The sequence below is a fragment of the Tamandua tetradactyla genome, chromosome 4, assembly GCF_023851605.1.
Source record: "Tamandua tetradactyla isolate mTamTet1 chromosome 4, mTamTet1.pri, whole genome shotgun sequence".
In the NCBI taxonomy this organism is placed as follows: domain Eukaryota; kingdom Metazoa; phylum Chordata; class Mammalia; order Pilosa; family Myrmecophagidae; genus Tamandua; species Tamandua tetradactyla.
Window position 1 is genome coordinate 71408751 of NC_135330.1, and position 71564 is coordinate 71480314.

Sequence of the window (71564 nt, forward strand, 5' to 3'; positions counted from 1 at the left end):
TAATTACATCACCTGGGGCCACTGTGCTCATTATCCTTAACTTGCCCATCTTTTAAGTCTGTAAAAGTACCAAAATTACTGCAGCTTGGGGAGACAGATTTTGGGCCAATAGGCCATCTGATCTCCTACTATGTGCCTAGTAATAAACTTTTTCTCTCTTGAAACTCCGGTGTCTCAGGAATTGGCCATTTGTGCACATCGGGCAAAAGGATCCACCGCCTTTCATAACAGGACCATCCATGCTTCACTGCCCCAATTGCATGGTAAATTGCATATGGTCCCTATCACTTGCTATTTGTTGGGTTGTGATAGTTTATGTTACCAAATAGAAGGTAAGTCCCTGGAGGGCAGTGACCTGGTTACCCACTTATGTGTTACCCACACCACTGGGGCAATGCCAGGATTCTATGTGTCAACAGCTGCTTTGCAAAGAGTGAGAGCCTGAAAGAGTGGGGACAAGAGAATGGAGGGGACCACTGACCCCTCACACCTCAACACCTCACGCCTTACTGCTTCCTAAAACATGCTAATGGGTATTTTTTGAGCAGAATACTAGGTGTGAAGAAGGCCCAATACCTACTGTGCTGGTTTGAAAGGACTGTGTACCCTAGCAAAGCCATGTTTTATTCCTGATCCATCTTGTGCAGGCAGCCATTTCTTTTAATCCTGATTCAATACTGTAGATTGGAAACTTGATTAGATTATTTCCACAAAGATGTGGCTCGCCCATTCCAGGTGGTCTTGATTAGTTTATGGGAATCCTTTAAAAGAGGAAACATTTTGGAAAAAACTTCAGAGCCACGAGAGTCATGAGAGCCTAAGCAACCAGAGACCTTCAGAGATGAAGAAAGAATATACCTCTGGAGGAGCTTTCTGAAACAAGAAGCCTGGAGAGAAAATTAGCAGATATCGCCATGTTCCCCGTGTGCCTTTCCAGTGGAGAGAGAGACCCTGAACGTCATCAACCTTCTCAAGCCAAGGTATCTTTCCCTGGATGCCTTAGATTGGACATTTCTATAGCCTCGCTTTAATTTGGACATTTTCACGGCCTTAGAACATGTAAACTTGCAACTTAATACAATCCCCCTTTTAAAAAGCCTCTCCATTTCTGGTATATCACATTTTGGCAGCTTGCAAACTAGAACACCTACCATTGGCTTAAATCAGCCACCACTGGACACCCGTGTAGGTTAACTTTGGAGTAGCCAGCTCAGGCAGCCTGCCTTTCCCAGATGCTATCCAAAGTCGCATAGCAGCTTGGGCAGGGGAAAGATCTTTGCTAAAGAAATTCTTAAGCTGGTGCCTCTCTGAAAACCCTTTCATACAGAGGTTCTTTCCTGGAAGGAGAGTGACTGAAATTCCAGTCGAGTGGACTTTCCAGCCAAAGCACAAAGCATTACAGAAAAGGCCTGATTCTGCCAAGTAATGCTTGCTCTGAATTCTGCTTTGTGACTTTGAGAAGAAAAAACGGTCTGCATCACATGACTTACTGAATTCATCATGACAGGACAGTTTCTGTTTGTGTTTTGGTTCTCTGTGAGAAACACTAAGCTCTGCGGGGAAGCCCCTCCCCCACGTGGCCAGCTGGCATGGGCCCTGTCACGTGACCACAGTAGGCCTCAGGTGGAGTGTTTCTCCAGGTGACATCATGCTCTTGCCGATGGCCCAGATGTCACATGCCCTTTTAGGACAGACATAGAACTTGTATCATTTCTGATGCTAGATTTTAATTGGTTGTCTTTGGTAAATAGTAAATCTGGATTGGGGAGAGACGGATGGAGATTGTTGAGACAACCAGAGAGCAAATGTCCTATAGAGAGCTTGGCAGGTCCTGGGGTCATTCCCCTCACCTCAGGAGCCATCTCAGTTCTCTGGGCCAAGACCCTGAGACACAGGGATTGCTGGGGGTCCAGCTCCTCTTGCATCAGTCCCAGGATGTGTTTCATTCTGGGAACCTCTTGGGAACAGACCAACGGCCCAGTGCCAGGTGCTGCCAGGAGTCAGGCTTTGGTGGGCCCCTTTCCTGTTTTGCTTCTCCAGCTGGTTGGTGCTGGAGAGTATCCTCCTTCCCTCTGCTTCTGGCTATTTGGCTTCTGGCCAAAGCTCAGCCTTCCCACCCCCCCTACCTGTCTGAGTCCCGGACAGGAGCCAAGAGCCCAGAGTCAACCACCCACCCTAGGCTACTCACCCACCACCCTCAGGTGCACCTTCACCCCTAACCTCAGTTGGCCCATCTGCCAAGTGTGACGTCAGCCCCATCCTTCCAGTCACAGGATGAAGACTGGGATGACCTGAGTTGGTGACAGCTGGAAGGGGCATGAGAGTCATCTCCAGGGCTTGTTAAAACACAGATTGCTGCTCCCTCCCCACCTGTACTTTCTGATTTCCGAAGTCAGGATTGAGTGCAAAGAGGTGCATTTCTAATGAGTTCTCAGGTGCTGCTGGGACTGCTGGTTCAGGGACCGCAGTCTGAGAACCATGGCCCTAAATCAGATGGCTCCTGTGGGCACCTCAGGGGTTCACCTGAGAGGAATGAAAGGCAGTGACGTGCTGGAGCTGCATCCACTGGCTTCTACGAGTGGGAGCTTGAAATCGGCCACAGTGGGAGTGTTCACACCTCAGAACAGCAAATGTGACAAATCAGGGCTTTTCCCCTGGACAACTGGTTGTTAAACATGCTTTACCAACACACTGCTGGGTAAAAAGCACCTCAAGACTCAGGCGTTGTGCCTCAGAAACTGGACAGGAAAGATCAATTGGATTTTTCTGTGCCTGTTTTCTTTCTCTGTAAATTAGAAAAAAATAGTAGCATCTATCTTATTGGACTGCAAGAATGAAAGAAGAAAATACATGTGAACCACTTAGTGAAAGGTTTAGGGGGTGAAAGGTGAGAAAGAAGGAAGGTAGACCAGGAAATTTAAAGTGGGTGGGTTTATTTCTGTGCTCCCAGGCAGAGCTCACCGAACCCAAGATGGAGAGAGGTGAGTTTGCTCCCAGGCTTTGGCGTGGGCAGCTTTTAAGGGTGGAGGTCAGGTGACATCCGGAAGGGGTGGTTCATTAGTTCCAGAAGCCTCTGCAGCTCAAGTTGCAGCGCCCTTCCCCGTTCCCCCGACCTAACACTTAGCACAGTACCCAGCATATAGTAAGTGATCAATAGTATGAGCTACTGTCATTAAAATCTTTCAAGTTGTAGAGACTTGTGTATTTTCTTCTTACCAAATTGTACAGGTCCATAGAACTTAAAGGGTGGAGAGCACGCTGACTGTGCTTGACTGTTTTGGGTGAGCACGCAGTCCTCCTTCTCCAGGGACAACCACCTCAATCCACAGTGTGAACCTCAGCTATAAGGTTTGTCTGTGTGACACCCTGACCAGTGTGGCTTAGATCAGATTCTCTGGGATTCTTAGTCTCTCTTCTGGGAACTTGAACCTGGAACCCAGACCCAGCCAGCAATTTGCCATCTCAGGGTGGGTGGAACAAGCACGCTCTGCCAGCAGCCAGAGAGACCAAGGCAGGGCTGCAAAGAGAGGGAGGTAGACCAGATGGGCAAAGAAGGCAGGACAGGGATGGAAAGAGAAGGTCCTGAAGACACCCTCACCTCGGGGTCAGGGCTCTTCCAAAGGCTCTCCCACTCCAGGCCCCACACCTACATCCTCATAAGGAATGCCCCCTTTGCCTTAAGTCTTCAGGTTGGTCTCTGTTAATTGCAGCCCAAGTCCCAACTAATCCACTTACTCCTCTGTGCACCTCCCCACCTGCCAGAGCACACAGTAGCAACTGTGGGTGGAGCAAGTGAAAGAGCAGAGTCCAGTGCCAGCTCAGCCCTGCTTGCTGCGGGCCTTGAGCAAGTCTCTAGGCCTGCCTTCTTCAGTCTACTCATGTGAAAGTGAACTTGGCAGGAGCCAAGTCTTCTTCTTCTGAATTTTCCCCACTATCTGAGTAGAAAATATTTCCAACATTAGTAACTCAATATCTGAACATCATTTCCCACTGAAGACTTCAGCAACTGCCCATTGCTCTTGGGACTGAGTCCTTTGCGTGGACTAGAGGACCTAGATTCTACCCTTGCCCCTCTCTGGTCTCATCTCCCTCCCCTTCCCTCTCACACTCAGCGCTCAGCCATAGTGACCTGCTGGCAGTTCCCCAAGGCCCCTTGTTCCCTCTGGTTTCTAGACCACGCTATAGTAGAGCACTGTTACCCCAAGCCTCCAGCCAACTACTACCCGTTCTTCAGGCCCCCCCTCGGATGCTCTCCCCAACACCTGCCCTGGCACCCTTGCCTCTCCCTGTCATCACACTGTTTTGTAATGGCCCGTTTATTTACCCACCTCCTCTGCTGCACCGAAGTTCCTAGAGGACAGGGACCATGCTTGGTCTACTGCCATTTCCCCAAAGCCATCATTGTAAGTGCTTAATGAATGGATAGATGAGTGTCATTGCCTGGAGAAAGTGGACTCTGGAAGACCCCAACATTCACCAAATCCACAGGCCTACAACGTTGCCATGGTGACCACTGAGAAATGAGTTTTCTAGGAAAGGAAGAGGAAGAAAGGAAGTCCCCTTTGAGTTGGGTAGAGATCAGTTATGAGTTTGCACCTGGGTGATTAGAGAGGAAGCTTTTGTAGAGGAGAAGGTCAGATTGAAGGCATGGTAAGGTCAGCAGGAGGAAGGGAATGGAAGGTGCAGGAGGTGAAATTGCAGAATCTGGACAGGAAGCCTGGAGGCAAAAAGGAATATGAGATATGAGGCCTAGTATTGGGCAGCACGGAGGGGACCTTGACTTCGGGCCCACCTTTCATACTGTGCACGTTCCTGGGAGGCACCAGAAGCTCATGGGCCTGCACCTGACTCAGTCACATGATGGACACATGTGTCCTAACCTGAGGAAAATCACCACGTGGCCTGACCTAAAAGAAACTGTTGGACAAAGTTACATCAGGTAAAAATCTCTGGGCGCTCCTCTGCCCTAATTAGCATGGTAGCGCCCCTCTCCAAATCTAGCTTTTACTTGATGGCAGTGGGTTCCCACTGCCCTAATGGACAAGTGGTCTTGGTGCCCAATGCTTGGTGGGGGGGAGAGGAAGGGGAGAATGGCACAGGGCCATCTGGCTCCAGGCAGACTCCTCTGCAAAGCCAGCCAAAGGAAGGAGTGGCTCCCCTCCTTGGATACAGATTCCAGGTTTATAAACCCATCACAGCTTTGCCCAGCTCATGGATGCTGTTCTCAATCACCACGCAGTAGGGTAACAGCTTTTCCCACAGTGCGGAAATCCTCATTTCTCTGGCCTCCAGGGAATCTTCCCAATCAGCTGTGCCAAATGGACACATTGAGCTTCTGGTCCAGTGTGTTCCCAGTCCAGGAAGCTTAGGGTATGTGGCTTCTTTGTCATTTGTGATGTATTTTCAGTTTTGCCCAATTATCACTTAGAGAACTATCAGTTAGATGATCTTACTAAATTTGTGTGCTCAGACAGGAAGCTAAGACAGCTCAGAGAAAAACTGCATTAACCTATTTTCCCAGCAATATAAGAAATAGTTTTGCCCCTTAGCAGCTTATAATCTAGTTGGAAAGGAAAATAAATGTGCATGTTTCTTTCTTCAAGTGAGAAGGCACATGGTGAACACGGTGTCATCTGCTAGCTTCTTCTCCTGGCTTCCTGTTTCATGAAGCTCCCCGGGAGGCGTTTTCCTTCTTTATTTCCAAAGGTTTCTGGCTCATGGACTCTCTGCTTCATGGTGCTGCAGCATTCTCTGCTCTCTCCGAATCTCTCATTCTCCAAAACGTTTCCTCTTTTGTAGGACTCCAATAAGCCAATCAAGACCCACCCAAATGGGTGGACACATGTCATCCCCTAATCCAGTTTAACAACCGCTCTTGACTAAATCACATCATCCAGGGAGATGATCTCATTACAGTTTCAAACATACAGTATTGAATAGGGATTATTCTGCCTTTATGAAATGGGATTTAGATTAAAACATGGCTTTTCTAGGGGGGCATACTTCCTTTCAAACCAGCACAGTGCATTTTTTAAAATCTGCAGATTTCCTAATATGACTTATATGGACAGGTTAATTGAACACTGTAACTTCATGGAACATTGAATAGGGCATGAAATTTTGTAGGTTTTCCCCATGTGATGCCCCAATAAATCCCAGAGTGATTTTTATTCCCCTCCCCGAGGAAAAAAAATACATATATAGGCAAAAGGATTTGGACAGACATTTCTCCAATGAAGATATACAAATGGCCAATAAGCACAGGAGAAGATGTTCAACATCTTTAGCCATTAGGGAAATGTAAATCAAAACCACAATGATATACCACTTCACACCCACTAGAATGGCTATTGTTAATTTTTTAAATGGAAAGTAAGTGCTGGCAGGATATGGAGAAATAGGGATCCTCGTACAACGTTGGCAGGAATCTAAAATAGGGCAGCTGCTGTGGAAAACATTTTGGTGGTTCCTCAAAAAGTTAAATATAGATTTCCTCTGTAACAAGGCAAACCCACTTCTATGTATGTGCCCCAAAGAACTGAAAGCAGGATTCACAGAGAACTAAGGGTTCATAGCAGCATTATCCACAATAGCCGAAAGGTGCCATACCCCACCCAAGTATCCTTCAGCAGCTGAATGGATAAACAAATGTAATGTACAGAGTGGAATATTATACGAGCATAAAAAGGAATGCAGTTCTGTGCCTGCAATAACACGAGTGACCCCTGAAGCCTTAATGTGGGGTTTAAAGACCTGGCATGAAAAGACAAATATTATATGATTCCACTTATATAAAATGATTAGAATATGCAGATTGATGGACAGAAAGTAGAACTCAGGTTACCAGGGGAGGTGTGGGGGCAGTAATGGAGAATTAATGCTTAATGGGTGCAGGGTTTCTGTTTGGGGTGATGGAAAGGTTTTAGTAATGGATGGTGGTGAGGAGAGTGTGAATATAATTATTAAATTGTATGCTTAAATGTGGTCAAAATGGTAAATTATATGCTGTATATATGTTATTGCAATTTTAAAATGCAGAGATAAATATGAAATGGTACGGTGGTTGCTGATTGCAGCAGGACTGTAATGTGGCTGGGGAGTTAGTTCTGCATCAGAGAACTCACAGGAAAGGTGGGTATGCAGGGCTGAACCTTGTAGGGTGGGAGGATTTGCATCAGTGGACAAAAGAAGGGAGCGAATTCCAGAAAAGAGGTATTGTCATGAGTAAGAGCTGGCAGAGGTTGTGTGTTAAGAAACACAGGAAGATAAGATCAGAGGGCAGAGAAAATCAGGAAAGTGGTGGTGAGGGGGCAGTTATGAGGTCCTTTTATGCCAGCTCCAGGAATGTGGGGTGATGGAAGGAAGGTAACCCCGTTTTTGGTGTGGTGGAGGAAGGGAAGCAATAGAGAGGCTGAGAGAGCAGGAAACTTTGAGCAAGTGCTGGTCACCAGCAGGCGGGGAGGCTGAGATTACAGATGGGGTGGCTGAGTTGGGAGCTGAGGGAGCCACTCTTCCCTTGGGCTCCGGCACCCAGCACAGCACACAGGACTCCTCGGGCCTGCTGATGAGAAAATCAGGCAGCAGTGGGGACCCACTCCCATCGGGACCCTTGATGGCCACCCCCTGTCATGGGCCTCAGGGGACCACCGAAGGGCTTACACGGGGAAAGGCAGGATTCAGAATTTCAACAAACACCTGGAGGTACTGTCTGGGTATGAAGCACCATGGGGAATACAGAAGTAAGTGAGGCTGGGCCCCTCCTGTGGATGAAAACAGAGGTGGGTTAGCTATCTGATGAAAGACTGCATGTGATGCATGCTAACGGGGAGTCGGGTCTCGGGGTAGGGGTGGAGCAGATGGATGCTGCTTGAGAGGACTGGGGAAGGCACCTCCAAGGAGGGTTTGCACCACCGCAGAGTATGACCAAGAGTCTGCCAGGCAGGGAAAATGGGTGAGTAGGAAGGCAGAGGGATTGGTGAGAAAGCACCGCAAGCACAGAGAGACTTCAGTGCTTCTGACCTGCCTATAGACAGGCCAATAGACCTTCATAAGGAGGGCACACGGCCAAGTGGCCAGTGGTTCCCACGTGTGAGAGAGGCTGGGGAGCGAGGTAAGGGCAGCCGTGGCAGATGCTGGATGCCAGCTAAGTCAAGAGAAAGAAGGGCCTAGAAGATGGATCTGTGGATTCATGCAACAATCATTGAGCATCCTGCTTGAGCCAGATGTTAGGGCTCAAAGAGGAATTGACAGGCCCAGCACTGGCAGAGTGCAGGCTGGTGCAGGAGGCAGGAGAACAGGTCCTTCTGCTCAGGGTAGAAATTGCTTGAGTCTTGTGGGAGCACAGAGGAGGGAGTGACAAATGTCGTCTGGGACCAGGGGATTCGGATGGAGCTGGGAAGACATTCAAGCTGTGCTTTGACCCTTGGGGAGGAACAGGAGTTCCCAAGTTTGGGTCACCAGCAAGAGATAGAGCAGGGAAATGGCAAGACGGTGTAGACAGAGCTCTGGAGTGTGTGTGTGTGTGGAGAGAGAGAGAGAGAGAGAGAGAGAGAGAGAGAAAGAGTGTGTAAGAGGAAAGATGTTAGAAGGAGATGGACCTGGGAGACGAGGCTGGACAGGAAGGTGAGCAGTCAAACAGAAGGTCAGTTCCACACTAATGGAGGATGGTGGAAGGCAAAGGCCAGCTGGGAGGCTTTGGAATTGGTCTACACCAGTGCCGGGCAGTAGAAGGACAGGAGGGGCCTGAGGAAGACATTCCTGGCTCCAACCACCAGGCTGCGGTGACCAGCAGGATGGGAGCGGTGAGGATGAGGGAGAATGAGGGTGGCAGAGGCCTCCTGGTTCTGTGCCTGGGTTAGGCCATCAACCAAGAGAGAAATTTGAAGAAGATAAACAAGGCTATGGGGGCAGGATGCAAATTCTGTTTTAGACATTTTAAAATTGAAATGCTTGGGGACATCTGGATGGTGATGCCCAATAAGCAGCTGAAAATCCTGGAATTTAAGACAAAGGTGAAGACCCAAAGAATACCAAAACTTGAAAAAAAAATTGGGAGAAGAGCACGTAGAGAACTGACATCTAGGGGGTGGCTACAGCGGTCACGTGCGAGAAGATGCTAAAAGGCAGTGGCCAAAGGAAAGAAGGGAAAGGACGTGGGAGAGACCAGCCACGGAATGAAGATCCCGTGGACGTTCTTGACAGTCTGGATTAGAGAATTGAAACCTGGAATAGGAGACATTTGGTGCTGGGGAAGAGAGTGAGGAGAGGTTGGATTTGAACTTGTTAATTTTAAGAGATGGTGGGACGTGGATGTCAGGATGTCAGAGCCAAGTGCCTTACACAGTGGATGCCCAATAATGCATTGGATGAGTGAAAGGAAGGACTGGAGACCCGGAAAGTGTCAGACAGAGAAGGCAGAGAGACAAGTCTGTAAGAGCGTCCCGTCGCCTGGCTCCCAGCTGTCCCCGATGACCCCTCGTGTGTGAGTGAGTGGGGCGCCACGCTCGGTTAGGGCTTCTTGGGAAATGGAGCATTGTGATTTACTCCGGGGAACCCCAGCCTCTCCTGAACCCCACGGTGCTCGTCCTCCCCGAACATTTCCCCGTGGTCCGCCCGATGGTTCCCGGATGGGGATGGCCTGTCTCTTGGGGACCAGATCGCCGAGCATGGGAACCGGTGTCTTCCTCTTTCACGGTTCCCACAGTGACCAGGAGGGGTCCGCATGCGGTGGGGGGGCTCACCACATGGTGCAGGGGGTCTCCCAGAGAGATGGGGTTGCTCTGTCAGACACCCGAGATTGCCAAGACTTCCCGGTTCCGATGGGGTCTGTCCACCCGGGAGGCTGAGAGCAGGTGTGACGCCTGGCGTTCTAGGTGAAGGGGCAGGAAAGGGCTGTTTCCATCTGAACCTGCTCGGTCCACCTGTCCCAGAAGCTCCATGTTATTGAGTGTTTTCTAGTTCCCATGGAGACTGACTCACAGAGCCAGAGTTTGTTATTGTTCTGGGAGAAAAGGGAGGGGCCACGGTGTGAGGACTGACGTCTATCCAGCCAGGCAGCTGAGTCACCCGTTTGTGGTCTGGTGCCTCCACGGAGTCACTTCCCTGTGGTGCAGGGCTCCCGCCAGCCTTCCCCCTTTGGCAAGCAGCTCCCTGCATCGGCCAGCGAGCGTGCACCACAGGGCACCCCCCTGGCTGCCCAGGTCCCACCCTGGGCACTGCGAGGTGGCTGGCGGGGCTGGGGGTGGGGGGATGTAACCGAAGGGGGCAAGTCCTGCCTTAAGGGAGTGAGATCTTATGGGGAGGGGCAGACCCTATCCTTTCAGAGCACACGAGGGCTTCTTAGCCATCAGCTTATTCTCTGAGCTTGGCCAGGTCACTTGACCTCTTCCAGACTCGGTGTCCTTGTATGTAATGTGGGGACAATAATGCTATCTCATCAGGGTGTTACGGGAACTAAATGGGATAGTACAGATAAAGCACGTTGCACCTTCCCAGCATTATATGAAGCACTCAATAAATAATCACTGATGATTATTGCTGATTGGCAGATGCTGGCCACACATCTCTGGATCACCTGGAAGGTAAAGGAGAGGCAGTTCCCACTGCTCCCCAAACACAGGGGGCCCGTGGGGTGGTCATGCTGGGCACACCCACCCCATCCACAGCACCAAGCACGTGAAATAAGCAGCATCAATGCTGATACAGAACAAGAGATCTCATGGGCCACCCTGAGGGGGTGGGTCAGCGAGGGTGGCAGGGACCGAAGAGAAGCAGCGAGGCAGGCACTGTGAGAAGACCCCAGAGAGATGGGGCTCAGGCCACCCCGTGCATGGCAGGGAGCCCCAGGTTTCCAATAACAAGCACCCTTGCACGGGGGCAGTGCTGGCCACGTGCCGTCTGGTGGCACCCTGGCTTTCTGTGTAGAGTCCCCCCCCAGGAGAAAAGGCGCACACGGGTGAGCACACCTCTCTGGCCCACGGGCCTGTTGTGTCCTCACCCCGCGTCTGTGCTCTGGTAGGTGAGTCACCCCTGAGCCCGGCCACCTTGGAGGCCTCTGACCAACTCGGATTTCGAGACGTACAAGTGGAAAGCTGCCCCCGGGAAGTGACGACCCCAGAAAGGAGCCTCCTGCTGTGGGAAGGCCCGGAGAGGGGTGCAGCCTTCCCCAGGGGCAGCCCGTGGGGCACCTACTCTCAGGCGTCCACAGGCATCACGACCCTTCTCCACGCTGACCTCTGCCGGGCCCTAGAGCCAGGTCCGCAGGCGCTGCCTCCACCGGCCTGGCCCCCAGGCAAGGTTTTTCAAACTGGACGGACCCATAAGTGGGTCATGGAATCTGTTTAGTGGGCGGCATGAGCATTCTTTACAAAAGAGGCGTAGAATAACCTATGTCAGCATACCTCACAGACAGCATTATTTCAGGAATCGTGAAATACATATATGGACGTGTATGAGCCAGGGCCCCAGCCGTGAGAACCCGGCACATGCTAATTGGTCATTTGAGGTGCATTTACAGAGATGTGGACAGAGGGCAGGGAAATCACAAGGGATAGTGCAGGCCCCAGGGCTGGGCAGGCGAGACTTAGTTATCACCCTTAGGCTCGAAAGCTGGAAGGAGAAAAGCGTTTCTGAACTTGGAGACAGAGAGAGTGACCTGAGAAGGGCTTCGCTTCTCTCCTCCTTCCCTCCCATCTCCTGCCAGGGCGCCCTCCCCTGCCCAGCTGACCCGAAGGGGACCCTGAGGTGGGGGAGAGGCGGACAGTTCTATCAGCCTCCCAGGCCGAGCCTGGGGTGGGAGCGAGTTGGTGGGGGGGACATGGAAAATTCCCAGTATGGGATGCTTGCACTGGGATGCCACACAAAATGCCTGGTATTTCTTATGGCGGCCTCAGGTAATAAAAGTTTAAGGACGATAGCCTAGAGGCGTGCATCTGACTCTAAAGTTACTGTCAGGAAGCAGCCAAAGCATTTCTAAATGGCCTGCAGGTCAGAGCCCGTGGGGTGTAAGAGAGGCTTCTGGGTGGCGATGCTAAAGCCAATGCGCAAAGAGCCATCGGGCTGCTCCAGCAACAGCCGGGAGCTCGCCCCAGTCTCCAGCTGGTTCTCTCCCTGCGAGGCTGAGAAAACCCCTTCACCCAATGCCAGACGGCGGTGCCCAGCGCTGCCCACCCGCTCAGCAAGGCTGTGGGACAAGGGTCAGAGAGCCGGGGAAGGAAAGCAAGACACAGCAAGGGAGAAGGGGTGAGAGAGAGGAACAAAGAGAGGACTGTGGGTCCCAACACCCACACCAGGCAGTTGCCTCAGCTCCTCAAGGACAAAGGGCAGGGTGCTATTTCTGGCTCCCTGTAGGAGCAGGAGAAAACAATGTGCTTATTTTCCCTGTACTCTCGGTGGGCTCGCTAATCCCTGGGCCAAGCATTGCGGTCTGCACTCACACAAAGCTGTCTCTCAGCCGTGTTTCCACGGCCTGCTCTGCTGCTGAGTCCGTCACAGCCTTGGTCACATGCTAAAGGTCTCACTTCTTCCTGACAAAGTGGGACCAGGCTGGAAGGCTGAGTCTCTGACCGCAGTGGGCCGGGCCCGGGCACGTGCATTGTTGGAGAGCCTCAGACCCGCCACCACAGGCCCCTTGCACACCCAGCTTCAGAGGACCCAGGCCAAAGCTGGGTGCGGAGGGGCTCTGGCACTCACTGAAAGCCAGACCTTCTTCTCTTCTTCTCTTCTGGGAAGCGTCTCTCTTCTGGGAAGGGAATAATTTCCTATAATGATTGAAAAGAAGAGAAAAGAACAACGGTCAGTATTCACGATAACACTGTTTCCTTGGGTGACAGAAAGCAGCGCCTCCCTTTCACAAGAGGACCTGAATTGTTTACTTGGGAGCTAATAAGGGAGAGAGCATTTTGCCCTTTGAACGCTCCTGCTCCGTCAGAATCTCTTGATTTCTCCTGGCCACGTTCCTGTCCCTGTGAGTTCTGGGATGGAGCCGTGAGATACTGTGGATGTGTCCTGGACCGTGCACTCTCCTCACCCAAACCAGCCAGGCCTCGAGCTGCCTGGACTCTGGCCATTTAGATCCCGAAGATGCCCTGAGAAATGTTTTCCCAATGTTGTATTTTTCAAGTCAAACAGAAAGTAGCTGCTTTGCTACTTAATTGGGTCAATATTAAACTGTAAAGCAAAGCAGGGGAAAAGAGAGGGAGAAAGTTCAAGAGCACTGGTCTCTTCCAATTGCTGCACTTGGCAGTTTGGCCCATGGGCACCCAGTGACCTGCTGGAACCCGAGTGCCACACGCAGTGCCCGGTGAGCACCCCTCCCTGCCTCCCTTCCTTCTGCACCGCTCTGACGAGACCCACGTGGGGTGAACCCCCTCTCTGTGTCTCCTGCACCTCCAACCACATGTGACTGGTGCTTGACTATCTCCCCCCCCACTGCACCCCGTACACTGAGTAAGAGCTTTTAGAAGGTAGCAGCTCTGCCTTCTTCACCTCATTTTATCCCCCTCGTCTGCAACTGTGTCTGGGCTGTATAAGGGTTCAATAAAATACGTACGGAGGGGAAGGAGTGAATTAAACATTCATTACAATTAAGTGTTTTTCAAAGTGGAAAAGAAAAAAGAACTAGACGTGACTTTCAAAACTTATTTTGGGGGCAGCAAAAACATTTATTCTAACAAAATCTAACCTCAGCCCCAAAATAAAACAGAAAAAGTAACAACCCGAGTAAGAGGGCCAAAGTTAGCAAATAAAAACGTAAACAGAAGATACGACAAATCATTTCTCAGGATCAGTATGTCCCAAATACTGTACGAAACATACTTAGGCAAAAAATTCATTTGTTGTTTTTGTGCTGTGCAGAAAATACAGTTTTCTGCTGTATTTTATCCAGCACTCCAAGCCCAGGTCAGTGCATACATGAGACCCTGGGGGAGCCCTGGAGCTGTGCAGTCCAGTGTGTGAACTGCTCTTCTTGGCAAAATCATGCCCCTTTCTGCTTCCCTGAGCCCATCCTCCCGTCACCCGCCCCGGGAACTGCTCTCCTTGTGGGCAGGGCCAAGCCTCCTTCTCCAGCAACCCGGCCCGGGGCCCAGTGTCTGTGCGGCCGTGAGGAGGGGCTGCCTCTACCCAGCAAGCTCTACTTTCTTGAAGTGTAGAGTGTTGTTTAAGAGTCAAAATAACTCAACATGCAGCCCAAATCTGTGACAAACAGCTAAACCAGTTCACACAGCCGTTTCATGCTGAACATCGATTTCTTCTCCACGTTTTCACCGAAATCCTCCTTTTTCCTGACAGACAGGTGCCTGTTTTGTGAAGGCAAACTGTACAGCAGGGGCTGATCTGCTTCTTCCTCCTTACTTCCCCCCCCCCCCTTTCAGGGGTGACAGAGAAGTGACCACAATCAAACCATCCCTTTGGGCTCTGCAGGGGTCCTCTGTGGGACCATCACTAGCGCTGATTGGGAAAATGCCACCCCTCTCTCTCTTCACCCCAGAAGAGCAGTGAAGAGCCTCTAAGGACAATCAAGTGAACCCCAAATGCCTTGCAGAGCAGGCTCACTCTGGAGAGGGAGCAGGTTAGATCTCTTTCTATTTGGGGGTGTCACCAGCACCAGCCTTAGTGGGAGGCAGGCTGCCATCTAGGACTCTAGGTTCAGCATGTGAGGTCTCATGCTCAGGGCCGTGGCTCTCCAGGGAGAGGTGGGCAGTTAGAGATGATGCGTGGTGGTGGCAGCGGAGTCCAGCAAGCAGTGCCCGGTGGCACCTGGGAGCGGTGCCGTCAGGCGGACCCTGTGGCTGTGGCTGCGTCCTCGGTTGCCTGGCATGGCCTTGGGTCTTCCCCGCCCACTCTCAGGAACCTGGTGTGCAGCTTCTAGTAATGCTATGAATCATCCAGTATGCCTTCCCACTAATTCTCTTAGCTTGAGTTAACTAAAGAGAGTCCCTGCTGTTTGCAGCAAGAGCCATCAGGTGTAAAACCCACAGGTTGAAAAGCCTCATGCCTCACGTTCACTGCCTCCCTCTGTGGGGCACTTCCCAAACCTGTGGTGCTTTCTGAAAAACAGAGATACCAGCTACTCGCCACCAGGAGGCAAAGAAGTATGAGCAGAAGTGATGAGTCTTGCTTCTGGGTGGAAGTGCTGAAAGCTGGTTTGCCATTCGCCACACTCATCTTTCCCTCTGCCGCGGGGCCCAGCAACGCTCCATTGGTGACAGATGGTGACTGCTCCGTCAGCCTGGGTCCTCAACGTGGGCAGCTGAAGAGACCATGGCAATTAAATGCAACACAGGATCCTAGATGGGATCTAATAATGGAGAAGGAAAAGGGCAAAAGGTTTTTAATGGACATATGGGTGCGCGGGTGGTTCGGTGGTAGAATGCTCACTTTCCATGCAGGAGACCGAGGTTACACAAGTGTTTTAGTTTGCTAAAGATGCCAGAATGCAACATACCAGAAATAGAATGGCTTTTAAAATGGGAATTAATTAAGTTGCAAGCTTATAGTTCTAAGGCCATGCAAATGTCCAAACTAAGGCACCAAAAAGAGATTACCTTCACTCAGGAAAGGCCAATGGGTCCGGAACAGCTCTTCCAGCTGGGAAGGCACTTAGTGACATCTGCTAGCTTTCTCTCCTCATTTCATAAGACTCTCCCAAGGGCATTTTCCTTCTGCATCTCCAAAGCTCCCTGGCTGTGCAGGCTCTGTGGGCACTGAAGCTTTTTCCAAAGTGGTTCCCTCTTAAAGGGCTCCAGTAAGCAACCCCACCTTATTGGGTAGAGACACATCACCATGGAAACCTAACCAAACAATTAATCAAAAGGTACCACCCACAACTGGGTGGGTCACATCTCCATGGAAACAATAAAAAAGATCCCACGCAGCAATATTGAATGAAGATTAAAGAACATGGCTTTTCTGGGATACAAAATAGCTTCAAACCAGCACAATAAATAAATGCTCCTGTTCTTAGGAAATGTACCTGCCAGTATTATATGTTTAAAGAGCATGATGTATGCTGTATCACCCTATACTCTGAATGGGGTTTAGAAAACAGACAGAAAGGCAGATATAGGGGGAAAGACAGGGCGACACAGCAAATGTGGCAAAATATTAAGGATTGGTGGACCTCTGACTCGGGGATGGAGGTGGGGTGTGTTGGAGTTTTCTGTGTGGATTTTGTATTATTTTTGTAACTGTCCTGCAAGTTTGAAAGTATTTTGAAATAAAGTTTTAAAATATGCCTATGGTTTCAAAACTGTAAAATTAAAAAAAAATCCAAATTATATGAATGTCCTGTTCGCAACATGAAGGAAGCAGAGATGAGAGAGGAACCAAAAGACAGCATGAGAAAATCAGTAGATGGACGCTATATTACTTTTTGTTACATTTTTATTGCTATCAAAGTTGCAGCGCTGGCTTCATAAACCAGAGAAACCCAAACTGACAAATATAGAGAGAAATACAGAAATAAAAGGAGCTATTAAATGTTCATGAGGAAGGATGGAGTGGGGTGGGTGGGGAAGAGGAGAGGTGAGGAAGATTAAGGGAGACAGTCGGGGTTGTCCTTGACCTAAAGGAGCAAAGGCAGAGCTGCAGAGACCAGGAGACCCACAAAGGAGCAATGCAACCTTGCAGGGGTGAGAAGTGGCCAGGCCCCAGCCATGTGTCCCTGAGGCCAGCACCCTAGGCCGGATGCTCGTCTACACGCCACTGCCCTCTAGTGGCCAGAGAAGGAAGGCCAGTCAAACCTCTCGTAGCTTCCTTAGAGTGGTGAATGTAGCAGTGCTATGGAAATTCAGAAAAAGACATCCCCCCAACCCCCAGCTCTTCAGAGCCAGGGAAAGCTTCCCCGAGGATGCAATGCTTCCACTGGGGTTTGTGATTCTTTACTGTGGGCCAGCCCGGCTGGCAGGGCTGTGACAGGTGAGGTACAGGAGAGGGCACAGAGGTTTGAAACACCATTGCATCATCAAGGAAGGCTTGTAGAGGTGGCAAAGGATGAGGCTGAAGAGAGCCGCCGGGGCTGTGCCTGCATCAGGGTTGGTGAGAAGCTTTCCAAGGATTTAAGCAAGGGTGTAATATAGAGGTAGGGAACATTATTAAATTTGCGCTTTAGAGGGCTCATGCCAGCAAAAGTATGGACCATAGAGTGGGGTAATACTATTATTAAATAAATACTACCATTTCCCTATTTTACAGAAGAGGAAATTGAGAACTGGAGGGGCAAAAGGCCACATCCCAGTTCACATAGCTGGACATGATGGAATCAGGCCGGCCGGCTCCACAGTTCTTGCCTGGGTATGAACAAGTAACGTGAGGTCTGAGGTTCGAGTCCTTGATCTGTCATTCCCTGTCCAGGGTGGGCATGACTGTTTGCTTAAAGTAAGTCAGCGGGCTGGTTGACAGGGTGTGTGTCGATGGCCCCTCCATGCAGGTAGAAGTATCCCTGGGTGTCCAGCTGGCAGAAGGAACACAGACTCAGGGCAGGGAGTGGCTTTGGAGATCCCTCTGTCCATCTTCTGGGCAGGAGACACCCATGGGAGCAGACTTCACACCAGGCCCCGACACCCAGACACGCGAACGGCAAGACAGAATTTTTGTTTCGTATGTTTTAATGGAAAAAGGTTGACTGAAGAGTCACCATCTCTGGGTTCAGTGGTTACCACAGGGGGGACAGTCCTGGGGCAGGCGACTCCAGACACGGGGCAGACTTTCGCCGCCGGGGTTCACAGTGGACCCAAGGCCTGGGCCAGCCTGAAGGGGCCTGGATTCCTTCCCTCCCGCAGGCAGCAGCTGAGTGGGGAGGGGCTGTGCTGGCTGCCTGACAGCTGGCTGGGGAGGCTGAGGCAGGGGAGGTGGGGTCAGCGAAAAGACCTTGTTACTGAGAGAGATTTATCGCCCTGAGCCTTTTTCACTCTCCTCTAAAGATGGGAATGAGGACCATTTCCATTTTTAAAGTTCTTAAGGTTTATTAACTGAGGTGCATCTAAGAAGTGGTTTCCAAACAGCTGGACTAATACTCTTCTATTGTTTTTACTGATTTAAGTACTCAAATCCTTTTCATGTTCAGGATTTTACTAGAGTTCACAACACTGGCAAAGGAACACAATGGGGAAGTGACAACAGGTCCTGAAATCAGAAACGGCTCCCCAGACAGGCACGGAAAGTCAGCCAGGCTGTTGTGGGAGTGGATGTGTGTGGAGGAAGGGAAAGGGCTTATCTTGGCTCAAAATCAGGAACAAAACAGGGCTTTGAATTTTCCTCAGCCAGGTGCCCGCCCGCCTAGGTGTGGCCTTGGCGTCTGGCTGTGGGGCCTGGAGACAGTGAGTGCTGACAGCCGGGCGCTGCCCTGCTTGGGGGGTGCAGCCCAAGACCTGCCTGCTCTGCAAAACGAACCCCAGGCATCTGGCGAGGCCAAGGTGAGCAGGTCAAGTCCAATCACTGTAAAGGAGCTGGTTCAAGACCACCTTGGGGTTGAATGAGCTGAGGCCTCAAGCCAGCATGCCCCTCACCTTAGCAAAGAGCTTGCCATTTTGCAGTTGTTTTCACATTGCCTCCGGCCCTTCATCCTCTCAACAAATCAGCCCAATTATCATCACATTTTTAAATGTCGAGTGACAAATGACTCAGATGGAGTGAGCTAATAGCAAAGTTGGTAACAGAACCCATTATTTGGGGGTGGGGGGTGGGATGGGGCGGCCACGGTGGGACCCCAGGCCCACCAGCAGCGGCCCTCGCTGGGTTGGGGGTGGGGGTGGGTGTCTCTGTTATCACCAAACCAGAGCCCCCGAGGCTGTCTCCCGGCCGATGATCCCGGTTTCCGGTCCTCTCGGCGCCCCCCTTCCTGGCCAGCGCAGCCATCCTCACCCTTCCTCCCAGGGGTGGCCGGAGGTCCGGGAATCACGTGGCCGCGTGACCGGAGCGTCTGAGTCACTGAGTGGGAAGAAACCCCTCGCACAAAAGCGGCACACAGGGCCTCTGTGGTGTGGGGGTGACCCCACGCTGTGGGAGGTGACTCACCCCGACCACGGGCACGCGCACACGCCACTCGCGGGCCCGGGCAGCGCCCCTGTCCTCTCCTCCATGCCCAGAGCTGCTTCCCGGCTGAAGGGCAGGTGCAGGCGCCTCCCAGCAAAAGGGAGCCCCGCGTCGCTGTCCCCACGGGCTGGGGACAGAATAGGACCAGGGGTTTGATTCCAGGATAAACTGAAGAGCTAGACAGAGCTGAGGGGTGCGCAGCATTGCGGCTGTCCTAAAGGCCACTGGGTGGTAGACCTTAAAATGGGTAATTACGTGTTACGGGAATTTTACTTCAATAAAAAAATAAATAAAAAAGAAGAGTGGTAGAGCCAGTTTGGGGAACTTGGTGAAAGGAACTGGGCAGACAGGTGTGGGGAGAATATGACCAGCCTCTCCTGCAAACCAGGAAGGAGGCTCTGGCTTTTCCATGCTGCATTCCCAGAAACAGACTCCAGGGTCCCACCCGCTAGAGGACACATGCTCACCACGTCAGGGAGGATCTAATAAATAAGGAAAGTGCATGGCGCCCTTGCCCAGGTGGGCACTGCCGGGTCCTTTGCATGCACTGCCCCACTTCCGCCTCCCAGCAGCCCTCTGGAGCAGGCAGCAAGACTGAACCCATTTTGCACAGAAGAAAACTGTGCACGGAAATGTGAAGTAACTTGCTGTGTTCATTTCTCAGGACTGTTATAGCAACTTACCACAAACTTATGGGTTTAAAACAACAGACATTTATCATCTCATAGTTCTAGAGACTAAAATTCTGAAATCAAGGTGTCAGGAGGGCCATGTTCCTCTGAAGTCTCTAGGAAAGGATCCTTCCTTGTCTTCGTAGCTTCTGGTGGTTGCTCATCATCCTTGGCATTACTGGCTTATGGAGGTAGCATTTCAACCTCTTTCTCCTCTGTCTATGGAGTTTGCACTTTTGTGTGTCTTTTCACATGGCATTCTCCTGTCTCCCTGCCCATCTCTGTTTGGATTGGGGCCTACCCTAATTCAGTAGGATCTCCTGTTAATTTGATTACATCTGCAAACATCCTATTTCCAAATAAGGTCACAATCATAGGTATTGGGGTTTAGAATTTTCAATCCATGACACATGTCCAAGGCCACACAACCGCTAAATAGAAGTTTAATCCAAATCTTCTGTTTCCAAGGTCTGAGCTTTAACTGCTCTATTTGGCATTTACAGAGCCCTCATTGTGGACCAGGAACCTTCCTTTGCGTGCATTATCTGATTTAGTTCCCCCAGCAACAAGGTGAGGAAAGTACTATTGGCCCCATTTTTAAAATGAGGAAACTAAATCTCAGCGAGGTTAAGTATGTTGACAAGGTCACACAGCTGGTAAGTGGGGACGTGAAAATTCAAACCCAATTCTGATCCCAAAGGGCATGATCTTCACCACGACATGTGTGTTCTCTTTATTTTCTGGTACAGTGTCTGTGATCATTTCACTTGTCAAGCAGACTAGGTTATGGCAACCAGTTGTTTGGCATTTCGTAGATGAATTAGCATCTATAGTCAGTTAATTGCATCTACAGCTGAATTGTATCTACAATCAACAAAGGAGATTGCCCTCAGCAATGAGAGGAGTCTCCTTATCCAAGTAGTTGGAGAACTTAAAGCCAGAACCAAAGATCTCAGAAGTCAGAAAGAACTCCAGCCTCTACTGCAGCTGGCCAGCTTCCCCTGGAGAATCCAACTTCATCTTCATTGGGGTTTCCAACTCGTGGCCTGCCCTGTGCAATTTGGACTGACCAATGCCCATGGTCGCCTGACTATATATATATATATATATATGTAGGAGCCAAAGGGTTAAAACAAGACCTGCAGAGTTTGTTGGGAGGAGCTGGAGTCTCTGGGTGGGCAAGACACCGAGGAGATAGTTACTTGCTTTGTTTGGAACAGTCTGGGAGGAACAGAATGTTCCTTTACCCCCAAATGGTTACATTAAGTATGAAGAAAGTTAAGTACTTTGTTTCCTCAGGAAATGCAGGCATGCCTTTTGTTACCCTGCAGTCTATAAGCAGGAGCTGGTTTAGAGTAAAGTTGTCTGTTGCTTGTTAAAGTTAAGCTTCAGACCCCCTGATCCCATCTGTTTGTCTCTTTCTTTCTTTCAGTCTCTCTTTCTCATCATTCCTTGATATCCTTAGAGCTCTGTTTCATAGGACGCAACATATATATATATATATATATGTCCTGTTGGTTCTGTTTCTCTGGAGACCCTAACACAAGTCCTTTTTCTCTGAATCCCACACTCCTCCACCCATGGTTTGGATTGGGTAAAGCTTGATTATTCTTGGTATTTCTGCACAGCGGCTAGAGGGGCTGTGCCCCAGGACTAATGGGACAGTGTTCCCAGGGTCTGCTCTGAGGGTGTTGTGCAGGTGGGCAAGGCTGAGGGAGGTAGGCAGGGCTGACTGGCCGCCAAGTCCAGTGGTTTTCACTTGGCTGTGCATCAGACTCTCCTTTGAAGCTTTTAGAAAACCCAGAGGTTCTAACTAACCATCAAGTGATGGCAGTCTGTGGTGGGGGTGAGGAGGGCCACTCCATGTGGCAGCTCGGGCCAGAAACCTTCATCCACGCCCAGTGCCATTCTCTACCCCATGGATCACATCCCTTTGGAGCCAGCCAGAATTCAGAAGGGAAATCAGGAGCCCCAAACTCCCAGCCTGCAAGCTGCAGACAGCCTGGAGAGAGGTCCTGTTTGCCTGGATTTGCTGCTGTTGGTGTGACTTTAAGTTGAACATCTTTAAACAAAACACCTATTCTCCACTTTGCCACAGGCCCCATCCCTCCCCAATGCCTTACACCCTCCCACTCACTAGGTCAGTTTACTACATTACTCTGGCCTCTGACAACCCTTGAATTTGAGACCCAGTGCCTTCTAGGCCAAAATGAGGAAACTGAGGCACGGGGAAGTTACAGTCAGGTCCTCAATGAGTGATGGTTCCTAGAACAGGGGTTGTTATAGCTGGAGCAAAGGCCAGGATTTATAATAATCCCCATTTCTGAGGGGATTTTACCTTGCCCTGGGTATTAGTTTCCTCTTGCTGCTATAACACACCACATAGTTCGTGGCTTAAAACAACCCAAAGTCAGTATCTTACAATTATGGAGGTCAGAAATCCAGAATCAGTCTCGCTGGGCTAAAGTCAAGGAGTCCTCAGGGCTGGTTCCTTCTGGGAGTTCCAGGGGTGCATCTGTGCACTCGCCACCCTCAGCTTCTGGAGGCTGCCTGCGTCCCTCAACTCACGGCCCCTGGCTCACATCATGCCAAGCCCTGCTTCCATTGTCACATCACCTACCATTCTCCAGCCCCTCTGCCTCCCTCCTAGAAGGACTCTTGTGATTACATTGCACCCATCTGAACAATCCAGGCCAATCTCATCTCCAAATCCTTAACTTGACCACCTTTGCAAAGTCCCTATTGCTGAGTAAGGGACCCTATTCACAGGCCTGGGGATTACGGTGGAGACATCTTTGGTCGGGGGAAGAGGGGTGCATTACTCTCTCGTGCCCTGGGAACAAGTTCAGAGGGCAGCAATCTGGGGCTCCCAACAGAATGGCACCCCAGGCCCTCCCGGCCTGGCGGGAGCACAGCCAGGACCTGCCTGCCCGCATCCCAGAGCAGCACTCCTGGCGGCTCAGCTGAGCAGAGGCCCAGGACAGCGTGCTTAGGAACCGGCAGCCTGGGAAACACGGTAAGGGGCGCCATCATCAACGGGGCTCTTGCCGGCCCCTCCTGCTCTCCTCGGCTGCATGGCTCTCCAGCCTCACTCAGGCCGGCTCACTCCGGAGTTGACCCAGGGCCCATCCTGTCCCCAAGAGAAGAGCTTCCTGTAAGATGCACCCAACATCACGTCCCGCATTTAATTCTCACTCCTTCGAGAGGCAGGAGGGGAGATGCTGTTACATCCCCAACGTCAAGACACCTAAATGGAAGCTCAGAACGTGAAGTCTTGTTGTGGTCCGTCCCGGCAGGAAGGGGAGACCCAGGCAAAGCAGGCACTGAAGGGGGTGTGGTGAAAAGACCATTTAGAGGTGTGGGCAGATGGAGGGAACCAACAAGGAGGCAGGCTGCTGTGGCTGTGCTGGGGCCAAGGGGCGAGGCGAGGGCCGCCTGCTGGGCTGTGACACGCGCTGGCAGCAGGAGGAGAGGCTGCCGAGAGGAGCAGCGGCCTTCAGTGGAGGAGCACCTGCTGCCAACCCCCCGCCCAGCTGCAAGGGGGTCAGGGCTCCGGCTGCTGGCTGGACCAGCTGGAAGCCAGAGGGTGAAGGAGCTCGCGGAGTAGCATTGCAGCCTCCCGGGGCACGGAGCAAGGCCGAGGAGAAGGGAGGCAGGAGCCGGAGGAGCAAATGGAGAATGCCCAGCACCCATGTCTTCCTCGGGGTTGTACAGCACGTGCCAGAACTGAACTGAAACTGGTTCTTGCTAACCCAAAGGAAGGAATTTTTAGTGGGAAGTAGAGATGGAGGGAGGGGAGATAGAGGGTGAGAGCTTGTCCTTTTGCCTTTGAAATCATTTTCATGCTGCAAAGTCCCCACACCACACCCGCATGCCCACTGAGCCCTCTGGGTTTAGGTCACCTGCTCACCTCTGCTCACTGGTTTGGGCTCAGTTAATCCAAACTCATTTTTAATTCCAGTCCAAACCAGGCGTATCCAGAAAGAGAATACCGCAGCAAGCACAAATGTATAAAACTAAACAGTGCAACCCACCCTGAAGCGAGGTGGCTTCAGATCACTCATTGCTCTGGGCTGTCTCAGTCTCTGATGCCCACATGCGTGGAAAATCAAGTACGAAGCTTGTTATTTCACATGCCTGGGGTTAGACTCGGGACTGTCATGAGGAAATGCATGTCAGTGCACACCCACAGGTAGAATGACATGTAAACCACACACCTGGCTTTCCTGAGCTGAGCTAGAAGTTAGTTTACTGGGCCTGCCTTCGAAAGGGGCTGTGGACCAACGCAGGAGAGGGAAGAGGACTTTCCTTTTTTTTGTACACGTCTTATTGCTTGCTGCTTTTCCTGCAAGTGTGCATGAGTTGTAGAACACAGAGATGTCTTTGAAGGGTCTGAGGTCCGGTGCTGCCCTGGCCTGGGGGCGTGAACAGGCTGTACTCCTGGTTCCTTGTGCCTTTGACAGGTAAGGACGTGGGGTGGGAGGGGCAGAACAGGCTGCAAAGAAACTGCACGTCCACAGCTCCTCTCCTGGGACCAACAAACCTTTTAGTTTGCATTCTTTTGGCAGGTCACTCTAACCGCCACGTTCAGCTCCCAGTCTGCCACCTACTTCTTTTCGATTTCTTAAGGGACCTTTTCCATCCCACCACTTCCTCCTGTGTTGAAGTTTCCCCTCTTCCAGGCCTCCTGCCCAGCTGACAATCCCGGACCCAGGCAGGTCACATTTCACTGTTTCCCTTAGAATTAAGCCTGGGTCTCCCACCAGCACTGGGTGGAGCAGGCGAGTTAGCTTAGCCCACTGAAGTGAGGAATTCAAGAGACTCATGTACTGGGCTGACTCTGAAAGGCCCAGCAGAAAAGCCCAGCTGTCCCCAAAGCCCCTGAAGCCACCTCAGGCAGGTGCCCAGGGCTGCCCAGGCCATTCCTGGCAAGACACCGGGGAGCACACCCTGAGCCCGGTCTCAGGCCGAGACTGCCAGGTGAACCTGCCCACACCTGAGCTGGTGTCTCTGCTTCCTCCACAGTTGCCGCCCTGCCCTGGTCCCCATCTGCCCTTCCAGCCACGACAGTGAGGGGAGCAGAGCGGTGCCTTCTGAATGGCTTTCGACAGTGTCACAGCAAAGCCCCATGACAGAGGGTGGACAGAGGTGTTGCCTCTGTATTCACAGAGGAAGAAATGGAGTCACTTGTCTGGGGTCCCCAGAGTGCCATGGCTGGTGCCTGGTGGCAAGGACTGCAGCCCGTGTCTCTGGACTCCTAGGCAAGGTCTCCCTCCTTCTGGAGGTAGGTCCTCCTGGAGTCTGCCAGGTGCCTGGGATCCCAAGGCCCCTGGGTCTGAGGTCTAGGGAAGCACCAGCCCCCCTCCCCCCATCTCTCTGGGATATGGCTTTAATGAGGAATTTTATCGGAATAACTTCACTGAATGAAGCATTCTGAGCTTGTAAAGATTAAATCCACGAAAAGGAGACAGTGATGTGAATCCCTGAGAAATGAGTTCAAGAAGCTTCCCTTCCTGTGTCACAGTCGCTGATAAGTTCTCAGTAAGAGGTCTTCCCTGCACCCTGACAGTAACTGGGTGACAAGGGCTTCCCAAAGAGCCTCCCCTCCCACGCACAGAGTTCTTTTTTTTTGTTGAGATATCTTCCCGTACCATATAGACCATCCAAAGTATATAATCGATGGCTCACAATATCATTGCATAGTTGTACAGTGATCACCATGGTCATTTTCAGAACATTTGTATCACTCCAGAAAAAGAAATAAAAAGAAAAAACTCATATTTCCCATACCCCTTACCCTCCCTCTCACTGGCCACTACTGTTGCAATCTACCTGATTTTTGTTTTGCCCCTTATCTCCCGCCCTATTATTTATTTACTTTTTGTCCTTATTCTTTAATCATCTGTCCATACCCTGGCTAAAGGGAATGTCAGTCACAAGGCTTTCACAATCATATGGTGTGCTGGTTCGAAAGGATTTATATGAGAGCAATGGTTTCTTCTAATCCCCATTCAGTACTGTATGTTGGGAATTTAAGATTATCTCCATGGAAATGTGACACAATCAAGAGTGGGTATTAAACCTGATTAGTTAGAGACGTGACTCCATCCATTCCAGGTGGGTCTTGATTAGTTTACTGGAATCCTTTAAAAGAGGAAACATTTTGGAGAATAAGGGAGATTCAGAGAGAGCAGAGCAGAATGACATAGCCACAAGAAGCAGAGAATCCATCAGCAAGACCTTTGAAGGTGAAGAAGGAAAACACCTCCTGGGGAGCTTCATGAAACAGGAAGCCAGGAGAGAAAGCTAGCAGATGATGCCGTGTTTGCCACGTGCCCTTCCAGCCGAGAGAGAAACTCGGACTGTGTTCGCCTTGTGCCTTCTCACTTGGGAGAGAGACCCTGAACTTCATCGGCTTTCTTGAACCAAGGTGTCTTTCCCTGGATGCCTTTGATTGAACATTTCTATAGACTTGCTTTAATTGGGACATTTTCTCAGCTTCAGAACTGTAAAGTAGCAACTTATTAAATTTCCCTTTTTGAAGCCATTTTGCTTCTGGTACATTGCATTTAGCAGCTAGCAAACTAGAACATATGGTCACACTGTAAAAGCTATATAGTTACATAATCATCTTCAAGAATCAAGGCTACTGGAACACACCTCAACAGTTTCAGGGACTTCCCTCGAGCCACTCCAATACACCATAAACTGAAAAAGGATATCTATATAATATGTAAGAATAACCTCCAAGATAACCTCTTGACTCTGTTTGAAATCTCTCAGCCACTGTGATTTTGTTTCATTTCTCTCTTCCCCCTTTTGGTCCAGAAGGTCTTCTCAATCCTTTGACGCCGGGTCTGACTCATCCCTGGGATTTGGGTCCCACATTGCCAGAGAGACTTAACATCACACACAGGATCCTTAACTTCCTCCCGGAAGGAATGGATGTCCCAGGACTCGATGACTCTCAAGACTGGTATGCAAAATACAGGTCTTGGAATTGCCTTTCTGGGGCCCTTCTCACCCTCACACCTCATTCCACCCCAGTGTTGGGAGTCTCCTTGTCCCCTGGGGAGCCAGCACCGGTTATCAGCCATCCAGGAAGCCCCACAGCCCCTACCACTCCCCAGAGCTGCCTTTTCTTGGAAGCCTGGCAGGACCCACCCACTTTGACCCCTGGGCTCAACACTTCCTGGAGAGGGAAGGTTCACCTGGGAACTCTGTGCACCCTATTCAGAGCAGGCTGGCCCTAGTTTGCCTCTATCCTCTTTTGTTAAGTGGAGAGTAAGGGGTTTGGCAAACTAAGGACTCCCCAGGCAACTGCTGGGCCACCCCACCAGCTGCTCCCTCCACCCAGCCCATCCTTGCCCTAGCTGGACTTGAGGTCAGGGCAAATGAGAGTGTCTGGGGCCGAATGGGGTGCCCAGTAATATTTCAGCTCTAGGAGAGGAAAAAGGGTCCCAGGGCTCTAAGTTTGGCTGCTCTAGTTTGCTAGCTGCTGGAATGCAACACACCGGAGACGGATTGGCTTTTAATAAAAGGGGATTTATTTTGTTGGTTCTTCAGAGGAAAGGCAGCTAACTTTCCACTGAGGTTCTTTCTTACGTGGAAGGCACAAGATGGTCTCTGCTGGTCTTCTCTCCAGGCCCCTGGGTTCCAACAACTTTCCCCGGGGTGACTTCTTTCTGCATCTCCAAAGGCCTGGGCTGAGCTGCGAGTGCTGAGATGAGGAATGCCGAGCTGCTTAGGCTGTGCTACATTGCGCTCTCTCATTTAAGCACCAGCCAATTAAGTCAAACGTCACTCATTGCAGCAGACACGCCTCCTAGCTGACTGCAGACGTAATTGGCAACAGATGAGGTTCACGTACCATTGGCTTATGTCCACAGCAACAAGACTAGGTATGCTCACCTGGCCAAGTTGACAACTGAATCTAATACATTGGCCATTTGGTTTGGCCCCAGCTTCAGACCTAACACCATCTAGCTGTACCTCTCCCCTCTCTACTAATCTTCTCTGGCCCATGCCACAACCCTAGATGGCATTGGTGCCAGGGCAGGGCAGCGAGCAGCAGATGGGGAGGGCTGTGCCTGCAGAACTGTCCCTTTCCTGATCCCTCCTCACACACATCTCATCGGCTCCTCCCTCTTCCCCCGCCTCCAAATCTTGTACCCCTTCCCACTGAAAACACTGACTTTGTCACCCCAGCTTATAAAAGTATAGACGCCCTCCACTGCTTGCCCCAGACCACCCATCCTCCATCTGACATGCTTGAGCACCTCTCAGTCTTGAGGGACCCCAGGAGGACCAGAAGGGATGTCCCCCCAGTTCTCACCACCTGAAGTTCTGAGCCCCAAGGAAAGGCTTCGTGGGGTGGGGGTGGGGACTGGACCCAAGGTCTCACAATGACTCACCATGCACTTTGTCTAATTAGGTGTTAAACGGGTCTCCGGGTCCAGGCTGAGGACCAAACCACTGCATAATTCTTATGGGGAAATCAAATTCTGAACCCCAGCAAAGGTTTGTGGTGATTTGGATGCTGAGGAGAGGCCCCAAATCATAATCCAGACCCCACAGCGGCTGCTTTGCTCAAATTGGAGGCCCTTGACCGGCACCTGCCCACATTGCCCTCCCATCCTGCCCAGCAGCCCCTGACCCTTTGTGAGAGTTAAGTTCATGTTCCAACTTGGCCGGGTGATGGCGGCTCGTTGTTTGGTCAAGAAAGGACTGGCCCAGTCATTACTGTGAGGATATTTCATGGATTTAAGTCATCAGTCAGTTGATTGCATCTATGACTGATTGCATCTGCAATCAACAAAGAAGATCGCCTTCAGCAAAGATAGAACTCTCATACAATCAGTTGAAGACCTTAAAGGGAGGATTTCAGCAGTCAGAAGGGAGAATTTCCATCTCTAATTCAGCCAGCCACCTTCTCTGGGAAATTTGTCAAAACCTTCACCAGAGTTTCCAGCTTGCAGACTGCCCCACAGAATTTGAACACATCAATCCCCACAGTAGCATGAGACAATTTCTATAATGTCTCAAAATATTTACATATATGTGTATATATATATATATATATATATCTTGCAAGTTCTGTTTCTCTGGACAGCCCTGACTGATACATCCCTTGTGGGGGTTTGAAGCTGTATGTACCCCAGAAAAACATGTTTTTCTTTTTTTTATATATATTTATTAATTAAACTTAAAAACAAATGAACAAAAACGTTCTCAACATATGATCATTACATTCTACATATATAATCAGTAATTCAAAATATCATCACATGGTTGCATATTCATCCTCATGATCATTTCTTAGAACATTTGAATCAATTCAGTTAAAGAAATAAAAAAGACAACAGAAAAAGAAATAAAATGAAAACAGAAAAAAAAAGATTATACATATCATACCCCTTACCCCTCGCTTTCACTGATCACTAGCATTTCAAACTAAGTTTATTTTAACATTTGTTCCCCCTATTATTTATTTTTGTTCCATATGTTCTACTCATTTGTTGACAAGGTAGATAAAAGGAGCATCAGACACAAGGTTTTCACAATCACACAGTCACATTGTGAAAGCTCTCTCATTATTCAATCATCCTCAAGAAACATGACTACTGGAGCACAGCTCTAAATTTTCAGGCAGTTCCCTCCAGGCTCTCCATTACATCTTGAAGAACAAGGTGATATCTACTCAATGCATAAGAATAACCTCCAGGATAACCTCTCCACTCTGTTTGGAATCTCCCAGCCATTGACGCTTTGTCTCATTTCACTCTTCGCCCTTTTGGTCGAGAAGGAAAAAAACATGTTCTTAATTGTAATCCATTCTTTTGGATGTGAACCTTCCTGATGAGGTGACTTCAATTAAGATTGACCCAGCTGAATCAGGATGGGTCTTAGTCCTATTACTGGGTCCTTTTAGAGAAGGTCACAGAGAAAGAAGACACGAGGAGCCGGAAGCCAGAAGCTGGAAGACAAAGGAGAGAATATCGTCATGTGACAGAAAAACCGAGGTGCCCCAAGGGTCACCGGCAGCCAGCCCCAGAGCACCCCAGTCTTTGGGGAGGAAGCATCGCTTTACTGATGCCTCAGTTTTGGAATTCTCCCAGCCTCAAATCTGGGAGCCAATAAATTAAATTCCTGTTGTTTTAGCCAACCTGTTGTGTCATATTTGATTTAGCACCCGGGAAACTAAAATAGCTCTCAAGGGAGTTTTGTGAGACCCTCCCACCCCCATCCCATGGCCCACACTCAGCCCCTTTCTGTCCCTTCCGTCACACCCTCCCAGCTTCCTCTGCCAGTTGCCATAAAACCCGGCACAGCAGTGGTGGAGCTCCCATGCCTGGGCCCACCCAGATTTAGTGAATCAGAATCTCCTGGGTTTGGGTTCTTGCATTTGTGTTTCTCAAAGCTCCAGGGGTGACTCCAATGCAGGGCCTCCCAGGGCAGTGCTGCCTTGGAGCAGCCATGTGAGGTCCCCAGTGTGGGGCAGCCAAGATGCCCACCTTGAATACGAGCTCCTGGCACAGCCAAGCAGTGATGTGTAGCACAGTGTCACGGGGGCAGCACAGGACCGACTGGTTGTCAGGCTCTGGAGATTCTGCAACCTCAGGCAAGCCATTTGACCTTCAGGGCCTCAGTTTCCCCATCCATAATGTGAGGATAGTAGCACTTAATGCATGGCGGGTTGTTTGCTCTCACACCTGTCTGGAGACTGGGACCCCACGAGTACAGTGGCATACAGGACCACAGTGTCTTTTAAGAAAGAACTCATCTCAGGGGAAAAGGCAGCTGGCTGATCTCAGCCCAAGAGTGATGAGAAATTCCTGGAGAGGGAAAGGAGGAGGGACAGCTCAGAGATCTACTTGTGCTGGTCCTCAGATTAGCCTTTAGCCTGGCCTTTGAGAGCTTGTGCCTGAGGAGACAACAGAAAAGGCTTTTCCTGGGGAAACCTGAGGAGCCCGTGGCCACACGGTATTGGAGCGCCATGCAGTCCAGGCAGAGGCAGGACGTCTGCCCACAGGGGAGTCCGCTGTGATGGATTGAATCATGTCCTTAATGAAGCCATGTTTCAGTCCCAGTCTCCAGTCTTGAGGATGTAAATGCCTTTGCAAATAGATCTTCAAAGAGCCTAACTTAAGGTGAAGTGAAACTAAATCAGGGTTGGCCTTAATCCAATATGACCCCAAGTCTTTCTAAGTAGAGAAAACAGGGACACAGCCAGTGGGGAGAGAGACAGCCATGTGGTGGAGGCAGAGATGGAGTTTTGGACTGCCAGCAAGCCAACCCCAGAATGCAACAGACTTCAGAAAAGCCCCGGCCCCACCAACCCCTTGAGTTTGGACTTCTAAGCCTCCAAAACTGTGAGCCAATCAACTCCTATTGTTTCAGCCAACCAGTCTGTGTAGTGTGCTACAACAGCCTCAGCAAACTAAGACAAGGACCACACACCAGGGCTGTCTCATGGCCCGATAGTCCCAGGAGGCAGCAGCAACCAGCACAACTGGCCCCCTCTGTGGGACGGGCCCCATGCGGGCAGCACCTGGCAGGATGTGGCACCATCGCGAACTTTGGAGGCACTGAGGCCCACTCTGCAGATGTCATCTCAGAGAGCTAAGGCTAGGCTGGTGTTCTAGTTTGCTAGCCACTGGAATGCAATAAATAAGAAACAGAATGGCTTTTGTAAGGGGGAATTTATTAAGTTGTAAGTTTACAGTTCTAAGGCCATAACAATATCCAAATTAAAGCAAGTCTATAGAAATGTCCGATCTAAGGTATCCAGGAACAGATACCTCGGTTCAAAATGGCCGATGATGTTCAGGCTTCCTCTCTCAACTGAAAAGGCACAGGGTGAACATAGCAATGTCTGCTAGCTTTCTCCCCAGGCTTCTGGGCTCATGAAGCAACTCTGGGGGCGTTTTCCTTCTGCATCTCCAAAAGTCTCTGGCTTTGTGGGCTCTGTAGCTCTTTCCAAAATGGTTCCCTCTTAAAGGGCTCCAGTAAGTAGCCCCACCTTGAATGGCTGGAGATACACCTCCATGAAAATTATCTAATCAAAAGTTACCACCCACAATTGGGTGGGTCACATCTCCGTGGGAACGATCAAAGAGCTCCCGGCCAGCAATATGGAATGAGGTTTAAAGGACATGGCTTTTCTGGGGCCCACCACAGATTCAAACCGGCATAGCTGGTAAGAACTGAGTTCCTGAGCACAGGTCAGATGCCGGCTGGGGACGGCTCTAAAAAGGAAAATGGAGGCCCCACCCAGTGCTTAGGCTGGCACATGATTAATTCCTGAAAATGTGACCAATTTTTACCCCAGACTTGTATGGCTGGAGAAATCAGGGTTCCAGATACTTAGAATAAACTGAGCCGTGTTTCAAAAAGATGAGAAAAAAGCTAGACAGGCACAAGGGTGTTTTCCAGCTGTCCTTTCAGACACACTCTAGCAGGACAGCCTCCTCCGTGAACAGGAGCGGGGGGAATTGACAGGGCCGATCTCTGCGCAGTGTGAGGCCTGCAGGAAGAGGGCAGCCAAGGCAGAAACCTGATGTGTGCGGCCCACCAGCCAGGGTCTCACTCACAGCCTGACCTTGCTGTGAACTGGGTTATATTGTGCACAATGTTCCCTTGCTTGCTTTTTGTTGGAAAGCTGCATTGTTTCTCTCCGAGACAAAAATGAGGAAAGCTAGCAGGAGCCAAGCATCCTCCACTTGTTTGCCCTGCTTTGTGGAAGTCATCCTCTAGCCCCTCCTTGTCCTTTCTTCTGAGACTGGCCTCTTCTCCCTCATTGTTCCCATCCATCCCCCGCCAGCCAGCACTGCTAAGTTGGACCTTGAGTGTGGTACGAATCAGACCCGCAGGGCACCCAGAGCTGGGCCTGCACATAGTAGGGCTGCAGTCCACAAAGCCTGCCTGTTTTCCTACCAGCAGGTCTCTTTCTTGTGTCCCCCTTGCTTCTGACCTCCCCTTAGCTGCCACCTCCTGGCTTTTCTGGTAGCAAGGAACGAAGAACTCGTTCAAGTTACTTCAAGGAAAAGTGTTTTCTCATCAAGATAGATGTGAATGGGCAAGGAAGCAGAAGTCTCCGGATGCCAGGCAGCCACAGGAGTCCCCGTGGCCCCGGAGCCTCCCGCTCATGCTTCTCTCCTGCCTCTGCCCTCCTCCTCCTCAGTTCCATTTGCTCCTTATCCAGCCTCTGCTTGTGGATCTCACCAGCTTTCAGCTCAGCTCCCTCAGCTCCATTAGCTTCTCTGTTCCCCACTTTGAATTGTCACAGAGAACTGATTGGGCTACCTTTCCAGGTCACGGTCACTGGCTTGCCAGCCCCGGGACCAGCTGCCTTCGGGTCAGCCGCAGGGGAGGGTCGACCGCACGGAGTAGAGCAGGGGCGCCGAGGGCAGGTGGCCATGCTGTGTCTCCGCAGTACAGAAGCCCCTCCAGATCACTCCTTTCAGGCACCACTGACATACTCATAGAGTCACCAGAAGCCACTTCTGGAACCAGGGTCCCCACTCCAGGATCTTCTGGAGGCCTCAGGGGCAGCATGAGGCCTGGGGAAGCCCATGGCCTTTCCTTCTGCACATACCCCATGGGTCCATAAGGTGCAGGGAAGAAGGGATGGAGGGGCGGGGTGCGAGAGGTGACTGGAAATGGGCTACAGCCCTTCTCTACTCACTCTCCCTTCTCCCCAGGGTGCAGAGTCCTGCACAGGGAATTCACTGGCCTCTCAAGGACAAACTGGCCTTTCCTTCTCAGGGCAGTGCAGCCACGAGCCACGTGGGGTTAGGAAAGCTGCTTTTGACCTTCTGTGGTCCCACCATGACAGGAAAGGACCTCTGGGCCATGAAATAGTTTGAGCCACTTAATGCTAAGAACTAAGAAGGTAACATGAAGGCGGTAAATGCAGGAAGCGCTACTGCCTCTAGGGTGAGGGAACCAAAGAAAGGGGTTGAAATTATTCAACTTAGAGGAGCAGCCAGGCAGGCTGGGACCCAGATGTCTAAGGAGAGGGCACATGCCAGCTGGGGCAGAGGTCTGTGAGTGGAGGGTGATGAAGCTGCTTCTGCCAGTGTTGGAAAAACTGCAAGCTGGATTTAGCTGTTTCTATGGGAAGGAACTGGGCTGCCGTGGTGAAGCTGTGCCACAAAGGAACGGGAAGGACATACAAAGGAGCAGTTCCCTTCCTCTCTAGCTTTCCAGTCCCCCTCTACCGTCTCTTATTGGCAGGGTCTGACACGGAGCAGCAGGCAAAGCAGAAATGTGGTTTGCTGAGTCCCGGCCCAGCCCACAGAGCCGAGCACAGCAGAGAAACAGCACCGTAGTGACCAGCGCCCCTGTGAGCTGGGGCTGGGGCCCACTCACATGTGCTCACACCTGCACACGCGCAGGCTTATGCCCTCCTGACCACTGCTCCCTCCTGGCACACTCACCTGTAGGTCCTTTCCTTTGGGTATCTGAGCAAAGTCAGCAAATCTCACGGTCCCAGCTGGCAGGGGTTTCTCTGATCCGAACTACCAGCCCCGGGGTCCCATGACCACCCCAGCCCCAAAGAGCCATGGTTTTGAGAGCCTTCCTGTCATGAGAAAGCTTCTCCGTCTCCGGAGGAACAGGTGGGCATTCAGGGAGAGGAAATGCCAACAGTGTCCACCCGTTGTCCTGGAGGAGAGTCCAGGAGGAGTTCAGAGGAAAGTGAGTCCTGCAGTAGGCACGCGGAGCTCCTTTACTATAGGAGGCAGCTGAAAATGTCCTTCTGGTTTCTGTTTAAATGTCACTCCCTCCGAGAGATCTCTCCAGCCCACTGCCTTCTGCCTCCCTATTATTCTCCGTCCCTGTGCCTTGTGTCCTTCCAAGCACGCGTCCTGGTGTGCAATTGTGTTTTGCATAGTGTGTTTGTTGTTTGTCTCCCCCTCCAGGCAGCAGAGCCACAGGGCAGAGCCGCGCCAGCTCCGTTCCCCACGGCAGAAGCAGGGACTGGCACGTGCCTGGCCAATAAAAGGTGCTCAGTACATGTTTGTTGGCTGATTCTACTTCAAAGCATAAAATGGTTCTGGAAGAGTGAAGATAAATCGACAGATGGTGAATTTGGAGTGTGGGTTGCACAACAAACTCCGGAAAGAATGCCGGGGAAGGCAATTGATCCCTTCTACAAACCATCTCCAGATGTCAGTGTAGAGAACGAGGCTGGTGGCATGCGCTGCCCTCCAGGAAGCTTCTTTTCCTCCCCTTTCCCTTTCCCCTGGCACTTCTGCTGTGCTTGTGCTCCTGTACACCCTCTTTCCACCCGCAAGGATTAGGGCCCTAGCCCAGGCTTCTCCTCTCAACACAGCCTCACCTCCTGACCCTCAGAAGGATTGTCATTGAACGTTAGATACCCAAATGCGGCTCCACGTCACAATCACCTGAGCAACATTTGAAAATACCACTAGTTTGTTGCTTCCTATTAAATGGAGCTTCAAGGATATTAAGGAATGATGAGAAAGAGAGAGAGAGACTGAAAGAAAGAAAGAGACAGACAGACAGGATCAGGGGGTCTGAAGCTTAACTTTAGCAAACAACAGACTTGATTCTGAACCAGCTCCTGCTTCTATACTGCGGGGTAACAAAAGGCATGCCTGCTTCTCCTGAGGAAACAAAGTACTTAACTTTCTTCATACTTAACGTAGCCATTTGGGGGTGAAGGAACATTCTGTTCCTCCCAGACTGTTCCAAACAAACAAGTAACAATCTCCTCAGTTTCTTGCCCAGCCAGGGATGCCAGGTGCTCCCTGCAAATTCTTTAGGTCTTCGTGCTAGAGGACCCGGCTTCGATTCCCGGTGCCTGCCCATGTAAAAAGAAAAAAAAATCTGCAGGTCTTGTTTTAACCCTTTGGCTCCTACGCTAGTTTCTGATTCTTTCTGGTCTGTAGTTCAGCATAATAGAGTAGGAAGGCAGAGACCTAGGTTCAAGTCCTGGCTCTGGCACACACTGTGTGATCCTGAGAAAGTTACTTAACCTCTCTGTGCCTTGGTTTCTTCACTTGTAAGATGAAGATAGCCACCCCCAGCCTCGCAGATTTTTTGTGAGGATCATTGTACGTACATTGTACAATAATGTACATAAAGCCTTTGGTACAGTGCCTGACGGTGAATACTTAATAAATGTAGCTATTATTGTCACTATTATCTCACCCTAGTTAGTGGCTGTTGTGGGGCGAGCATCCAGGCCTCCTGATCCTGGATCCAGTGTTCTTTCCAACACGTCACTCTGAATGTGCACACAGCCTTCATTCTGACACCAGACTTCATGCTGGACACACGGATGCTGCCACTGGGACCTTTGAATCGAGCCTTATGGAACAGAGAACAGCACCCGAGACCTGAGAGCAGATCCGACCCCTAAAGGACAGATGTCTGGACAGGGGCTCAGCAGCTCAACTTTTTGGGTCCTTTGGGAAGCCATCTGGCAGCTCCTGTTAGCATTTTCAGCATGGAAATACTGGGTCCCCAAAATAGAAGTTCTTGGGAAGAGCCTAATCCTCCGGGCTTTGCAAAACAGCTGCTGAAGAATTCCACAAATTAACCCCCAGGGGGTACTGTCACCCCATGCTGGTGGTCAGAAGACATGGGAAATCCCTGCAGCAACCTCAGATCCCACAAATCGCCAGCGCCTGGTCCTAGGGGAGCTTCTTCGCACCTCAGCCCACTGCCTTCCTGCTTGGGGCCTTTTAGAGGAGGGAATGCTCCTGCATTTATTCTCCTGCATTCTTGCATTATTTGCATTGCTTCTCCCCGCCCCCCCCCCCCACCTCATCCCCAGGACCTATCACAGTGCTGGGCAGAAAGGAGACATGAAATAGCATCTGGTTGGTTGATGGATGGACATGTCAAATCCGGGTTGTTGAGAAATTGTAGGAAGGAAACTGCCTGAGCTTTGAGGCAGAGGGAGAGAGGGCAGAGTGATAAGAATCAGACAGAGGGTCAGGAACTGACAGCTGCTGTCAGGTTAGGGATGAATAACAAGGCGGGGGGAGAATGAGAAGGATCATCCAGAGAAGGCAACAGATTGATTTCAGGGATCCCAAGTAGAAAGCATCTCCTCAATGCTGGGGTCAAATCCTCGGCCTTCAGAACCCTTGGTGGCATCCCCAGGAACATGAGGGAGATAAGCCCAGGCAGCCCCCAGCCACTGCTCACCTGGGCTCCAGGTGGCCATCACTGGCCCCTGGGCGATCGTCACTCCCTCCTGTCTTGGGGGTCTGGCTTGCCTCTGTCACAGGGGGCCCAGATCCCACCGGCTCCCCCTGGGAGATGGCATGGAGCTCAGCACCCTACCTGAATCCAGGTCTTCAGTCCAAAAGAGTCTCAAGAGACCTGCCCTGCCCAAGATTCACTCTTTGCTCCCAGTCCAGCCCGTTGTCCTGATTCCAACGGCCCCGGGTGGGGGTGGGGGGTCTGGTCCTCAAGGGTCAGTGGAGCAGAATAAAAAGGCACAGGATGGAAGTAAGACCTGCGTGGGAGTCTCAGTCCCAGCACCTAGTATTGGTCTGATGTGGGGCTTCTCTCACAAGTTACGTTTCCTGAGATCCAGTTTGTCATCTGTAAAGAGTCATTCCTTCCTTGCAGAGAATCAAGTGCGGTAACAAATACTTAATGCTGGCATGGGGCTCGTGTCTAGTTCAACCAAGTGTGCGACCGTGACTGTCACCAACACACCTCACAGACCTCAGCGAGGCCACTGGGAGGGAGGGGACAGAGGCAGGCGGGCCTCTGCCAAGGTGACCACAACCAGGAAGATGCAGCGAATGCAGAGCCCTAGGCATGGGGGGATGAGAGAGGAGCAGAATTCCCACTCATGGTCAAGAGGAAGAAGGTAGCGGCAGCAGCGGGACCGGCCACCCAGCTCCGAGGGGCCCACCCACCAGCTCCCCGCCCGCGACCTAGGGCTCCCCTTTTCCACACTCCAGGCTCTGCCTCCACCCACCCCTCTGAACGGGCTCAGTGTTCTGTGTGCTGTTTTTTTTCCTGTCTTGGGCTCCACGCTGGACTTGCTTCCCACAGGCAGTCTGCAGCCCACGCTGGCAATGCTTTTCAGTTCTCCTCTCCCATCACTCACTCTCCCATTCATGCACCCCCATAACACAGGGGCCCCAGAACCCCAGCATGTAGGAGCCCCCACCTCTCGAATCATCCTAGAGATGAGCTGGTTGGGAGTTACAAGCTGCCAGCAGGTCGCAGAGGCGTCAGGCAGGAGGGAGATTGAGGTATGGGGCGCGGCTGGTAAGAACTGGGGTGTGAGCCTGGCTGGGTGGGCAGGGCAGAGCTCATACCCAGGGGACTGAACACCCGGCAGAACCCTGAACCTGGGGGTGGGGGCAGGGATGAGCACAATGGACATAGGGCACACGCAAAATTAGGCTTCTGACGGCAAGACTGAACGTCTTGCGGGTGGCTTCCGAAGTCCATTTGACCACTCAGATGATGCACTGGATGAGGCAGCCAGAGAAAGGGTTCAGGGGCCCGGCAGAGAGGGGCAATGACACAGGGAATGACAGGGATGTATAGTGGAGGCAGATGGGACAACTTCTCCAACCCACTTTTCCCTTTGGGCTTCAGGGCAGAGAGTCCCCAGTCAGGGTAGGGTTCTTTTTCCTCTCAACCTCAGGGCTCTCAGAAACCATCTGTGCTGGGTGCCATTTGCAGTGGTGGTTGCCAGGGAAACCACTCACTATTTTTATACATTCCACAGGTGATGTTGGAGGCTGTGGAAACGCTCAGACGTGGTTGGTCCAGGAGCAATGCTGGAGGTGATGCCCAAGTCAGTTTTGCTTGGCACAGAAAGTAGAGCACAGGTTAAGAGCTTGGGGGTGGGGGGAGGGCAGAATGGGGAGTCAGAGCAAGATGGGTACAGGGTTTTTGTCTGGGGTGATGGAAAAATGTTGGCAATGGATGGGATTAAGAGTCCTGTAACCATGAGGAAAAACAAAGAAATGTCAGTATTGCAGGGTGTTGAAAATAGATGGTCATTCATATTTTAAAGCTTTAATATGGGTGAGACTAAAGTAAAAAATGTTCATTTGGTGCAAAATTTATAGTTTGACTAGTGCATTTCCTAATATATAACTTATATAGACAGTTTAATTGAACACCATAAGTACATGGAACCTTGAGGAGGACATCAGATTTTGTAGGTTTGTCCAGAGTGATGCCCCAATAAATCCCAGAGTGATTTGAACAGTGAATTAAAATGGATTTGCAAAGTCCCTTCAGGGAATGGTGAGAAAGGGGGAAAATTCAACTCCCCCAAGAGGAGAATTCCACAGTGGGGACAACCAAAGCAATAGGCTGAGCCCCCAATCTTGGGGTTTGTTCATATGAAACTCAACCCCACAAAGGATAGGCTAAGCCTACTTAAAATTGGGCCTAAGAGTCACTCCCAGAGAACCTTTTTTGTTGTTCAGATGTGGCCTCCCTCTCTCAGCCAACATGGCAAGCAAACTCACTGCTCTCCTGCTCTCTACATGGGACATGACTTCCAGGGGTGTGGACCTCCCTGACAGTATGGGACAGGAATCTAGAATAAGCTGGGACTTGGCATCAAGGGATAGAAAAAACTTTCTGGACCAAAAGGGGGAAGAGAGAAATGAGGCAAAATAAAGTGTGAGTGGCAGAGAGATTTCAAACAGAGCCGAGAGGTTATCCTGGAGGTTATTCTTATGCATTATATAGATATCATCTTTTTAGTTTAAGGTGTATAGACAGACTAGAGGAAAGCACGTAAAAATATAGAGCTGTGTTCCAGTAGCCATGTTTCTTGAAGATGAATGTATAATGATAAAGCTTTTGCAATGTGGCTATGTGATTGTGAAAAAAAAAGAAAAAAAAATCCCTAAAGTTGGGGAATTGTAACCCAGGTGATACTCTGAAATACATTCGACAACTAATTGTGGTGTGGTGCTTTGAGATTTATAGATTTTTTTTTGTTTATATTTCATTTTTCACCAAAAAAAAGAAGGAAAAAGGGTCAATTGTGATGATAAAAAAGTACTTAAGGCTTCTAGCCGCCTATATTCTGGAGTGGCTAGAAGGAAAAATCTGAGAGGATCGTGTGGTAGCCCGTGACAAACTCTGGGATCTGTCCTGTAAGCACTTGTTGAAGAGTGCTTTGAAAACGATTGCTTTTTGATTTCTTTGCTTTGTATATATGTTATACTATACAATAAAAAAAGTTAAAAAATTTTTTTTCCAAAAAAAAAAGACAAGAGTCCTGCAACCCCAGGAGTGGTGAGTGTGTTTGTCCCACTGAATGGCATGCGTGGAGGGACCGCGATGGGAAAGTTTATGCTGTACGTGTTTCCACGATTTAGGAAAAAGAGACTAAAGAGACAGTGACGGTTCTGAGCAGCATAGGATGCTGGACTGGATCCAATAAATGAGAAAATGCCCAAAGGGCATTACTGCAACAATTTTTTTAATGGAATATAGACTGTAGGCTTTATATTTAATGTTAAATTCCTTGAATTTGACACTGTCCTTAACGAGATTACATAAGTGACTATCCTTGTTCTTAGGAAATGTTGGGCCATGATAAGCATTCAGCAGCACAGTGAATACTGTCAAATAGAAAACAGATAGAGATAGGTGGCAGGGTCATATTTAAAATGTTGCAAAATGTTAAATGTTGGGAAATCTGGGTTTCAGGGTAGGGGATATATTGAAGTTCTCTGTATTGGTTTTGTATTTTCCAAATGTTTTATTTTGAAATACTTTCAAACATACAGGACAGGTTCAAAAATCATACAAACCCATACAGAAAACACTAATGTACCACGGCCCTCCCCCAGATACCCAGATCCACCAATTTTAACATTTTGCCATCTTTGCCGTATCGTTCTTTCTACCTATGTGGTTTCTGAACATTTGTGAGCAGGTTCCACCTGTCCTGCTCCTTGAACACATAACACTTCCGTGTCCACATCTTACAAATGAAGATATTCACTTACGTAATCACGTCAAGTACAGTTATCAAGTTCAAGAAATTTAACATGTAAATAAAGCTCATAGTCTGCACGCCAATTCTTTCTTATGCTGTGATGTCTTTCTTAGCCTCCCCTCCTCCGTTCTTAGATACCATCCAGTATCACGTAGTGCATTGCATTGTCGTTATCTCCTTCGTTCCTATTTATTTCTTTTTAACTGTGGAAGCATACATACGACACAGACATCCCCATCCCAGCCCCTCCCAAACATGCCACTCGGGGGAATGAATACAACTGCTAGAGCTTTCCCTTCACCCCAAACAGAAACCCTACACTCATTTTGCATTAACTCCCCACTGGCCCTGCACCCCAGCTACCCATCCAGGTAACCTGCACTCTACTTTCTGTCTCTACGAGTTTACCTATTCTCTGGTATTTTATTTGTGCTTGCCATGGGGTTTAAATTTCATCCTAACTGTATAACAGTCTCCTTTGATTTGCTAGCAACTTAACTTCGAAAGCATAGAAAAACTATATCCCACACACCCCATCCCCCCACCTCTAGTTACTGGTACAAAGCATTTATTTATACATTCTGAGTCCAGTACCTTTGATTTATCATTACATTTTATGCATCTGCCTTTCAGGTCCTTTAAGAAGTGAGAAGTGGAGTTCCAAATCAAAAATACAATGGTACTGGTTTTATATTTACCCGTGTCATTACCTTTAACAGACATCGTTATTTCTTCATGTGGCTTTAGTCAACTGTCTAGTGTCCTTTCCTGCCAACTTACAGAACTCCCTTTAGCATTTCTTGTAGGTCTGGTCTAACAGTGTGAAGTCCCTTAGCTTTTGTTTATCTAGGGATGTCGTAATTCCTCCTTCATTTCTATACCAGATATAGAATACTTGGTTGGCAATTTTTTGCTTTTAGCACTTTAAATATGTATTCCTACTGCCTTCTTTATGCCACAGTTTTTTATAAGAAATCAATCATTAATCTTATTGAGGCTCCCTTGTATGTGACACGTTACTTCTCTCTTGCAGCTTTCAGAATTTTCTCTTTCTCTTTGGCCTTTGACAGATTGATTATAAAATGGTGTGGTGCGGGTCTCTTTGGGTTTATCTTGTTTACAGTTTGTTGAGCATCTTGGATGTGTATATTCATGTCTCCCATTAAATTTGGGAAGTTTTCAGCCAGGATTTACTTGAATATTGTTTTTCCTCCTTTCTTTTGTTCTCCTTCAGGCACTCCCACATGCATATATTCGTACCCTTGATGGTTCCCCACAGGCTCTGATCACTTTTCTTCATCCTTTCTTCTTCTGCTCTTCAGACTGCATGATTTCAATTCTCTTACCTTCAGTTCTTTGATTCTTTCTCCTGCCAGCTCCAATCTGCCTTGGAATCCTCTAGAGAATTTTTAATTTCCGTTACTCTAGTCTTCAGCTCTGGTTTGGTTACTTTTCATAATTTTCATCTACTCTTGATATTCTCTTTGTGTTTATCTATTATTTTCCTGATTTCCTCTTTCTTTGAGTATATTTAGGACCATTTTTGTTGAGTCTCTGTCCAAGGTCTGATCCTCCTTCCTGATGAGTTACTAATGCTTTGATCATCTCCTTTGCCTGGACCATCACTTCATGTTTCTTTGGACATTGTGTAATCTTTTGTTGAAACCTGAACATTTTTCCATTTTAATGTGTTATCTTTGGAGTTTAGACACAAGGCATCTGTTCCTTAAGCTTGTATCCAGCTAGTGTTATGACAGTTTTCACTGAATGCCAGGAGCTAACAAAACAATGTTTTAAAAGGATAAGAAGGAAACACATTTCCTTTGCAGTCTTTGCAGATGGACCTGTGCAAGTGCCCTCCTTCAGAGTTTAGTCATACAACAAGTTTAGGGAATAGCTCCAGGCCAAAGCATAGGGTATCCCTAGTCCTTTCTGCACATGTATCTTGTCATGGATTTAACTTTTGGCCCTAGGAATTCCCACATTTACATGGGTAAGGATGTCTCCTTTTTCCATAGGAAATAGTTTCCTCACAGTCCTGGACTTTTTGCTACAGGCAAAACTCCCTTGCCCCAGAGAGCCACTTGAGTACTCTCCACAGCATTCTGTAGGAGAGGTCTGTGAGCTGCCTTGTACATACAGGGCAAGTTCTGGGATGGTGAGTCCCTAAGCCACCATTAGACAGATTGGGCCAGAAATACATGCTCCCAGTATGTGCCCAAGGGTTAGTCTGCTCCCTCCAGAACCAGGACTAGGGATCCACACTGGAGCCAGAGCAGCTCTGTAACTGAGCCAGTGAGGGATGGGGAGGCACCAGCCAGGGTACCAAGAGATCCTACCACCATTTTTTTCTTTGATTAGAGAAGTTATAGGATTACAGAAAAATTATGCAGGAAATTCAGAGTTCCCATATACCCTCATGTTATTAACACCTTGCACTAGTGTGTTTACATTTGTTACAGTTGAAGAAAGACTATTATTATAATTATACGATGAACTGTAATTCATGATTTATAGGGTGCACTGTTTGTGTGGCACAGTTCCATGGGTTTTAAAATTTACTCTAGTAACATGTTAACAATTTAAAATTTCATTTTTTTATGAATGGATGGTGGTGATGGTAGAACAGCATCATGAATGTAATTAACAGCACTGTCATATGTATCTGAATGTGGTTAATGTGATATATATTTCAGTGCTGTTAATTACATTCATGATGCTGTAGTACCATCACCACCATCCATTCATAAAAATTTTCTATCACCCCAAATAGAAACTCTGCACAATTTAAGCATTAACTACCATTTCCCTACCCATGCCCTGGACCTGGTAAACTGTATTCTAGTTTCTGACTCTGTAAATTTTCTTAGAATAATAATAATATTTTTTTTGCATGGGCAGGCACCAGAATCAAACCTGGGTCTCTGGCATGGCAGGCGAGAAGTCTGCCACTGAGCCACCATCACACTCTCTTAATTATTTTATATTAGTGACATCATACAGTATTTGTACTTATGTGTCTGGTTTATTTCATTCAACATGATGTCTTCACAGTTCATCCATGTCATCTCATGTATCAGAATTTCATTCCTTTTTATGGCTGAATAATATTCCATTGAGTGTACATACCATATTTTGCTTATCCACTCATCAGTTGATGGACCCTTGGGTTGCTTCCATGTTTTAACAATTGAGCATTGGTGTGCAAATATTTGTTTGAATCCGTGCTTTCGATTCCTATGGAGATATACTTAGTAATGGGATTGCTGTATCATATTGTGTGCTGGTTTGAAGCTATTATGTACCCCAGAAAAGCCATGTCCTTTACTCCTCATTCAATATTGCTGAGTGGGATCTTCTGATTGTTTCCATGGAAGTGTGACTCAACCAATTGTGGGCAGAAACTTTTGATTAGATGGTTTCCATGGAGATGTGTCTCCATCCATTCAAGGTGAAGTTGCTTCCTGGAGCCCTTTAAGAGGGAACCATTTTGGAAAGAGCTACAGAGTCACCAGGACCAACAGAGCCCACATAGCCAGAGATTAACCAGAGATCTTTGGAGATGCATAAAGAAATCACCCCCAGAGAAGCCATTGAAGAAGCCTGGAAAGAAAGCTAGCAGAATTGCCATGTGTCTTTGCAGCTGAGAGAGAAACCCTGGATGTCATCAGATTTCTTGAGCCAAGGTATCATTTTCTGAATGCCTTAGTTTGGACATTTCTATAGCTTTGCATTAAGTTGGATATTTTCACAGCCTTAGAACTGTAAACTTGCAACTTAATAAATTCCCTTTTTAAAAACGGTTCTACTTCTGGTATATTGCATTCCCCAGCTTACAAACTAAAACATGTGGCAGTTCTATACTTCACTTTTTGAGAAATTGCCAAACTGTTCCATGGTGGCTGCACCATTTCATGTTCCCACCAACAATGAACTAGTTTCTGATTTCTCTACATCCCCTCCAAAACGTATTTTCCTTTTCAAAAAAACTGGTCATTCTAATGGGTGTGAAATGGTATCTCATAATGGTTTTGATTTGCATTTCCCTTATGGCTAATGATGTTGAGCATCCTTCCATGTGCTCTTTTGGTTATTTCTATATCTTCTTTGGAGAAGTGTCCATTCAAGTCTTTTGTCTGTTTTTTATTGGGTTGTTTCTTTTTGTTGCTGAGTTGCAAGATTTCTTTGTAAATTCTCTATATTAAACCTTTATCTGATACATGGTTTCCAAATATTTTCTCCCATTATAAAGAATGCATTTTTACTTTGACAATGAAGTCCTTTGATATACAAAAGTTGTTCATTTTGATGAGGTCCCATTTATCTATTTTTTCTTTTGTTGCTCATGGTTTGGGTATAATTTCTAAGAAACCATTGCCTAAGACCAGGTCCTAAAGTGGATTCCCTATGTTTTCTTCTAAGAGTTCTATAGTCCTGATTCTTGTATTTAGATCTTTGACCGATTTTGAGTTAATTTTTTTCACTTTTTTTATTGTATAAAGGAACATATATACATAGCAAAGAAAGAAAAAAGCAATAATTTTCACAGCACTCTTCAACAATTAGTTACAGGACAGATCCCAGAGTTTGTCATGGGCTATCATTTCATCATCACAGATTTTTCCTTCTAGCTGCTCCAGAACATTGGCGGCTAGAAGGAATACACATATATATTAATCATCACAATAAAATTTTTGTGTGTGTGTGAAAAATGACATATATACAAAAAAGTAACAAATTTCAAAGCACAGCACAATGACTTATAGAACAGATTTCAGAGTTTGGTATTGGCTACAATTCCAAAATTTTAGGTTTTGACTTCTAACTGCTCTAAGATACTGGAGACTAAAAGAAATATCAATATAATGATTCAGCAATCATACTCATTTGTGAAACCCTACCTTCTTTGTATGAACCCACCATCAACTTTGATCTTTCTCCCAGTCTTTAGGGTATTTGGGCTATGCCCATTCAAACATTTCCATGTTGTAAGGGGCTGTTGATAATATGGGACGAGGGGATGGAATCAGTTGATGTTCTTTTTTGGAGAGGCTGGCCCCTCTGGGTTTCAGGACTTTTCTGGTCCAGGGACCCGTCTGGAGGTTGTAGATTTCTGGAATGTTACCCTATTGCATAGAAACTTTGTAGAATCTTATATACTGCCGTAGGTGTTCTTTAGGATTGGCTGGAATAGTTTTGGTTGGGGTTTGGCAGGTTATGATAGGTAGCAATGTCTAACTGAAGTTTGTGTAAGTTTGACCTCCAGAGTAGACTCTTGACTCTATTTGAACTTTCTCTGCCACTGAAACTTCATTAATTACACTTCTTTTCCTCCTTTTTGTCAAGATGGAATTGTTGATCCCATGGTGCTAGGTCTGGATTCATCCCTGGGAGTCATCTCCCATGTTGCCAGGAGACTTTCACCCCTGGACGTCATGTCCCATGTGGCGGCGGGGGGGGGGGGGTTAAAGATTTCACTTGCAGAGTTGGGCTTAGAGAGATTGAGGCCACATCTGAGCTAGAAAAGAGGTCCTCCAGAAGTAACCCTTAGGCATAGCTATAAGTAGGCTAAGCTTCTCCGCTACATAGATAAGTTTCACAAGAGCAAGCTTGGGTTAATTTTTGTATATGATGTGAGATATAAAATGGGAATTCTTGTCTTCATTTTAAAGGTTAGGAATTTGAGGCTCTGAGAGGCTAAATAATTTCTCCTGGATCATACAAGCGGTCAGTAATAAAACCAGGATTCAAATACAAGTCAGTCTGACTCTGAAACCTCTGCTCTCTGCACTTCAAGACAATTATGATTTACTAAACACCTACTATGTGCCAGGCACCAAGATACAGATAAAAAGACAATAAAAAACAGTCTCTTTGAGGGATGGGAGAAAACATAGGGAACTATCAAACTTTACCACCACAGAAACCCCTGACACTTTGTCAAACATTAGGGACACCCAGATCAATAGGACGAACCCTTGATCTTGAGGCTTGATTTTGTGCTGCTTATATATGTAGCAGAGAAACTTAGCCTACCCCAGGTATGCCTAAGAGTTACTTCTGGAGGACCTTTTTGTTGCTCTGATGTGGCCTCACTTTCTCTAAGCCCAACTCTGCAAGTGAAATCACTGCCCTCCTCCCTACGTAGGGCATGACATTGAGAGTTGAATGTCTCCCTGGCAGCATGGGAGATGACTCTGAGATTTGAGTCTGGCACTGGCACAATGAGATCAATAATGCCATCCTGACCAAAAGGGGGGAAAGAAGTGTAACAAATAAGGTATCAATGGCTGAGAGAGTTCAAATAGAGTCGAGAGGTTACTTTGGAGGTCACTCTTACACAAGCTTCAGTTAGACATTGCTACCTATCATAACCTATCAACCCCCAACCAGGATCATTCCAGCCAATCCTAAAGAACACCTAGGGCATTATATAAGATTCAACAAAAGTTCCATGCACTATGGTAACTTTCCAGAAACCTACAACCTCCAGATGGGTCCCTGGACACAATAAATCATGAAACTTGGAGGGGTCATGTTGCTTCCTATGAAACGGAGCTTGAAGGATATTTAGGAATGATGAGAAAGAGACAGACTGAAAGAAAGAGACAGGCAGGCTCAGGGCATCTGAAGCTTAACTTTAACAAACAACAGACCACTTTATTCTGAACCAGCTCCTGCTTATATACTTCAGGGTAACAAAAGGCATGCCTGCATTTCCTGAGGAAACAAAGTACTTAACTTTCTTCATACTTAACTGTAACCATTTGGGGGTAAACAAGCATTCTGTTCCCCCCAGACTGTTCCAAACAAACAAGTAACAATCTCCTCAGTTTCTTGCCCACCCAGGGACGCTACCTGCTCCCAACAAATTCTGCAGGTCTTGTTTTAACCCTTTGGCTTCTACATTTCCCCCTTTTTATTAGCCAAAGTGACTGTGCCTGTTTTAGGTTGCCCTTAAGCTCTGAAGGAAGGGTCTTACCTGTCATTGGCCACCAGTCAAGCTCTCTGACTTTGATTATTTGTTGTTTAACACAGCTGAGGAGGAAGAGAAAACGCATAAACAGCCCCAAACTTAACAATGCATTTCCAGTGACCACAGCCACTGTGATAATTCCAATGATTCCAATGACAGTTGTAATGAGTCCAATTAGTCTCTTAGTTCTTTTCAGATGTTCTTTTGCCAAGTGGGTCAGAACTTGTGTTTCTGGAGAGGATTGCCAGGATCTTGACATCTGTACTGGCAGCCAAATACCTCTTCTTTTTCTTGCTGCTATAATCATCTCATTTTCCTGCAACATAAATGCCTCGAGACAAGTGAATATAAAATAATTCTCACAATTAAAAGTTTGATTTCTTATATGCATATAGTGTTTATTGTGTAAGAATTTGAGAATTTTGCCACGCAAAGGAAGACTCCAACAGACATTCTCTCATGCAACATGCAAGGGGTTTATTTACCACACATGCGTGGGGCTCACTGAACACGCAGGAATAGAGAGCCCCGAGCCTGAGTTTGGAAAAGCTTTTAAGGGGTAAGATGAGGGGGGTGGGGGTCGAGCATGGGTCACAGGTGCTGTTTTGCAAAAAGCAGATAACGAACAGTTTTACAACAAGCATTTCTTGAGCATGAGTCATGGCAGTTGCTTTTTGCATGAAGCAGATAGCCGCAGTTTTACAACAAGTAATAGAGGCGCAAGGAGTCATGGGGGTGGCGAGAAGCAGATAACCACCCTGGGAAAGTCCCGGATTGTTTATCTTCAGCCTGATGGGGCCCATAATTCTTTTCTCTACAATTCTTCACTCACACCAAATGCATAGCCGTGAATATAAAATGACACAAATGCTTTTGCTGGATATTTCAGAAGCTAAAATATATGTAAATAGCTAAATTAAGCAGGAAAAATTAGCTACTGTTAAGCTTTATAAAATCCCTTTTTGCATTCCCCACTCCTTTTCGTACATATCTCTAATCTTAGAGATTTTCTGGATTATTTAACACTGAGTACTGTTGTCTGATGAGCATTAATTTGACATTTCCAATCTGCCCCTATAAAAACTGTATAATTCTATTTAGAATACATGGTCCTATAGTTATTATTAAAAGCAACACAATTAAAGGCCCAATGAGAGCAGATAATAGCGTCGTTAACCAGGGGGACTTAGTAAACCAAGATTCAAACCATCCCTGTTGCGCCTCTTGTTTTTTTTTTTGTCTTTCACGAAGGCGCTCTCTGAGTTTTGTCATGGACTCTTTAACAACACCAGAGTGATCCGCATAGAAACAGCACTGTTCTTTTAAAGCTGCACATAGTCCCCCCTCTTTAAGGAAAAGTAAGTCAAGTCCCCGTCTATTCTGCAGAACTACTTCTGAAAGGGAGGTAAGATTACAAGGGGGTACCAGGAACGAAGGCTCCCCTGCTCCCTTCCAAGTTTTTATAGTCTTCCCATTTTCCCATCTGGATATTGTTCATTTCCAAGGCTTATGCGGGTTGGAATTGGGTTCCCCTGGGGGAAGGAGGAGAAGGAGTAGTAACTCTAGGAACCCGCAGCTTGAGAGGATTGTCAGTCCTTTCCAGTTTCCACTGGGACTCAGAGGGCAAAGGTGCAGGTTTGAGATGAGACGCATGGATCCAGGATGCGATGCCATCGACCTTGACTGCAGTGGGGGTGGTCAAGAGTACCTGATACGGTCCTTTCCAGTGAGGTTCAAGAGTCTGTACCTGGTGGCGGCGGACGTAGACGAAGTCTCCCACCTGATATTGATGCGGAGTTCTGTTGTCTCCTGGCTGGTAGGAGGTGGAGAGCTGCCGCCACAGGAACCGCTGGGCTTTTTCCAAGGCTCGCAGCCTGTCAAGCAAGGGGGTATGAAGGGAACTATTAATTTCTAGAATGGAGGACATGTCCTTGACTGGAGGTGGTGCTCCATATAAGATTTTATAAGGGGTTAGATTACACAAGAGAGCAGAGGGGGTATTCCTGGCTCTGAACCGGGCATAAGGCAGGAGCATGGTCCAATCTTTTAAGCCAGTCTCTATAGCTAATTTGGTTAGGATCTCTTTAATTGTCCTGTTCATTCTTTCTACCTGTCCTGAACTTTGGGGTCTGTATGCGCAATGCAATTTCTAATCAATCCCCAATATCCTGGCCACACCCTGACTTACCTGGGCTACAAATGCGGGTCCGTTATCTGACCCTATTACCTTTGGTAGACCGAACCGGGGAAAAATTTCTTCCATAATCTTCTTGACTACGACCTGGGCCGTTTCTCTCTTAGTTGGGTAGGCTTCAACCCATCCTGAAAAGGTATCTATAAAAACTAGTAAGTATTTAAGTCTATACTTTGCAGGTTTAATTTCAGTAAAGTCGACTTCCCAGAACTGCCCAGGTCGAGTTCCCCTTAATCTTTTTCCGTTAGGAGCTTTTGTGGGGTAGGTGTTTACAATTTGACATGCCCGACATTCTCTGGCTATGCGATCTGCCAGTTCCTTCCTTTTTGAGGCTGCCAGAGGGTACAATTCCCTCTGGTCTTGCAGGAGCTGCTGTAGTTTCCCTGTCCCCAGGTGAGTGAGCTGGTGGACCTGCTGTATGTAAGCTAGGGCTTCCGATTCTCCTTGGGGTGTAACCTCAGATAGTGTTTCAGGGGGTTGCTGGTTTTCTTTGGTTACTAGGACTAAGTTTACAGGGTCCCTTAATGCTGCCGCTTTTGCTTCTTTATCTGCTCGCTTATTACCCATGGTTATTGGGTCTAAGCCTCTTTGGTGGCTAGCACAGTGGACAATGGCTAGTTCTTTGGGAAGCATGACTGCTGCCAGGAGTTTAAGAATTTCCTCTTTGTGTTTGATTTCTTTACCAGCTGAGGTTAATAGCCCTCTTTGTTGGTAAATTGCCCCATGTACGTGGGCAGTAGCAAAGGCATAACGGCTATCTGTATAGATGGTTGTTCGCTTTTCTTTTGCTAATTCTAGAGCTTTTGTGAGGGCAATTAGTTCAGCTTTTTGGGCAGATGTTCCCTCCGGGAGGCTAGAAGACCAAATAACTTTTGTCCCACTGACTACCGCTGCTCCGGCTCGCCTCTTACCCTGTTGGAGAAAGCTGCTTCTGTCTGAAAACCAGGTTACCTCCGAGTTAGGTAATGGTTGGTCTTTTAAGTCTCTGCGGATTCCGGTTTCTTCAGCTAATATTTCTTGGCAAGTGTGCAGCACAGGTCCTGCGGTCTTGTCCGGGAGCAGGGTAGCCAGGTTTAAAGCTGACGGGGCTCCGAAAGTCACCCTGTCTTTGTCTAGAAGGATGCTCTGATAGTGGGTAATTCTGGCATTTGACATCCATCTATCTGGAGGCTGGTGGATTATGCTTTTCAGGGCGTGAGGGGCTATTATGGTCAGCTTCTGTCCTAAAGTGAGTTTGTCTGTGTCTTTTGCCAGGAGGGCAGCTGCCGCGATGGCCTTGAGACAGCGTGGCCATCCGCTGGCAACTGAATTTAATCGCTTGGACAGATAGGCCACCGGTCTCCTCCAGGGGCCTAAAGCCTGTGTTAGGACCCCTCTAGCCACGCCTCTCCTTTCTTCTATGTAGAGCGTGAAAGATTTATTCACATCTGGGAGGGTTAAAGCTGCAGCTGACAGGAGCGCTTTCTTAATGCTGTTGAAGGCTTTCTGCTGTGCTATTCCTCACTGGAAATCAGCGCTCCCTTTGAGCAAGGGGTATAATGGGGCAGCAAGGGCTGCAAACCCTGGGATCCACAACCGGCAGAATCCCGCTATCCCTAAGAATTCTCGTAGCTGCTTTCGGGTTGTGGGCGGGGGTATCTGTGTTACAGTTTTTTTCTAGCCTCGGTGAGCCATCGCTTTCTATTTTTAAGAGTATATCCCAGGAAGATTATTTCCCTTTTACAGATTTGGGCCTTTTTGGCCGAGGCTCGGTACCCCAGTGCGGCTAGCTCACTTAACAGTTTTCGGGTTCCATACTCACAGTCCTCCTTAGTGTCTGCTGCCAACAGTAAGTCGTCCACATATTGTAGCAAGGTGACTCTGGGATGCTGAATTCTGAAGGAGCTTAAGTCTTTATGAAGAGCTTCGTCAAAAATGGTGGGGGAGGGGCGGGCCGCGGTGGCTCAGCGGGCAAGAGTGCTTGCCTGCTATGCCGGAGGACCCCGGTTCGATTCCCGGCCCCAGCCCATGTGAAAAACAAAAACAAAATATAATAAAATAAGAAAATGTTTAAAGATGTTTCCCTTTCTTCCTCCCTTCCTTCCTTCTTTCTCTGTCTTTCTTTCCTTCCCTTCCTCCCTCTCTCTTTAAAAAAAAAAAAAAAAAAAAAAAATGGTGGGGGAGTTTTTGAACCCCTGGGGCAAGCGTATCCAAGTCAGTTGGTTCGAGGATCCTGTCTCTGGATCGATCCACTCGAAAGCAAACAAGGGTTGACTGTCCTTATGCAAGGGCAGGCAGAAGAAAGCATCTTTTAGATCAAGCACAGTATACCAAGTCTTTTCAGGAAGGAGAGTGCTGAGCAGGTTATAGGGATTTGGCACCGTAGGATGTATATCCTGCACTCTGCTATTTACTTCCCGTAAGTCTTGCACCGGTCTATAGTCTCTAGTCCCTGGCTTTTTGACTGGCAATAAGGGAGTGTTCCAGGCTGATTGACAGGGCTTAAGTACTCCCAAGCCAAGGAATTTCCCTATATGGGGCTTGATTCCTTCCTGGGCTTCCTTGCTTAAGTAGTATTGTTTTACCCGAATTGGAGAGGCAGTGGGCTTTAGGGTCATTACTACTGGGGGCTGATTGACTGCCAACCCTAACCCAGCAACTTCTGCCCAGGTATTAGGGAATTTTTCAAGCCAGGCCTGAGGAATAGAACTTTGGAGCTGTTCTGGTTTTGCGTACAGCTGATATTTTTCCTCGACTGGCAAGGTGAGGGCAGTTATTACAGGTTGGCTTATTAGCGGGTTTAAAAATTCCACCTTTGGCCCCTTAGGATTGAAGGTGATTCTTGCCCTTAGTTTAGTTAACAAGTCTCTTCCCATAAGTGGGGCAGGGCACTCAGGAATGACTAGGAAGGAGTGTTGAACCCTCCCCTTCCCCAGGTCCATGGTTCTTTTGGTAGTCCAGGCGTGGTAGCGACTGCCATTTGCTCCCCGCACTAAGGACCTTTTTGTAGAGAGCGGGCCTATAGATTCTTGGAGGGCCGACACTACTGCTCCTGTGTTGACTTCAAAATTAATTGGTACCCCCTCCATATTAAATTTTACCCTGAGCTCGGGGAGGGGTGCCGAGCCCTGACTCCCCTAGTCTTCACTTTCTAGAGTCAACGTGGCCGGTTGTTGCCAATTTGGGGGCCTAGTACCCCTCTGTTTTTTTTGGACAGTTTTTTTGGCCCAGTGCCCAGTTTTCTGCAGTAGGCGCACTGGTCTGGACTAAGAGGGGTACGATAACGCCGACCCGAGGGATTTTCTCCAGCTCGTCCTCTACCTTCAGTGTTTCTTTCAACTACTGTGGCCAGGATCTTTGTTAATTCTTTCGTTCTCCTTTTCTCTCTCACCAACTCTTTTTCCTCTCTCTCTCTCTCTCTCTCTCTCTCCTTTGTTCTTTTTCCTCCTCTGTTTCTCTCTTATAAAACACTTTTTCAGCTTCTTTGACTAAATTTCGCAAGGCTAGGTCCTGCAACCTGTCTAAGCGCTGCAGCTTGCGTCTAATGTCTGGAGCTGATTGGCCAATAAAGGCCATGGCCACTGAGGCTCTTTGATCCTCTGACTGAGGGTCAAAGGGAGTATACCTACGGTATGCTCCCATTAGTTTTTCTAAAAAGACTGAGGGCGATTCGTCCGCTCCCTGAATAACCTCTCTTACCTTGGCCAAATTGGTGGGCCGGCGTGCAGCTGCTCGGAGACCCGCTACTAGAGTCTGGCGATAGATGGACAGATGCTCCCTACTTTCAGGGGTGTTCGGGTCCCACTTAGGGCGGCGCAGCGGGAACCGATCATCGATGACATGCTGGAGTTGGGTGGGTCTCCCATCTTGTCCAGGAACTTGTTTCCTGGCTTCCAGTAGGATCTGATCTCGCTCCTCTGTGGTGAAGAGAGTCCCCAGGAGTTGTTGACAATCATCCCAAGTGGGTTGGTGAGAGAACATAAGGGACTCCACCAATCCAGTCAGCCTAGTGGGAGCCTCAGAAAAAGGAGGGTTATTATTTTTCCAGTTATATAAGTCAGAGGAGGAAAAAGGCCAGTATTGTAGAGTGGGCATTTCTCCCCCGTGTCTATCATCCACTGGAGGCCCGTACGGTCTGAGGGGAGAGTGACCGCCACATCAGATGGGCTTGTGCTGTCTGCTTCGTGTACTATGTGCCGGTCCTGGTTCATCTGGGATCGTCTGTTGGTGAACCTGCGGAGAGGGAATGGAAGCGGGCGGAGAGAGAGAACTAGAGGAGGGAGAAGATGAGCTAAGAGAAGGGGGCGTCCTGTACCGGAGCTGAAGGGTAGGGAGGAGGGGAAGAAGGACCTGCGTCGAAGAGGAATAGATCCGATTGGGATTCCGGTAGGACTGCAGGAGGTAAGGAAGGATAGAGTTTCGGAGCTTGAGAAGGACCCGGCACCTTGATTGGGAGTACAGAGGGAGAGTCATGTTGACCAGAGGAGTAAGAAATGGCTTTACCCATGGAGGTGGGTTTTCACACAGGTCCTGCCAAACCATGATGTAGGGCTGCTGGTCCGGGTGGCCATACGGTCAGGGCGGAAGATGACTGACTTGACGGCCCGAATCAAGGGTAGATGAAAAGCTCCTTCACGAGGCCATTCCATGTTAAAGGAGGGCCACTTGGCCAAGCAGAAGGTCTGCCATTTGCCTTTCTTTACAATAAGAGATAGATTCTGACCTCTTTCCTGACCTCCGACCAGTGTCTTAAGGTCAGAGAAAGTGGATCGACATTCCCTGACCCATCTTTGGTAAAACAAAAACAATTCCTAACACACAAATACAGACAGACACTCACAGACCGGCACACCACGTTTACACAGTTTCAGAGACACAGCTCAGACTGGCCTGATGACTGTGATCGAGTTCCCCCCGTCAGAAGGGAAACAGAATCAGAGTCGGCCCTGTAGGAAGCCTCCAGGTGTCCCCGGAGGTCCCCCAATCCCGAGGCATCCCTCGGGAGAGTGACCTGCAACCCCTGGACATGTCTGTGGTTGCGGTCAGGGAGTGCTCACGCGACTCTCCGACAGTCACTGCCAGTCTGACAGACTAAGCGATCGCACCTCAGAGAAAAAGGCCTCACTTACCCGAGGAGAAGGCTGTTGGAGCCTCCCCTACAAAGAGCCAATCTCGATGGAACCTCCAAATGTAAGAATTTGAGAGTTTTGCCACACAAAGGAAGACTCCAAGAGACGTTCTCTCATGCAACGCAAGGGGTTTATTTACCACACATGCGTGGGGCTCACTGAACACGCAGGAACAGAGAGCCCGAGCCTGAGTTTGGAAAAGCTTTTAAGGGGTAAGATGAGGGGGTGGGGGTCGAGCACGGGTCACAGGTGCTGTTTTGCAAAAAGCAGATAACGAACAGTTTTACAACAAGCATTTCTTGAGCATGAGTCATGGGAATTGCTTTTTGCATGAAGCAGATAGCCACAGTTTTACAACAAGTAATAGAGGCACAAGGAGTCATGGGGGTGGCGAGAAGCAGATAACCACCCTGGGAAAGTCCCGGATTGTTTATCTTCAGCCTGATGGGGCCCATAATTCTTTTCTTTACAATTCTTCACTCACACCAAATGCATAGCCGTGAATATAAAATGACACAAATGCTTTTGCTGGATATTTCAGAAGCTAAAATATATGTAAACAGCTAAATTAAGCAGGAAAAATTAGCTACTGTTAAGCTTTATAAAATCCCTTTTTACAATTGTTGCTATTTAAAGGGAAGTTATAGTTATTAGAATTTGCTACATAAAGTGGTCCCAGTCCTAGGAAAATTTTCCATAAATTTCTCTGAATAATGTATTTATCATCCCAAAACTTTGGAACAAATCATCCTCTATGTAATAAACTTTGATTTAGCTTGCCTGTCCATATAGTCTCTGTTATCTTCGACCCCACAGGGGCCGCATCTCTTACAATTCCATAGGAATCATTAATTTGATAACTGCTCAGTCCTTATGACATAATTGCCATCCATTCCAACTTTCTTTACCATCTAACAGGCAGTATCATTTGATTCCATAGAGTTATGCATATGGGTCTTTCTAAAAATGAGAGAGTTAAATTCGATACCATTTTTCTTCTTCTTTAAGTAGTTTTGGAAGTCTTGAATCTACTGGACCTGGGAATCCTACACTTGTATTCAGATATTTTGGTAAAGTTAGATCTGCCCATGTTAGGGCCTGCAGCAAAAGTGGGTTAGAAATATAAGCCTAATAAGTATAATTATGTCCCTGTCCTTCAGCAATTAAAGTTATATGTCCTATAATATACATTACCCGTTTAGTTTATTCATCTGGGTCGCCTTGTCTGCGTTTTATTCATTCGAGGGAATGCAAACCGAGGTTCTGTCATCTGCGATGAGAAGAGCAAATCCCTACCACACCTTTACCATTCCTGGTTTCCACAACTCATCTTTAACATCTTTCCAATAGATCGGCTGCAGCTGCAATTTTGTTTGGGTTGTATCATTTTTCTTTTCCAAATTACTAAAATGTTGTTCTGCAGGAGTCTGTGAAGAATTATCATAAACGTTTAGAAAATTTAAAGTAAACAGTGCTTTTGCTAATTGACCTTTAGGTGTACTTATTTTCACAACATCATCCTCCTGATCATCATCTCCCCCTTTTTGTTTCAGGACCATAGACTTTAGTGTCCTTGCAGACATGTATTTAAGTGTCTTTGTCAATTTTTTGGTAAAAAGATCTATTCTAAAACACCAGCTTGCCAAAATAGGCCTATAGGAGATTGCAAATAAGGAAAATAATAAAATCAACAGGCTTTTCCAGGTCTATTTGAACAAGCTGTCCTTTCTGGATGTGTTGTTCAATTAATTGTAACTCTTGTTCAGCCACAGCTGCTAACTGCCTTTTGCTTAATAAATCACAATCTCCTTGTGAAATAGCAAACAAGTTCTGTAACATATAATTAGGAATCCCTAAAGTGACAAGTAGCAAAAATGAAAGCAGAGTGTCAATAGTGACAGGTACCCATAGTAAATGACCAATTTTTTTTTTTTAACAAACCACAGACCACTTTATCTGAACAAGCTCCTGCTTCTATACTACAGGGTAACAAAAGGCATGCCTGCATTTCCTGAGGAAACAAAGTACTCAACTTTCTTCATACTTAATGTAACCATTTGGGGTAAAGTAGCATTCTGTTCCTCCCAGACTGTTCCAAACAAAGCAAGTAACAATCTCTCAGTTTCTTGCCCACCCAGGGACACCAGCTGCTCCCCAAAAATTCTGCAGGCCTTTTTTTTAGCACTTTGGCTCCTACAGCATCAGTCTCTCCAGAACATCAGCTAGACCCATCTCCCTACCCAATAGTATAGACAGCCCCTTTCAACATGAAAAAATGAAAATGGGCATAGCCCAAACACTCCTAAAGAGAGGAATAGAAAGATCAAAGGTGATGGTGGAGTTATACAGAGAAGGTAGTGTTTAACTAATGAGTATGATTGCTGAATCATTATATTGGTATTTCTTTTATTCTCCACTACCGTAGAGCAGCTAGAAGTAAAAACCTAAAATTGTGGAATTGTAATGCATACCAAACTCTGAAATCTGTTCTACAACTAGTTGTTGTGATGTGTTTAGAAATTTATTGCTTTTTGTACACGTTATTTTTCACCAAAAAAAAGAAAACAAAGCTGACTGTGATAAAAAAATGACCAAAAAAAGAAAAAAGGAGTGAGAAACAAATCTAGTTACAGACTTACTACTGCTTCATTATAGAAAATCTATAGTGCAGAAAAGTTTAAATACATACATACTGTGCCAGTTTGAAAGGATTTATGTACCCTAGAAAAGTCATGTTTTAATCCTAATTCAATCTCTTGGAAGCAACCATTTCTTCTAATCCCTATTCAGCACTATAGGTTGGAAACTTGATTAGATTATCTCCACAGGGATGTACTTGCCCAATTGTGGATATTAACTTTTGAATACAGGGAGTTGTGACTTCCTACCATTTCCAGGTGGTTCTTGATTACTTTACTGGAATCATTCAAAAGAGGAAGCATTTTGGAAAGAGTCCCTTTTAGAAGGATGAGAGAGCCATGAGAACCATGAGAGTCTGGGCAGCCAGAGACCTTTGGAGATGAAGAAGGAAAACACCCCTGCGGGAGCTTGATGAAGCAAGAGGCCTGGAGAGAAAGCTCGCAAACATTGCCTGTTCGCCACGTGCCTTTCCAGTTGAGATAGGAATTTCTGAACGTCATTGGCCTTCTTGAACCAAGGTATCTTTCCCTGGCTCCTCAGACTGCCCATTTCTAAAGCCTTGGCTTTAATTTGGACAATTTCACAGCCTTAGAACTGTACATTTGCAGCTTAAAAAATTTCCCTTTTTTAAAACCCGTTCCATTTCTGGTTTATTGCATTCTGGCAACTAGCAAACTAGAACACATACATGCAATCACATGTAATCCCACCATCCAAAAATAACCATCAGTGACATTACAAACAAATCTTGTCATTATCTTTTCTTTGCAAATATACACACACACACACACACACACATTTGATCACATTGGGATTATATGATACCCTTTTTTTATGATCAAAGGATCACTTTACTATTTGACTTATATTACATACTGTGTGGTGGATGATGCAAAATACCAAATCTGATATAGCCAGGGTCTGGGAATCAGGAGATGGCAGGGCTGGCTGAGGAGCAGGCAAACATAGGCACTGATATGTCTGATGTTCTCGCCTCTGCATGTCAGCGTAGGGGGCTCAGGCAGGCATGTCGTAAGTACTTCATGTCTTGTCTGTTGCATGGCCTCGGAGTTCCTATTTGCAGAAACATGGAGCAAGTTGTGGCTCTGACACTAATGGCCTGTGGGACAATGAAAAACATCACTTCTCCATTCTGGGTCTCAGTTTCTTCATCTGTAAAAAAAACGTGGGTAGGAAGACAGCTAAAGCCCCCCCCCGAACTAAATGCATACATATGTATACGTAGAGAGAGGAAAATGGAGATATTATATGTAGTCAGAAGCTTTATGAACCTATCATCTATAAATGTGTGCACAAAACATGCAGTGTGATACTGGAAAGTGAGTAAAGTTTTTGCCAAAGTCTCCCGTCTCTGCCCTCTGACTGATCCAGCTCTCCAGCAACATTTTACAGCCTTTCCGCGGTACCAACAAAACTAAACTTCAGAAAGGAGCTGAGCTATGTTCTCCCTGAGGTGTGGTTGACTAATAAGAGATTAGGTGGTGTTTCCCAAAGTACATTCAGAGCTTACCTGTCTCATTCTCTCCTGGAGAGCTTATTAAAAATGCAGACCTGGGGCGGGCCATGGTGGCTCAGCAGGCAAGGATGCTTGCCTGCCATGCCAGAGGACCCAGGCTCGATTCCCGGTGCCTGCCCATGTAAAAAAAAAAAAAAAAAAAAAATGCAGACCTGAACATGACTCCCAGGGGTGAAAACCTTCCTGGCAACGTGGGACAGAAATCCTAAAATGAGCTGGGACTCAGCATCAAGGGAATGAGAAAACCTTTCGACCAAAAGGGTGAAGAGAGAAATGAGACAAAATAAAAGTGTCAGTTGAGAGGTTTTCCTGAGGGTTATTCTTATGCATTATATAGATATCACCTTTTTTGTTAAGGTGTAATGGAGAGGCTGAAGGAAAGTTCCTGAAACTGCAGAGCTGTGTTCCAGTAGCCATGTTTCTTGAAGATGATTGTATAATGATATAGCTTTCACAATGTGACTGTGTGATTGTGAAAACCTTGTGTCTGATGCTTCTTTTATCTACCTTATGGACAGATGAGTAAAACATATGGATCAAAAATAAATAAATAATAGGGGAACAAATGTTAAAACAAATTTAGTAGATTGAAATGCTAGTGATCAATGAAAGGGAGTGATAAAGGGTATAAAAAATAGGGGAAACAAAGGCTAAAATATATTGGGTAGATGGAAACACTAGCAGTCAATGAGAGGGAGGGGTAAGGGGTATGGTATGTATGAGTTTTTTCTTTTTATTTCTTTTTCTGAATTCATGCAAATATTTTAAGAAATGATCATGGTGATGAATATACAACTATGTATGATATTGTGAGTTGCTGACTATATACAAAGAATGGAATGATCATATGGTAAGAATGTTCATTTTTGTATGTTGTTACATTTAAAAAAATGCAGTCCCTAGACATACTGAATCACAAGTCCTGGGGATGGACCCAGTAATCAGCATGTTAAACCATCAGTCACCTTGCTTAACATATTCTCTCTGCAGTGTACTTGCTGTTTACTCTAAAAGTTAGAAAGCATTGAGTAAAATAACTCCAACTCTACTGAAAATTTTCCAGGATCTGCTTAAGGCAGGGTTTTCTAAGCCCAGTACTACTGGCATTGTGGACTGGAGAATTCCTCTTTATGGGGGCTGGTCTGTGCACTGCAGGATGTGTAGCAGCATCCTTGGCATCCACCCATCAGATGCCCGTAGCATCTTGACAACCAGGAACGTCTCCAGACACACCCATGTCCCTTGGGAGGATATTCTCCCCTACCCCAAGTTGAGAATCATGTGAGCCACCAACCAAAGGGGATGGAGACTCTTCCTTAGGAGGAATGACAAAAAGGAGGTAGGGAAGGGACTAGACAGAAGGGATTTCTTCCAGAAATCATGACCTCAACCCAGTGTTAAGGGCTGTGCTTTCTCTCCTCAAAGGATGGTCCCAGCCCAGGCTCACCCACCCTGAATCTCAGCCTTTCCCACCACTTTTCAGGTGCAAGTAAGGCAGAAGCTATTCAAAAATCCACGTCTTCAGGTTGCCAGGTAGATCTAAACCCTCTAATAACTGCCTTTCCCATTCTCCACCCGACCATCTAATCCCTCGCCCATTTCTGCCAGATCTCTATCCTGCCACTGCTGCCCCGGCTCCTTCATTGTCCTTTAAAGGCATGGGAGACAGAAAGCAGGACACGGAGGGGCAGTTCAGTCCTGCCCACCCAGAAGTGGTGCTGACAAGGTTCCAAGGAGATGGCACGTGTGTAAGCATTCTCTTTTAGTAAAAACAGGCAAGTTTATTTTTTGTCCTTATTATAAAATAAACACGGTCACATTAGAAAATTTGTAAAATACAGAGAAGCACGAAAAAATAAAGGCCACTCATAATTCTGTCACCAGGTGCCAACGCTGACATCTGGGAGGCTTCCCCGTGTGGTTATCACAGCCCCCTCGCTGGCAGGGTGGCAGAGCTACCCTGTAGACAGAAGACTTGACTGGGGACAACAAAAAAATATTCACTGTTCCAGGTCAACCATCTGTTTTATTCAGATCCCTGGAGAAGATGCAGCACCTGAACATGTCCCAGCCCCATCCTTCTGAGAACCTGATCCCGCAGTTATAACATTAGAACTCATCCTTTATGTCAAAATGGGGCTGGTCTTCAGGCTTGAAGTCCAGGTTGGGGCTGCCATCGTTAAGGATCCTGCGGGCTGTGTAGCCCACGATGGGGTACTTGGCTTTGTACACTTTCGTGAAGACGTCATCCAGGGACTGCAGCTGCTCGGCCGTGAGGCCCGTCTTGGGGGAGAAAAATCCATGAAACATGGGGAAGGGGGAATGAGGGGCTCGTTTTTATCACTGGCCTCTCTCCATCCCTGCCCTCCCCACATCCCTGAAGTAAGAGAAAGAAAATATCACAACGAAACAATTTTTCTTTTGACTTTTTAGAAAACATCCTGTGGGGGCAGAGAAGCAAAGGCTTCATCTTTTTATTTATTTAGCTGCTCAATTGCTGCAGGTATCACAGCCTCTCAGAGGGACAGCTGCCCTGGGCTGGAGAAGGTGTGCTCTGCTGCTGTCGGCCTCCACCTCCCCCTTCGCATATATCCCACCCACTCGCTACCAGCCTCCCGTTCCATCTTCTCCCTTCCTTCATTTCTTTCTGTGATCTTATAGCTTAAGAGTTTGCTTCATCTCTGCCTGGTAGCATGGAGCACAACTGGTGTGAGTGCCAACCTTTCTGTTAGGATTTTCTAGACCCTGAAATGGTTGTATTTGATGTTATTTTCTCCTTCAGACATGTGAATCACCTAAAGTGGACACGAGGTAGGGGGGTGAGGTCTCAGACACCAGCAGCAAATCTGTTCCAGAGGCTGTGGGGGAGAGGGGCAGGTGCGGACTGTAAGGTGGGCCAGGCTGCCAAGGCTGGTGGGAACCAAACTGTGAAGGTCACTGAGTTGGAACACAAGTTCCTAAGAGCTTGGACTTGACTCTAGGCAGCAGGGAGCCATGGAAGGTTTTTGCACACGAGTGACATAATAAGATAACTATTTCAAGGAAATAGTAGCTACCACACTGAGCAGACCAGAGTGGAAATAGTCTAGTGAGAAAGCTTTGCAATCGCCCAGAGGGAAAGAAGGCCAAGGCATTTTGGTAAAGGCTTGTAATTTGCTCACAGTGTCATGAGTGAGGTCTGCAGGCTGCAGGGACATCTTGGCTACCCTCTGGTAGCGTCCTTCCCGGCCAAGGCATTGTAGGGGGCTCCTCTTCCATAAAACTCTGGTGGGGAGAAATGAGACATGAGTGCAGCTGTGCATGCAAACCAGCTGGAAGCCTGCAAATAAGGGGCTTCCAAGGCCAGCCGAGTCCTAAAAAGGATTCTGGGCTAGAGGAGGGAAAGCAATGAAGATATAAATTCCAGTAATCTACCCCTATCCACCAGTTTGGATTCCACTAGTTCAGGATACAAAATAATTCACACATGCTGGTTAGGAGGTGACTTTTAGAAAACACAGGGTGAAAACAGTCTCTTAAAAATATTGAGTGCAAACAAGACAATGCTTGTCCCCCTAAAATACTGGTGGAAGCAAATCTATTTCCATTTGATACTGTGTTTGGTATCAAATAAAAGATGAACCAATAGAATAACTGCCTCCATAAAATCTTTTGTAGTTTCAAATAGGGAAATCATTAAATGGCATTAAAATGTTTTGTAATGTTATATGATTCTGACTCTCTGCCAAGGGACATTTCTTGTTACAACTTCAGTAAATTATCAAGTTGGAATTTAATTTTACAGGCAACGGGGAGCGAAGGAAGACTTTTGAGTAGAAGTGTGGCATTATCAGAAGAAAAAAAAATGCTGTTGAAATAAAACACTGACAAAGATTCTTCTTTGGATCTGGTCATTTAAGATGGAAGGGAAAGGACTCCCCACCATTCCTGCCCGTTCCTCATCCCTCCAGTCCCCATTCTGGCTCCTGAGCTCCCCAAAGCAAAAATTAAGACGGCCAAGCCACTTACCCTTTCCAGAAGTGACATCAAACACCACTCCCTTCACTGCCATGTAGATGGGCTGATCTGCCTAGAAAGCAGGAGAAGAGGCTGTGAGGAGGAGGCACTGAGCCCAGCTCTCCCAGTGCAGGCTGGTTCTCTTTTGTTATCATGAGCTGTGTAAAGAGCAGTGGGTAAAGTTAGAAAACAGCTTTCCATGCAGCGTGGTCCTCAGCGAACTCACCACCTACCTGGGTCATGCGTGCTGGCTCACAAAAACTTGGAAAAGTTTATAAAGGAACATGACAAGCACATGGCAATCCCTTCCATTAAAAACAAAACAAAACAAGCCAGGAACTGAACCAACTTTACATAGCTAAGAATTCAAAAGAATATTAAATAAATGATAAATATATATATTTAAATCAGTCCAATTTCCTCTCATCTTCATCAATGTCCATATATGGATGTAATAAGTGTGAATAAACTACAGTCAATTCTAGTTATTCTGGCAGCTACTTGTGTGCTCTGTGAGCACTGAATTAGCCAATACTGGACCACCGCCCCTAGGGGAAATCAGGGTTAGGGTCTTGTCAGAGGGTGGTCCCAACACACTTTGTCAATCATACACACACTGGCTCAATACATAACCTTGTTTTATTGTGTTTCGTTTAAAGACACTTTATATCTTTTGCTTAGTCCTTAACTCTGTATACAATGAGTCCTAGGAAGTTCTTTGCTTCTCCCCAGCCTTTTGGCGACTGTCCCCATTAGAAACCTGTCCCCATTAAAAACAGTAGCACTGCCTTCAGAATATTTTAGAGTAACATTTAAACCTGTTTACAGGGTGAGAGCTGAGACCAGCAGAGTCTCATCAAGTTCTGTCGCAGTCAGCTGGGAACAGCCTCAGCTGGAACAGAAGAGGCAAAGAGGGAGACCTGGAGCCTATGTAGGCAGGAAAACTGAGTCCAGCCAGCAGTTCCTGGATCTCCAATACTCTCAGATCCTGTGCCACTGGCTGGAGACAGGGTAGAAGTTCTTTGCCGGCAACTCGTGCCCTTGGAAAAGAAGGAAAGTACTGCAGATTTTTTTTTTTCCTGCAGAAACAATCTGTCCTCCTTTGGTCTAGGGCTGTGTTTTTCTAACTGCAGTTGCCTGGTAACCTATTTGTGGGTCATGGATTTGCTGAGCCAGATCCCCCAATCATGTAAGCCATTTCCTTGCCATAAACAAATAAATGTATCCTACTGGTTCTGTTTCCCTGGTAGGGCCCTGACTAACACAGATAAAAAAGAGAGAGAGAGAAACTGAGAGGTTTAGTAATTTGTCCAAAGTAAAACAGAGGAACAGGGAGGGACTCAAACTCAAGTATAATCCAAAGATATAATGCTCTAAGTAGGGCAGACCACATAATATATTATGCAAACCATGACACTTCTGGAAGTGAAAGGGAGTACTATTAATAATTACCCCTGGACAACAGGCATAAAGCAGAGCCATCTAGGACAAGCACAGCTCTAACACTGCATTCAACTGCCTCTCTCCTCCATTACCTCTTTCCTTCTTCCTCTCTCTGGCTCCCTCCCTCTGCCCACAGACATTTCCAGGATTCCATCCCTCTGACAATTCTTTCTTAACCTGTTTCTCTGCCAAATTTACTGGTTCCTTCCCTCAGTGACCAAACTTCTTTTTTGTACATATTTTTATTGAGAAAACTTAACAACATACAAACATGAACATTCTTAACAAATGAACATTCCATTCTTGGTATATAATCAATGACGCATAATATCATCACATAGTTGTATATTCATTGCCATGATCATTTCTTAGAACATTTGCATCACTCCAGAAAAAGAAATAAAAAGACAAGAGAAAAATCTCATACATACCATAGCCCTTACCCCTCCCTCTCATTGACCACCAGTATTTCCATCTGCTCAATATATATATATATATATATATATATATATATATATATATTGGCATGGGCAGGCTTCAAGAATTGAGCCCGGGTCGCCAGCATGGCAGGAGAGAATTCTGCCACGGAGCCACCATTGTACCACCCCATCTACCCAATATATATTTTAACCTTTGTTCCCCTATTTTTTTCCTATATCTCTTACCATTCCCTTTCATTGATCACTAGTATTTCAATCTACTGAATTTATTCCCCTTATTAATTATTTTTTCACATGGGCAGGCACTGGGAATTGAACCCAGGTCTCTGGCATGACAGGCAGGAACTCTGCCTGCTGAGCCACCGTGGCCGCCTTATTTATTTATTTATTTATTTATTTTATTTATTTTCAAATTTTTACCCCCTTATCCCTACCCCCATTGCTTATTTTATTTATTTATTTGTCCTTATTTTTTTACTCATCTGTCCATACCCTTGATAAAGGGAGAGTCAGCCTCAGGGTTTCACGATCACACAGTCCCATTGTAAAAGGTACTATAGTTACACAGCCATCCTCAAGAATCAAAGCTACTGGAACACAGTTCAACAGTCTCAGTTGCTTCTCTCACCCACTCTAATGTACCATAACTAAAAAGGGATGTCTATATAATGCATAAAAATAACCTCTCAACTCTGTTTGAAATCTTTCAGCTACTGAAACTTTATTTTGTCTCATTTTTCTCTTCCCCCTTTTGGTCAAGAAGGTTTTCTCATTCCTATAATGCCAGATGCTGGCTCATCATCAGGAGTCATGTCCCATGTAGTGGGGGGGGGGGGGGCAGACGTATTTTTTTTTTTAATTAAAAAAAAATGACAAGAAAAAACACATTCTTAACATATGATCATTTCGTTCTACATATATAATCAGTAATTCACAATATCATCACATAGTTGCATATTTATCATGAACATTTCTTAGAACATTTGCATCAATTCAGAAAAAGAAAAAGACAACAGAAAAAAATTCATACATACCATACCCCTTACCCCTCCCTTTCATTGATCACTAGCATTTCAACCTAAGTTTATTTTAACATTTATTCCCCCTATTATTCATTTTTATTCCATATGTTCTACTCATCTGTTGATAAGGTAGATAAAAGGAGTATCAGACACAAGTTTTTCACATTCACACAGTCACACTATGAAAGCTTTATCATTATACAATCATCTTCAATAAACATGGCTACTGGAACACAGCTCTACATTTTCAGGCAGTTTCCTCCAGGCTCTCCATTACAACCTGACTAACAAGGTGATATCTATTTAATGTACAAGAATAACCTCCAGGATAATCTCTTAACTCTGTTTGGAATCTCTCAGCCATTGACACTTCATTTTGTTTGATTTTGCTCTTCCCCCTTTTGGTTGAGGTTTTCTCAATCCCTTGATGCTGAGTCTCAGCTCATTCTAGGATTTCTGTCCCACGTTACCAGGAAGGCCCACATCCCTGGGAGTCATGTCCCATGTAGACAGGGGGAGGGCACTGAGTTTGCTTGTTGTGTTGGCTGGAGAGAGAGGCCACAATTGAGCAACAAAAGAGGTTCTCTTGGGGATGACTATTAGGCATAATTTTAAGTATGTTTGACCTATTTTTTGTGGGGTTAAGTTCCCCCAATAAGATTGGGGTCTCAGCCTATTGCTTTGGTTGTCTGTACTGCTTGTGAGAATATCAAGAATTCAACTTGGGGAAGTTGAATTTTCCCCCTTTCTCACCATTCCCCAAAGGGGACTTTGCAAATAATTTTTTATTCACTGTTCAAATCACTCTGGGATTTATTGGGGCATCACTCTGGACAAACCAACAAAATCCTCATGCCCTACTCAAGGTTCCATACACTTATAGTGTTCAATTAAGCTGTCCACATAAGTTATGTTAGGAAATGCACTGGTCAAAATATAAATTTTGTACCAAATAAATATTTTTTGCTTTAGTTTCACACATGAGTTAAAATTTTAAAATATTAATTACTATCAATTTTCAACACCCTGCAATGATGACATTCCTATGTTCTTCCTCAAGCAAAAACAATTTTTTAAATTTTCAGATGTATTTTTGATGGTTCAAAGATAGCTGACTACTCACGTACTTTTGAAAAATCATCTGCAGCTACTGTTGCTTTCAAGTTTAAATTGACACTAAAAAATACTTCATTGGTCCTCACAATTCACTATGAACAAGTCTTTTAAAACATTAACTCATATTATTGTGTCAAAAATGAAAACCACACATCCAGTGTGTGTATAAAAAAAGAAATACACTTAGGTTGAAATTTGCAGTCATTGGAGAAAAATGTTTGTCAAGTTGGGATAGAAGCAACATGCCCAAGATAATGCAGTTTTTTATGGTATGGCTTTATTATTTTTGAATTATAAATTATTAGAAATGTAGCTAGAAAAGTATATTCTTCAAAAAAATTTTTTTCTAAACACAACAATATACAAACACAAACGTTCTTACCATATGATCATTCCATTCTTGGTATATAATCAATAACTCACAATATCATCACATGGTTGTATATTCATCACCATGATCATTTCTTAGAACATTTGCATCCATTCAGAAAAAGAAATAAAAAGAAAAAAACTCATACATAACATACCCCTTGCCCCTCCCTCTCACTGACTGCTAGCATTTCCATCTATCCAATATATTTTAGCTTTTGTTTCCCCTATCTTTTTTCTATACCCTTTATCACTCCCTTTCATTGATTACTAGCATTTCAATCTACTAAATTTATTTCAACATTTGTTCCCGCTACTATTCATTTATTTTTGAGCCATATGTTTTATTCATCTGTCCATACCATAGAAAAAAGGAGCATCAGACACAAGGTTTTCACAATCACACAGTCACTTTGTAAAAGCTGTATGTTTATACCATCATCTTCAAGAAACATGGCTATTGGAACACATCTCTACAGTTTCAGGCACTTTTCCTCTAGCCTCTCTAATACAGCTTAAACTAAAGGGGATATTTATATAATGCATAAGAATAACCTCCAGGATAACCTCTCAAGTCTGTTTGAAATCTCTCAGCCACTGACGCTTTATTTTGTCTCATTTCTCTCTTCCCCCTTTTGGTTGAGAAGGCTTTCTCAATCCCTGATGCTGAGTCCCAGCTTATTCTAGGATTTCTGTTCCATGCTGTCAGGGAGGTTTACACCCCTGGGAGTCATGTCCCACATAGAGAAGGGGAGGGCGGTGAGTTTGCTTGCTGCGTTGGCTGAGAGAGAGAGGCCACATCTGAGCAACAGAAGAGGTTCTCTGGGGGTGACTCTTAGGCCTAATTTTAAGTAGGCTTAGCTATACTTTGCAGGGATAAGTTTCATATGAACAAACCCCAAGATTGAGGGTTCAGCCTATTGATTTGGTTGTACCCGCTGCTTGTGAGGATATCAGGAACTCTCCAAATGGGGAAGGTGAATTTTCCCCTTTCTCACCATTCCCCCAAGAGAACTCTGCAAATACTTCTTTATTCACTATTCAAATCATTCTGGGATTTTTCAGGGCATCACACTAACCTGGACAAACCTACAAATCTCATGCCCTATTCAAGGTTCCATGTACTTATGGTGTTCAATGACCCTGTCCATATAAGTCATATTAGGAAATGCTCAGTGACCAAACTTCTTAAAAAGAGCAGTCTGCACCTACTTTCTTTGCTTTTCTTCAACCTCTTACAGTGTCAGTCCCTGTTATTGGAGGAAACTATTCTCTCAAAGTATAAAGTATTATACAAACTTAGTTAAGTATCAATAAATCAACCTCAAAAAAAGAAAGAGTCTTTTCTTAGCCCTCACCCAACAGCTGGTGACCCTGCTGCTGCACCCCCCATTACGGGCTCTCTCTTACCTTGGATTCTGTGCCCAGGGTCCCCAACACCACCCCAACATTTGGAGATTCCCTAGAAATCAGGAGGGATCCATGTGAGTCTGCCTTCTGCTCTTTCCTCACGTGGAGCTACACAGAGTCGCTTGAAAATGCAGCAGCATATGCTTGGTGCTTCTGTCCAGGGAAGCACATTAGAGATTCAGCACCCAAGCTTTTTACTAAGGGCTGGTCAGGTCACTCTGCCTAGTACATTCTGTGTTTGACAAAAAACACATTGTTTGTATAAATGGCCTAGGCCAAGCGAGCCACACTTATCATTTAGGAAATCCTGATGCTAGCTGTGGCCAACCTGTAACCCTGTAACCGAGAACTAGGATTTAAGGGATGATAATGACTATGGAATCATTATATAAACATTTCTTTTTTCTGTTATATTAGAGAGAGAAAAATACCTGAAATTTCTGAATATAATTCAGCTGCCCTGATATGGATAATGATTGTGAGAGCCCTTATCTCGTGCCTGTGTGATTTTAAGAGCTGTTATTCCCTTTATCCTGATTTCTTCTCAAAGTAACTTATAAGGGCAGAGGCCCTAATTAATGCTCAGGGAAGAACCTGAGTCAGCCATTAACTGGTTCCAGCCCAGTCTTGCTCCTTGATGTGTGTAAATTGTTCTTGTGACACTCACAGCTGTGATGGCTATTCCAGCCTGCTTCTTGAATGGTAATAACTTCATCTCCTCCTGTTTGAATCCATAAAAACCTTGAACTCTCTAGACTCAGGGAGGCAGATTTTGGGCCCATCGGCCCACTGATCTCCTGCTTTGTGCCTAGCAATAAACTCTTACTCTCTTTCAAACCCGGGTGTCCCAGGAATTGGTCATGTGAGCCATAGGGCAGAGAACTCACCACCTTTGTCTGTTCTCAGATCTTGCAAGCAGGCCTTTCTAAGGAGAGCAGTCTTGGGCCTATGTCAGCTCTTTTCTGCATAGGTTCCCTGACTCTGCACCATCTTGTTCTTTCCTCTACCCTAAAGGAAGGTAACCTTTAACATCAAGTTGAGGAAGGCTAGAACAGGGAAAGGCAGAAGAGAGAAAACCATGAAGAAGTCCTTGAATAAGGATGGTTAATCAAGACCAGGAGGGCCCAGTCAGCCACAGACACCCTACCGGGGCCTACCCACTTACAGGTAACACCCGCAGCAGCCAACCCACCTGAAGCCCAAGGACTCCCACCGAGTGAGTCATCTACAGAGAAGGGTGAAACCAGCCGAGCCACTCGGATGCACTATCTGCCACCAGACACTGGCCTGGAAAGAGGGGAGAGTAGAGGAGTGAGCCCTGTACAAACGCAGATAGTCCCAATGTTGGGGCCTCTCGCCTTCCATCTTTCTTTACTTGCGAGAGTGCCCGTATGTCTTATGTGTATATCTAGTAAGTTTCTGCCTGCTCCCTCTATGCTGTTGTTGTGCTCCTGAATTCTTTATTGCGGCATGCCCAAGAACTTAGGATACCGAAATTCCATAATGAAGGCATGATCCTCTGTGTTCTCATCCACTCAGGGTTCTAGCCAACCTCTCTTTGCAAATGATGCCCAAACTGGCATCACTGCTTATGGACTAGGTTTCTAAGTATCCCTTGTCATCCTGATCCATTCAAATCCTGTTAACTCAGAGGCTAGGGAACCCAAGCTAAATGGTTTTAACAAAAAGAACACAGGGCTCCTTCCTTGACTTACCATTACAGTGTGGCAGGCCTTGTTTTTCTCATCTGTAAAAGCAGATTGGCTTCTGCAAACTCCAAAATGTTACAGTATTGTGATCCCCACCAACCTGTCCCCTCCACCTTCTCGATATAACAGCCCCCACCCCATTCTAAGGCCTGTCTCCTGCATCATCTACCTGCCATTAGACAGGGTTCCACCAACTCAATGGACAATGGTTCTGAGAGCTTTTCTGGGTGCCTCCAGACAACTGACAGAAGGGGTGTGTGAAGAGGTCTTTGTCTCTAACCTTCAACCTCCCCATCTCTCCCTGCCTGACCCAGACTGACTCAGCTGGACTTACCTCAAAGGCAGGGGCATGAAAACTGGGTTTGGAGAGTCAGCTGCAGAGGAGGCCTAGGATATATGGGCAGGAAACCGACCTATAGGGAAAGCCTGTGTCATCACGCTGCTGGACAAAAGTGGTGGATTCTTTCACCCAATGTGCTCAAATGACCAATTCCTGAGACACTGAGGTTTCAAAGAGAGAAAGAGTTTATTACAAGGCACAAAGCTGATCAGATGGTCTACCAGCCCAAAAATCTGCCTCCCAGAACTGCAGTCATTCGGATAGTTTTGAAGCTGAGAAATCATGATTTAAGAGATGATTTAGATTACTGAATCATTATTTAGCTATTCCTTTTTACTTTCTGGTATATTGGAGTAAACAGAGGGAGATTCCAGATAACTGTAAATTGTAATCCAGCTGCCCTGATCTCTGATAATGATTGTAAAACACCTTGTGGAAAACCTTCATTTGTATCTAGTTATCCAGCCTTTTGGCTTTAGAGTTTTGTAATCACTAAAAACAGCCCCTAATGTTTATTAATGAAAGGTCTTGGGTCAGCCCAGGACTAACCCACCCCAAATCTAAAGTTATCTTGATAACTG

General features: G+C 47.0%; 1 long non-coding RNA gene and 1 pseudogene across 11 annotated transcripts in view; one reads left to right on the top strand and one right to left on the bottom strand.

Moving 5' to 3' along the window:
* The first annotated feature begins 18692 nt into the window (after positions 1-18692).
* On the top strand, positions 18693-45831 carry LOC143681051 (uncharacterized). 10 transcript variants are annotated; one of them, XR_013174331.1, is made up of 4 exons: positions 18693-24166; positions 24729-26679; positions 27349-27604; positions 28138-34621. It is a non-coding gene; the product is annotated as an uncharacterized LOC143681051 (long non-coding RNA). The 10 variants fall into 10 exon arrangements; XR_013174334.1 differs by lacking the exon at positions 28138-34621 and having other exon boundaries at positions 24729-24987; positions 26532-26679; positions 27349-28130; XR_013174338.1 differs by lacking the exon at positions 28138-34621 and having other exon boundaries at positions 24729-24987; positions 26535-26679; positions 27349-28130.
* A 15062-nt stretch (positions 45832-60893) lies between these two features.
* Positions 60894-71564, bottom strand: part of LOC143681055 (neudesin-like) — a 12390-nt pseudogene continuing 1719 nt past the window's right edge. The window contains exons 2-5 of the transcript XR_013174339.1: positions 69645-69655; positions 63147-63207; positions 62300-62402; positions 60894-61421 (exon numbers count right to left, since the gene is read on the bottom strand). The product of XR_013174339.1 is annotated as a neudesin-like (transcript). The remainder of the gene's footprint in view (positions 61422-62299; positions 62403-63146; positions 63208-69644; positions 69656-71564) is intronic.